The sequence below is a fragment of the Hydra vulgaris genome, chromosome 11 (assembly GCF_038396675.1).
Source record: "Hydra vulgaris chromosome 11, alternate assembly HydraT2T_AEP".
Taxonomy (NCBI): Eukaryota; Metazoa; Cnidaria; class Hydrozoa; order Anthoathecata; family Hydridae; genus Hydra; species Hydra vulgaris.
Genome location: NC_088930.1, coordinates 43,483,326 through 43,555,414, shown reverse-complemented (window position 1 = coordinate 43,555,414; position 72,089 = coordinate 43,483,326). Strand labels below are relative to the sequence as shown.

Here is a 72,089-nt window from a genome sequence, read left to right as displayed (position 1 = left end):
TAGACAAATTTTAGCTGTTCCAGCAAGTTCAAATAAATCAGAGAGAGTTTTTAGCTCAGGTGGAAATGTCGTCCGATCATCCAGACACAACTTACACCCAGAAAAAGTAGAACAAATCATCTTAATCAGAGAAAACATTGTCTTGTTGGAAAAGTTCGGCAAAAAAATTCTGAATTAATATTTGAAAAAGTTGTTTACATTTGACAAATGTCATTTGCGCCTATTTGTCAAAACCATGTTTACACTTTTTTTTTTACTTGGATTTTAATAAATTTGTTTTCAAAAATTGTTAAATTTCTCGTCTTGTCTCGTTCTCGGTCTCACGAGAAGTACTAACTTCTCGTCTCGGTCTCGTCTTAGTTTAAAAAAACCTAGTCTCGCTCATGGTTACTTCTTGATAAGAATGAATACTTTCTTTAAAAGTTGATTCACTTGACGATGCTGCTGATAATCCTAATTCAATAGTCTTAGAAATACTTTTTATTACACTCGGTAGATGATTAGAACTAATATGCATATAATTCAGTATAAAATCTGGATTGCGGTATGGATGAAAAGAACCATCGTTAACGGTAATTCAATGTTAAATCGAGTTAACTATTTTCAAATTACATTTAATAGAGATTAGAAGCTTGTTGTTCTTAAAAATTTATGCAAAATATTTTTTATCATTTTCTTCTCCTGACCACTTTTGTTCTTTAACATAGTTAATTTATCATCTCAATATATATCAAAATTGCGTTTATCATAACACTGCGACATTTGATGCAAAATAATATAAATAAGACCAAAACGCTTATAAAAAGAATGAGGTGGAAAGCGCTTATATTTCATTAACAAATTATCGAATGAAAAAGATTCTCTTGATTACATAAACTACGGTATTAACTTTTCTGAATGTCCTCAGCAAATTAAGGAAACGCTTGGATTAAGAAAAAGGGAGGATTATTCGATGTCACTATAGGGGCCTTTAATGGCTTGACGATTTGCGAATTAGTGGGGATTTTTATTTTGCATCAAATGTCGCAGTGTTATGATAAATGCAATTCTTAACGGAAAAACGTGTCATTAAAAATATATTTAATTACGTTTCATAAATCAAATTCGTATAATTAACTAAGTAACTAAAATACTAACTATTACATGATATTGATAAGTTTCAGTTGTGAATAAGAATTAAATAATAAAAATAACTTAAAAAGCGTTAACATACGAATACAATTGCATAATCCAGGAACAATGCCTTTGTTGAAATCGAAAAAAACCTAATTTAAGAAATGAGTGCTAAAACATAATTATGTAGGGTGTTAGGGTGTAGGCTGGGGTGGAGTAATACGGATAGAATTTTAGATATATTTTTTTAAATATAATTTTTTTTTTAGTTAATTACTACCATAAAAACTTTTGTTATTTTTCTTTACATTTAGGGTGTATACAATAACTTCACAATGAGTAGAATATAAATATATTTTCCATAATCAGCTTACTAATTATTTTTTAGCAACACCTTTCATATATCCATATTACCCCACTGGTGGGGTAATACGGATAATATACGGATATATTTGGTACATATGTTATTGAAAAATATATGATACTATATTTAAAAGCAAAAGTGAGCTTAAATATATAAATAAATATCATGTAGCTTATGATTTTGTAACAAAATTCTATAATGTTAATAGGATTTTATATATATCCACTTTAACCCACTATCATTTTACCTGTATATCCATTTTACCCAATTTTAGATTTTTTTTTGTTTATCAATATGGGTTAGAGAACTTATAAATTAAATTTTACATGTTGTTACATGATGGTCCAACTAATAAATTTACATTATTATTCTTGGATAAGTAATATTACTGAAGTCTGCGGACAAAAGTATTGAAATGTAATGCTTTTTTTATTTTTTTCAAAATAAAATGTTCTACATTTTAACTATTCATGTAAATCAAATGTAAACATTGTTAATGCATAAAAAAGAAGCTAATTACGTGTGTAAACTGTTGTTAGTTTTTAGGTTTTAGCATTATGTATAATAGATAACTTACTCCATGCATACTTATTGAATATATCCATTTTACCCCAACAATCCATATTACCCCACCCTACCTTATTAAAATTCTTAAAAATAGCTCTCTTGTTTTTTAATAGAATGATTTTATGTTTTGTGAGTTTCACTTTATTTTATTTTTGAGGTGCTCTGCTATAAGACATTTTGCTTTTATTACCTTAATAGCAACAAATAAATTGAAAAAAGTTTTAAAGACATTCTTTTCAAAGATTTTTTCTAAAATGTTTTGCTTTAGAAAGAAAAAAAAGTAAGGGTGGGAAGGTGGGGGGAACACCTGTTTTCCCCTTGTACTGTTGGCCCTGGAAAATGTTTTAATATGTAGCATTTCAACGTTATTGGGACTATACAGCTGCTGAAGGTTTTAAAACTCAAGCTAATTTAGAAGAAATATATATAAACAAAAAAAAAATTAAAAACTGCAGTTGCAAAAACTGCAAATCAGGAAGAATCCTACCTGATGAACCTACTGATGGTGAAATATAGTGTTGAAGAAATCAAAATTTAGATAGGTGTTTTTACTAATTTATTAATGATTTGTTCTTTTAGAACATTGAGCACTCTGTTTGTAGAATACACTAACATAATTTATATATTAACATATATATATATATATATATATATGTATGTATATGTATATATGTATACCAACTATAAATGTATAAATCATTGAAGAACCATTTAACAACATTACTCTTATTAAATAATAAATAATAACAGTTTAAAAATGTTTTCGAGTCTTTTTTTGTAAATGCACGATTATTAACCTCACTGAAAAAAAAGCACAAAATATAAATGGAACAAAATTTGTAGTGGTAATTTCAAAAATGTAGAGGCTATATTCACGTGGTTTGTCGCAAAACGAAGTCAGCAAGAACCAATAAATGAAACTATACTGAAAAAAAAGGCACTGAAATATGCAAAAGCATTAGGAGAGTTGCATTATAAAGCATCTAATTTTAGGTTTCGGAAAAAAAATTACTTGTGTTATTTGAAAATTTAAAAAAAAACATCAAACTCCCTTACACATATAAGAATCAGCTAAAGCGTTGGATGGCAGAAGACCTTATAGAATGGGTAAAAATGCTTGAATCATCTTTTCGTTCTCAGGACAGGAAAGTAGCACTCCTGGTGAACAACTACCCATCTATACATTGATGGACTTAGCAACATCAACCTGATGTTTTTCATTCTCTTAATACCCTATCTGTCCTTCATTAATCAAGGCGTAATATAAAGTCTTAAAGCTTATTATTACCACAAAATTTTGTGTCTGTGTATTAAACCTGTCAATAATAACAAACCCCTGCCAAAAATTTCAAATCTTTCAAGCATTTACTAATCTTGCTTTTTCAATGCTGCGTCAAAGAAGACTGTCATCAATTGCAAAAACAAACAAGCATATTGCAGAAGCTGATGATGATCATTCATTTAAATCTCCGACAGAAGAACATGACCGTTTGGCACTAGAATTTAACTCTTGTTTAGATAGCTTGGATGATATTGACGTAGAAGCCCCACTACGCCAAACTGATGTTCAATTAGAAGATGCTTTTTAAACACTTTAAAATGCTTTTACATTTACAGCTCAAAATACGAAAATGAAATACGATCTCTGGCACTGAAATTTGAGAATTTGATGGAGATAGAAAAGATTTTCTCCAAAAAAATGCTTTATTTTTAATGCAATCGGGCAAATTTACTTATATTTTTAACCTCGTTTTTGATATTTTGAACGTTAAATGTCTTAAACTTTATTCCAGGTTCTCTCAGCGTTCAAAGTATCAAGAGTTGACTGTACGTGTTTAAGGTATGTGTTCAAAGTTAACTCAGTGAATATTGGTGCTAAATATTGAAGTTTAAATCAAACATTAGAAACACTTTTTGCTTTTGATGTTTACTGTCCCACCAGCAGCGCAAAACATCCCTCATCTCACCTGCAGTGCAATACATCTCTAAGCTATAACTGAGCAGCTCAAAAATTTGACGGCTTTTCGGGACTTTTTATACAGAAATTTATTGCAAATTGTAAAAAGTCAAAAGCATATCATTTTATTTATTGAGCAACCAATTTTTTTTCCTTGTAGTTCGATAGATAAATAATATAACAACAAAAGAATATAACAAATTAATTGTTAAAGAAACACATCATTATGTTTTATTTCAAAACAGTGGGCACAAGACGTAACTTAAACGTCTAAAAAACATATTAATACTGTTAAATATGTGTTTTATACTTCTAAAACACATTTTTGGTCACTTTAAGAACTTCATTTTTGTTAATGTGTTTACAAAATTATGTTGTTTAAAAAATTAATTTAGAAATTTTAAATTATTGAACTATTAATCGTTTAAAAATAATTCTATTGAGACAAATACCAAAATTACAAATAGTTTAGAACAATAGCTAAACAAAAAATAATTCATAACAATTAATTTAAAAAAGTATTGTCGTTTATACAGCTCCAAGCAGCTATCGGAATTGTCAACGCAGTTTTAATTTTGGTTTATTAATTTTTTTTTGAATAACATCAAAAAGAAATTTTTATTAAAAAATTATAATCCAAAATGATGTATTGATGATGTATAAACTGTTTTATTTAGTGTTAGTTATTTTATTTAAATTGATTAAAATATTTTTTTGATTTCTTTATTCTTCCTGGAGCAGAGTCGAATGTGAGCGATCAGAGCGTTTAGTAGGGTAGAGTAAAAAAATTTTTTTCAAGAATGCAACTATTCTCCCGGATTTTTATATTAGTTATAAAGAAACTAAAAAAATGAGACCAAGACAAATAAAATTGGAAGTGAAAAACCCCATGCCGCAATTTTTGGCTAATATTATGGCTTTATTAATTTCATTATATTTCTTATTATATTTTTCTTATAAAAAGATTGACTCTAAAAAGTCAGACCAAAATGATTGATATATCTGCTTGCCAATGTAAATTAAATAAATATAATCTTGCTATGCCAAATTTACTATGGTACTAGCTATAGAGCACATTTTCCCTTAAGATACAAGGAGCGAACTCAAAATTGACTATCATTATTAATAGACAAAGAAAAAATAACCGCAGCGTATTTGAAGCTAGTAGAGCAATTGACCGGAGCAAGATAAAGCGTGACCAATTGAAAACCAGAGTTAACTTGAAAGTTAGTGAAGGTCAAGTAAAGGCGTTGTATTTTGTTTAGAAAAATGATCGGACGTTCAATAAAAAGAGAACCATGGTCATGGAAAAACAAATATCCCTGATTGAGGAACCTTGATGAGGTTTTTTGAGGCACTGCTCTTTTTTTAGCAAAACAGCTGAAGCATTAAAATCTCAAATTCTATAGGATTCTAACAAATTGTTGACGCCATTGAAGTTAAAACTTGAATGGCGTTTACATTAACATCAATTTTCTGTGGAGTTTAACTGACCAAAGTCTGGTTCCAGATACTATTCATGCTCTATTAAGTCTCTTGTAGCTTGTGAGCTTTTACAGGTTTTTGATTTTCATTCTTTAAACCATAATGTAGCATAGATTATGTGCGACTTGGTTGATTAGAGTAATTCACTGTGGGCAGAGCCACCACTAACATTACAGCTCACTGATGAGCAATTGAAAGAAGCAAAGGAGGATTACATACAAATTTGTGATCTTTTGGAAAAATTATCGAGCCACACGGAAGCTGTAGAACTTTGTGTAAAGATGGTAACAGCTGTTTATGCTTCGGTTTGTGGTGATATAAAAAGAGATGGGATGACACGTGCCTGCCAACAATCTAGAAATAATATGCCAATATTTAATACCGAGGCACATTATAAAATTATTTAGTACAATTTCGGCTCTATATATATTAATACTATGTAGTAAATGCAACTGTTCAATTTTAAACCTCCTTTAAAATAACGTGTTAATAGACTAGAAAAAAAGCATTCAAAAGGAAAAATACTTCTCAAACTGTTACTTAAAATAAAAAACGTCAAATATGGCAATTTCTAAAAATTTGCCTAATTTGGCAAAAATTGCTGCAGAGGGTAATTCTTGTCCAATTTTGCTCATCTTTTTTAGTTTTCTTATAACTAATACAGAAATCAGGAAGAATAATAGATTTAAAAAGAAAACGTTTTTTTCATTCCACCCTAGCCACCCTAGCGTTTATCTCAATTGTTGTTTGTACAACCTCTTTTTAAAATCTTTTGTTTTGATGGGGCAGAGTCAAAAAAAAAAAAGCCATTGCTTTGCCTAAAAGGTATTTTACCTAACTAAGAAAACTTTGCTTTATAAACTAATGAGTAACCAGTTTTGCATTGTTTCAAAAAAAACAACAGTTCGTAGCATCAAAAAAAACTATAATTTGTGACGTCAGACTTTTATGAAATTCAAGTACGTTATTTGAAATTACTCAATAGTGGTACAAAAAACATGTAATCCTAAAATGCTCATTCATTGATGTTTTCATACTTTTTTTTCAACTAAGTGTTGATTAACAAGTTTGAAAAAAACAAAATCAAATTTCTCTGCTAGGCTTTTCAAAACAAAACGAAAAAAAAAGATTTACTTGATAAGGTTTAACTTCCTGCGCACTTTTAACCTCCCATGAACTTTTATCATATTATAAAAATGTAAGTGTTTATTAAGTAATAAAAACAGTAAAATAAAAAATATATATACCAATGCGATAATACAAATTTGCGAAATTACCAACATCTCAATAAAAGCTTATATTCTATAAAAAAAAAAAGTTTATTATTACACTTGAATATACTATAAACTTTTTTAACTAAAAGTTAATTAATTAACTAAAGTTAGATGTCTTTTTTGCTCAATGATGTATATATATATATATATATATATATATATATATATATATATATATATATATATATATATATATATATATATATATATATATATATATATGTATGTATATATATATAATATACATCATTGAGCAAAAAAGATATATATTATATATATATATATATATATATATATATATATATATATATATAAATATAAAGATATATATTATATATATATATATAATTTATTTTACAATAAATTACATTAGTTCCACTTAAAACATTTTAATGATTTTTATACCGTAATTAAGTCGCTTGAGGACAGCAAATTCAATTCTATTTAGAATCAAAAATTTAAAACATTTGAATATTTGAATTTAATATCATCACAAAAAAAATTATATAAAACATTTTTTTCAAATATACAATTTTATAATTTCATAAATTTAAAAAATGTCAATGTAATAATAAGAAGTGTGAAAAGCAACAAAATGTTTTTATATATTTTTAAATATATTTTTCCGGCTTTTTGACTGTTTATATACCTATAGATTGCTTAAATAAAAGTACTAATGACAGCACAAACATCTTCAATCAAAAATTATCTAATGACATTGAATTCTTTTTTAAACCTATGCGGACATGGTAAGTTTAAAAAAGATATTTGCTCCAGATTTCTCAAAATTCTGAAACTCTCATACTATCTAAAAATCAACAAACCGATTATGTTAGTTTTGACCCTTTTAATTTTAAATATATATTTTATTTCGCGTTGTATTAATTTGTTTTTCCTAAGTTTTCTCATGTATAGGTGTAAAATAATGAAATGTCAATTAAGGTAATATAAGTCGTAATTGTCAAGAAGTTGAATGGTCAAGTCTACTTTAAAAATACAAAGGTTTTATATGCATCTAAACGCAAAGCATTTCTCGATAATAAATATAAAATAGTATTTGCAATTAATCAAAATTTCCCACATTTTTTACGAGTTCCACTATTCTGGTAAAACCAAGTCCTATCAAATATTTAAATTATTACCCAAGCTCTTTAATTTCAATTCAATTAAATGCTTAAAAGACTCGGTTAGTTTTGTTTTTTAAGTTAGAATTGACATTGGGACGAAACATTGTATCTACTTTATTCAATGTTTATACCAACATTGCATCTTTCTTCTTATTTTTGTTATCTTCTTGTTTATTTTAGTTATCGTTACTGCTGATGTTTTTGGAATATTTGACATTAGGGATCGTCCATATATTACGCAACGCAAAACTTATCTAAAAAATATAAGTAGGAGATCATTTTGCTCTTTTGCGCGGCGGTTTAACTGGACTTGAAAGGTTGTTTATATTCTTGGTTTAATTAAAGAACTGCAAGGGAAAACTTTTAATCCTTTGTCTTTTGTCTAAAAGTTTAATTTTAGACAAAAGACAAAGTACGTAATTTATGGATGATCCCTCTAAATAAAAAAACGTTTTTCGTGTTTGGAAACACGCTTCTTGCACTAATTTCTTACTGATATATTTTCAGATAAATATTTATATATATATATTTTTTTGATATACACTTATTATATTTTTTAAATTTATAATCCTATTAATATTTAATTATGTTTAAAAATGTTTACTAACAAATCTAATTTTATAAATTGCCTTGCATTTGGAGCTTCGAGCATTGAGGTATATACATCACTTAATTACATAAAGTAGCACGGTAAAATATTATACAGCTTGTTGCTCAAAATGTAACGTCATGCTTCAGTTTCATGGTTTAATAAAAAGTCAATGCATTAAAGTTAAAATATGGTTTCAAATTATTTTATCTCTGTAAAATAGTAAAATAAAAAAAAGACTATTTACATAATAGTTTAAATGAATGACTTAACATTTGATCCTTCATCCAATCTTAATCTTATCCAATTTTAAAATTTATTTTCTGAGACCTCAAACGCCAAAAAAATGCTGCCGCAATCTTCAATATTTACATTCAAAATTATTCTCATTAAGAAAGAATATATTTAAGACTCAAAGAGCTTGTATATAATCAAAGAGACAAACTTCAAACAAAATTTGAACAAATTTAACATTCTGTCGATAAATTCTAAATTCGGGCACTTGGTAAACATTTTTACAAAGTTTTGGTAAAAAACTTATTGATAATTGGTTTATTAATTGTTTTTAAGACTATATTTGTGGCTAAATCCTGCCCTAACGAAATCACCAGTAAATGTAAGTATTTGTGTGCTTAATTTTGCTGGTCCTTATTTTCATTCAATGTACATATGTTTTGTATACAAAATTGTAATTTTTTATAAACTTTTTAAAATGGTAAAAATAATGTAATACAATAAATACAAGGTAATATTTCAAAAATATATTCATTATTAATTTATGTTTGTAAAAGTTTTATTATTATTACATACAATTTACTATTACTACAGTTTTATAACGATGGTCTTTTAAAAGAGGGGAAAAAAATGCAAAGTTAATTAATATTGCGTAAGAAATTTACAAAAATTATTTTTAATAAGCAAGAAAAAAAAGCTTTCAATTTTTTTTCTTTTCTGTTTTAAGTAGCAAAACATCTATAAAATCAAAGTTAATTTTGCTGTTATAACTATTTTTTTTAAATCTCAACTTTTTAAACAATCAAGTTTGTATATAATAATAAGCAAGAAAAAAATATAACTTATTTTTATTTATAGCATGCTTTTTTTTTTTTTTTTAAATGTTAGTTCACCTGCCCAAGTGCGAAAAGGCCACTACAGACGAGGAGGCTACTGTTTGTTGTTATAACTCTCTCTCTCTCTCAACTCTATAACTCCGAAACACGATTCTTGACGAACAAGGCCGCTGCACGGAGAAATAAGTTGAGCGCGGTACTACCAGAGATGTGGTGGGGATCAAAATCCGAACCACTTGCTTATGAAGCAAGTGCTCTACCACTGCACCATTACCGCATATGTAAATGCATATATAAACGCATATATAAACCTGTTTGAAAATTCTCCGTCTAACAGATGCCCCAGTCTAATACTATACCAACCTGATACCCTATATATAAAAGGTATTTTTAACTTTTAAAATAGTAAAAAAGCGCTAAAAAGTTAATGAAGTACAAAACTAATTACGTTAGTAATAACGGTTCTCAAGTACATCTTTAACTTTTTTATTAAACCTTATCACAAAAGTTAAACAGAATTTAAAACTAAAAAAAATTAAAACAATTTAAATGCACTTTATATAAGTTTTAAAAATCTATAAGTTTAGTTGCTAAAGTTGTAATTTAACAACAATTTTGTCTGTGTGCTCCTTACTAAATAAAGTTTTCAACAAGCCAATCGTTTTCAACTTAAATTTGAGCACTTAAAATGACGTAGCCATGTTGATATTTTTCTGATGTTATAGAACCACTAATCAAATTAAAAATTAACAATATTAGGGGTTGTCCATGAATAACGTCAGCAGATTTTGACATTTTTTGGCCCCTCCTTTCCCTCTCTCCACCCCCCCCCCCTCCCTCATCTTTGTAACGCATCGTAACACTTTATTGACCTACCTGCCCCTAATATTACAAAACAATTTTGTACCCCCTAAAATAATTTTAGAAAAACTTTGTATCCCTACCCCCACAAAAAAAATTTTAAGGAGAAAGGGTGGCCTATATATATAAAATTTCTCCTAAAATGCTCTTCCACGCAGCTCTTCGACAAAGCCGTTAGGTCTTATTGGAGAATTTTAATAATTAGAAGAAAAAGAAAAATAATATTTTCTAACATTTGAAATATGTGCGGCCGTGGCGCACGAACTCTTGACATATTTTCGCGTCACGGTAAGGAAGGAGGCGTGAGCTTTCTGGTTAAATGCACTCCCGCGGTGCTCTGTGACAAAACCGTTAGGACTTCTTGGAGCACCTTTAAAAAAAAAAAATGTAAATGGCATATTTAGGATGTTTACGTCTAGGATGTTTACGTCTCCTCTCGTACCAATGTCACTTATCTGACCTTCTTTTATATAAATTACTCTCGAGTCCTAAATACAAGGTGTGTAGGAAGGAGGGAGGGGGAGGAGGAAGGGGAGGGGAGGGTAAAAACTTAGACTAGTAGGTTGAAATGAATATCGCCTATAATCGGTTGAAAACCAAAATTAGCTAAAATCGGTTGAAAATAAAAATCTCTAAAATTGGTTGAGAAAAAAATTGGTCGAAAATAAAAAATTGGTCGAAAATCGGTTGAATTAAAAATAGCTATAATAAGGCTATAACCAATTTTAAAAAGATATTCTTCCGATATATAATACATGCAAAGTATTATATATGTAATATATAATACATAATAATACATAATATTATATATATATATATATAAGCAAAAATATTATTTTATAAATTTAGTTTTCTGTCAACTTGCACCGTTAGCGTGGCCGAGTGGATTCCACTTCAGGCTAGTAAACCAATTTTTACAGGTTTCTCTTTTCTTTTCGGTATCTTATTGATTTCATTTTTTAATAGTTAGTGCGCAAAGGTTTTTTTTTGTTGTTGTTGTTGCTGCACGCTTTTGTGCACCAACTAAATAAATTTCTACACTTGGACCATGTAAAGTCAAAGGGCAGAAAAATGCACTGCACATGTTACAGCCGTAACTGGTTGTAGCTACTCCGTTAACAAAGTATACATATCGACTAAGTATGATTTAGGCGTAGTTGATTTTACAATCAACATAAGAGTGTTTTGGTTTGGTCAGGTACATTTTTAAATAAAATAAAGTCTATTCTAGATTTAAAACTAAAAAAAACTGTTGCGTCACAAAATCGCCTAAGCCCCCCTCCTTCCATAAAGAATGACGTAATTTATGGACGACTCCTTAAAGATGCGTTAAAAAAAAGCCATTGAAAAAAGTAAATGATTTGAGAATTATGAACTCGCGGTACTAAGACTTTGGTACTCGGATTTAAATTTAAGTTTTTTTTTGTTAGTTTCACTAAAATCAAACTTCATGCATATGTAAAAAACATTTGCTGAAAATAAAAACAGTAAATTAAAAGCATAAATGGATTTTTAGAATCTTTGGGGAAGTTTTTAATTTGTACTGTTTTTTAAATTAGAGTTGACTTATCTGACTCTGTGGACACTGAGGTAAAGCTTGCCCTTTGAATTGGAAATTTGAAGTTCTATTGCTTTACAACAATAATGTGAATGTTTTATTTCTTTCTATTGAGCAAACTACATTTTACATTACAAGACTACAAAGGTTTTTCCTGAGCACAGTTGGATTGGCAGGACCTACAGTTTTTAATTTGTAGTTTAACGGATTGCTGACTTGACAATATATAACGTCTTTTTACGGATTTTTTAAATTAGAATTCTAAAGCGTTACGTTTTGATCGTGGTTGAAATTACGTTGTTCTACTAGTCGCATTTTAGTCATATTATTGTTATTTATTATACTGAAGTGAAAACGCTAATAAGCTAAATATATAATTAAAAAACATTTTTAAAGAGAATAAACAGTCTTGTACTAGTCTTTAGTTACGACTAAAACGTAATTATACTTTTGAATAGCTATTTTTAAATAGTATTATATTTATAGTTTAAATACGCGAAACTCAAATTACTGTTTAATAAGAGTTTTGCACGCAGAAGTTACGTTTAAAAGATAAATTATACTTTTAAATGAATTTAACTGGAACACTTAAATCAATTCAGTCAAACAAAAAGATCTAGTAGCCTAGGGTTTAAACTAGAAGTTTAAGAGAGTTTAAGTTCTACCCCCTTACTAAAATAACTAAGAGCAGTATTTGAAAATTTTTTTTATATATTTGATCTATTTTTTTTTTAATCATTAATTTTATTTCGCACTTTAAACTAAAATATATTCAAAGGTTTTTAATCATTTAAATATGAAAGTAAAGTTTACAGCTCCCTCAATTTTTTCGAATTATAAAAAACAAATTCAGAAGCCAAGTTTAGACCAAAAATACAATCCTTTATTTCGATTGGAATTCGCCATAAGTGGAAAAAAGTCGAATTTGCGCGTAAGAAGGACATGCAATTTTGGGAAACTCTTTTGAACAAGTTTGATGTATGTCTCTTTGTACTTCTTATTTATTGGTTCATACTCAGATAATAAGCTAGACTCGAGACATGCAAATTTAACAGATTTTAAACATTTAAAAGCATTATTTTTAACTGATATTTTTATCTTTATCCAGTTTGATGATTTTGTTATTTCTTCTAACACAAGAATACTTTCAGCAGTTTTGTACATTCTCCACCTTGAAATCCTAAACTTTTATTCCACTTCAACCTGAAAGTGGTATCTATGTGTTACAAATATATTTCAAGATTATCGTACAGAATAGCAAGGCCGGCGCGATAAGTATGTGCGTGAAGTGTGTGACACACTATGAATGATTTTTTCGTTCATTTAGTCGGCAAATTTGACTCTTTTAGACAAGTCATCCGGCAAATGTAGACCCTCTAGACAAGTTAGTCGGAAAATTTAGACAGTCAAATGTCAACTAGGTATTCGGAAATTTCAAAAAACGAGGACTTTTTTTTTTTTGTAACACAAGAATACTTTTGTAACACAAGAATATCCCCCTCCCCCACGTGACAGCTACTCCCGCCGGCCCTGCAGAATAGCATATGGTTACCATCAAACATTGTTTTAAAAATAGTTAAATTTTACTACTAATAAGGTATTAGACGGAAAAAAAAAGTAGAAATCACAATTTTAGGTTCGCAAGAGAATGTGCTCAAAAATGTAATTCAAGAACTTTTTTTAAAACTCGAGTTTATCATGATTGGAACATTTTATAAATCGAGTTTATAACAATTGGAATAATTTATAAATGTATCATGACTAGAATGCATTCGTAGCGCACTGGTTAGCGTGATTGCCTCTAAAACTCTTGAAACTAGAGATCTTGATTTAACTCTGGGAAAGTTTTATAAAATAGGTAAGGAAGGAGGCGTGAACTTCCATTCAAATGCTCTTCAGCGGTGCTCTGTGATAAAACCTTAAGGACTTCTTAGGGCTCCTAAAATAAATATAAAAAATTAAAAAAAAAAAAAATTAAAAATCGAGTTTATAATAATTACTGTCTTTGTTGCGCTTCTATATATATTTAGAAACAATTTGAAAATATTAAAAAAAACTTCTTTATTTAATTAAATATGAAAAATATTCCGCAATTTAAGTAATAATAAGAACAAAAATGCCGCAAAATAATTTTAAATGCATTATTACTTTAACAAATTAAGAGGGGCGAATCCTAAATAAGTACCCGACAGTTTACTAAAATAAAAAAAAAGGTCCTCAAAATAAAAATTTACCAACTCCAATGAGTCAAATACCCGAATAGTCAATTGTATTCTTCAAGACTTTGATATTTAAAACTATAATATTAGATATTTGTATATAAGTTTGTATAAAAAAGCGATATTGTATTTGCATCATTTAAAACAAATGAAACGTTTTTTAGTTTCAAACTAAATTCAAAAGAGTTTTGTCATATTAATAGTAACGTTACGTAACAATGTCTTAGATGATTTACTTCAGTGGTTTGTAATTAAAACACGAAATTGTCGGTTGCAAAAGGAAAACATCTTAAATGGCTAAAGGAGAAATCAGAAAGGTAGATATTAATCATACTACCAAGACTTTCTTTTTTTTTTCATTTTTTTTTTTCAACTAACTAGAGTTACCTGCAGCTGAAACCAGACTTACACATGGCCCTAGAAGGCAGTGTTTTTTGGGAGCCGATACTCCGTATTTTAGCCCATTTAAGGGTTTTTTGGCCCATTTAAGGGTTTAGTTGCCACTCAGCCGAAACTGAGCAGCGCCAACTTAGAGGTTTATCTCCATTTAACGTTCAGAGTGGACGAATCGCCTAGAGATTTTCGGACGTAGAAGGAGACACCGAAAAAACGATTATGCCAAGAACCTCTATCGACTGTCACGGTTTCGATCTTGGGCTGTTTCTGCTTTCTAATAACACCGTAACCAATTGAGAGATGGTCTGGAACCGAAATAAGAACAGATACTACTTGATCTAAGCCATTAGGCCGAGAAGCGATCTATTACTTTCTACTATTACTTTCTATTACTACTACTATTACTTTCTATGCAAGAATTGCTGTCTCATCAACTTTTCTCAACACTTCCTCTACTTTTAAGACTATATCTTCTGCTAGCATTTTAACTACTGTTGGCTATTATTAACTGTTACTTCTGCTAGCATTTTAACTACTGTTGGCTATTATTAACGTATTAACTGTTACTTTGGCAATCTTGAGTTTGCTATAATGTTTATTAAGGTTTTATAATACAGAAACTTCATTTACCGTTTCTTATTTTCTTAAACTATACGCATCACATACGCATTTAAAAATATTATATTCGATGGATATATTTTGCTTAAATAAAACATTCTAAAATAATAAATTAGCACTAAAACATTACGTGAAATTATTAGAAACTACGTGAAAAATAGGAATAGGTACTACCAACTCGTTGAGTAAGTTAATTTATATAGAATTGTTCTAAATATTAATTGATAGTATTTCAGCAATTCGCATCCCGCCTACAAAGTACCCATGCATAGGGTCATAGACACCGAGATCTCCCATATAAATGTTTGAACCTCTGAATGTTTAAAGTTCATTATCTTTTTTACTTGAAATGGGTTATAATGTGCGGAATAGTACTAAAAATACAGGATATTTGACACCTTAAAAGTAAGCTTATGGAATTCCTAAAAATATGCTATATTGCTCTATACATAAAAGATAGGTACTCCAACAGAATCTTGAAAAGTTTTATTGTTAAGAGACAGATTGCTTGCGACGCTCTTTTTCATAGACCCGCCTTCCTCCCCCAGATGAAATATATTAAACAGAGAACATAACGTTGGTTATTTTATAAATTTGTAAAGCACGCGTTATTTCCCGTAACTAACTAATTATTTCACACTTCTAATACTTTTGTGAGTTTTTTTATCTCTTGGTATTAGGGATGGCTCTTTAACTTACTCAAAAAGTAAATTACATAAGTAATTTAAAAGATGGCGCATATACCCATGGGAGACTCAGAAAGGGTAGTTTATTTGAAAGGAAAATAATTGGCATAATTGTTTTGCGCAAATGTATTTATTATTCAAAAACTAAGGACAGAAAGTTTAAACCTGTCCTAAATTATGGGGGCTATAACACCATACTCTGAAGATTAAGGAACCCGAACTTTTTAAGAGGACGCTTTATTCTTGTAAAGATTTTTTGCCACTTTGATACGATAAAAGTTCACCTGCTCAAGAATATCCTTTGACTCTAAAAGTCTTGGTGTAAATAATTACGGTACTTTTTTATTGGCATGAAAAATTTAGAACTTTTCACGTAAATATCTGCGTGTAGTATCAGTGGCTTAGCTACCGCAAGGCCAGTATAAGCAAAACTTACTGTCCCACAAGCAACTGAACCTAGAGCCGCAAGGTTTAAAAGTCCTAAGATATATTTAAAGATTTTTTTTTTTTTTCTAGAAAAGTTATTGTTCCAGAGAAACAGAACATGGGCACCTTGGTCACGTATGGGCACCTTGGCCACTAACCAAAAATATTCTGCAACGCCACTGTATAATATATGTATAACCCGAGCTGTAGCAAAGCAATGATTTGTACGTAGATTAATAAATAAAACTTGTGGTGATTAGAGCCTTGAAAAAAGAAATACCCTAAAACATTTACCATCCTACCACAAATGTGAGGGCAACAAATCAATATCTTTTATTTTTTATTTTCTTACACTAAATATAAGTCGTCAGGTTTTAAAATTCAAAATTCAAAGGTTATGGTTATATAAAGTTTACATCCAAACCGAATAAAGTGGTTGTTTCAACATTTTCCTAAGTATTCTACTGTGATTTAAACAAGAATATACTTAAGTTTGGCACTTAAGTATGTTTTATTTACCAAAAGTATGTTTATTAACCAAAGTCATTGGTTTTTCATTATTATATTAACCTTACATCTCAAAATTTACGCAAGTAGACATCATTATATTATTGTTTACAATAAAGTCTTTAAATAAGTTTAAATATGGTTTTTAACAACACACTAAAAGACCTCATTTGTCCGTAACTATTTATAACCCTATTAGTTAAAGATGTTGTTGATTAAGTAATTCTAATCGGTTTGGTGATAAAAGGAATCGTCGCATTATTAAATTATGAAACCTTTTTACATTGCTTTTAATGTGGTATAATACCACTCAATACTTGAATTTAAATCAATTTAAAATTAAATCTTTTATTTTGTTTAATTTATACTTTCATGGATAATATTTTTTTAAACCATATTATTTTTATTCAAAAAAAAAAATTATTCAAAATTTCTGTTATTTATGCAATATTTCTTCTGTTTTAGTACGTTATTTTAAAAAAAGATTTCTTTTTTTTTAAATATAACATACAGAAACAGGAGAGTTTGGTATTTTAGCTACATATATATTAATTTTTTTTTAATATTCCCAAAATATACATAACTATAATTGTCAACTAAAATAAGCTTATTAAACTCAAACTTCAGAAAAACATCAATTTTAATTGACAAGTTTTTAATGACTTTATTATGTACGGATATTTGGGGGCTTGGCAATAAGACTATTTTTGTCGTCTTCTTGCCTCCGCCAATTCGTATATTTTACAAATGAAATGCAACAATTTGTAACGGCAAATTTAGAAAAATAAAAAATTATAAAAGTTAAAAATCAACCACTGCATTAAAGAATGTCTTCATGTAATAAAAAAAAAAAATCAGTGACGAAATTAAATTTGAAAAAAAATTAATTTAATAATAATCAAATTAATAACAAAAATAAGAATAATTTGAACAATAATATAATATTGTTTGAAAAATACAAATAATCTTGTTTTTTAAATGACTAAAGTCATTTAAAAAACCTTAATTTTCTTCGTTATTCTTCGACAAATTTTAAATCTGTGTCATTTGATTACTTATTCACGAAAAAAGAGTTAAATTAAATTTCGCTCCGAACTTTGGAATGAGAAACAGAATTTGATTGTCAGACGAACTTATAACTTAATTAAAGATAATATTTTAAATCCCCTAAATAATTGGGGAGGTTGCTCAAAATTTATATGGTCATAGTTTTTGAACCCTAAGAGATTGTTGCATGACATTAGAGACTTGTTAATTAACTTAAATTTAGTTTAAAATGTTTAAAAAATGAATATATAAATGTTATAAACTCACCGCTCTCACACTAATCGCATGAACATTTTACGGCTTAATTGCTAACAGACTCCGATTATCGCAATACTTATGAAAAGCTTTGCATAAACATGAATATATAAATGTTTGGAGTTTGCTCCATGTTGTTACATAAAGTTTAAATCTCACAAAAAAAAGCGCTTGCTTCGGGCCTGATTTTAAAAATGTGATTGAAATCTGGTTGTTTTAATATTGTGATTTGCACTTCGTTAACTATTTTACTTTAAATTTCTGAAAATTTAAAGTCAAAAAAGTAACAAAAATTTACTGAAATAAAAAGAACTTGAAGTTATTTCATCTGTATAAAATAACATCAAGGCACTTTTCTTCACAATTGACCATATAAATTTAAATTTGAAAGTGTGCTTTTTTGAATCATCCAACTAAATTCGCTATATTAAATAAATTAAATGAGGCGGTTATTAAAAGTTTTAAACTTTTTTTAAGTTTTAACTTTTACTTTTTTAAATTTAATTTTTTTTTCTTTTAATGATCTTGATGTTATTTACATCAGTTATTTAAAAGTTTTTTGAAAAGAATGTCTGGCTTATTATTTTTGCTTTGGAAATGGCTCTGCATTTTATTCTAAGTCTTGTATTTTGGCTTCTTATATTCAGCGTAGTTGATGTAAAAAACTAATCTAACCAAAATGAAAGTTATTTCTGGAAATGACTAACTAGAATAATTGTTAGATAATAGAATTATAGAGAAACCATTGTGAAGGGGTATCCCCCTCCCCTAAGCTGTTATTTATGCATTTGAGGTGGCACATTTGTACATTTAGCATTTCAGTTGGCAAGTTTTGAAGTGTAGTTGGCAAATGTCAAATATTGAGGACCTTTTTTTGTGTGTGTCTCTAGTTGGCAAAAAATGCATACGGCCCCCTTCCCCCAATGAGAGACCTCTTCAGGACGGCTCTGACAACAACCACGCTGAATAAAAGAAGCGAAAAGCAGCAGAATAGCTATAAATATGCCCGGCTCCATTACGGTAATTTTTTATTGGGGCCACTAACCTATTTCTTCCAGACAAAAAAAAAAATACCTAATCAAGAAATCAAAAAAATGTCTTTTCAAAGCTTTTTTACAAAAAATCTATCTTCCTAAAAAGTTATGAACCCCAACTTTAATGAAAAACAAAATATTAGAGAAAAAAAAATAAGGGTACGACCCTCCTTGTCCAGGAAACAAATTTAACACGTATATTCATCTGGACTACACAAATGCCGTCAAGATAAAGTAAAATCAAAGTAAAGTCTGAAAGATCAAGTAAAATCAACAACAAAAAAAGAAATTTAAATGAGTTGAGTTCTCCAGTTGGCTCTGAAAACAATCTTAAGATGTACTTTTATTAAATTTCACAAATGCTGGAAGTTTCAGGGCTCTATCTAGTCTGAAAGGTATTGTAAAATCAACCGCAAGATTCCGGTACAATTGATAGCCAACAAACGTCTTCTGAAGTAAAACCAATGTCTGAAAAAAAAATACAAATTTATTCTGAAGCACTATTTTAATTGAATAAGATTTTATTTATTCAAATCATCCTCGTGCGGTTTGGATACCAGCGCAACAAAAAAGAAGTTGTTAGGGTGCCCACAACCTATAGTAAAAGATTGAACAGCTTTCCTTACCATCTTTTTTCAAATAGATTATATGTGATAAAACATAACAAAAGATTATACCTGATAAACAATCCTTTAATCCTAAAAATTATATAAGATAGTTTAAATGACTTATAACTTTTTGAAAACTGTTTTAGCAGTTGATGTCCTTGCGGATACCAAAAATGTTATATTGCGTCATACTACCATAACAAAATACTTGATTGAAAAGGCAAATAAAAATAAGAAAAACTGGAGAAAAAGTGCGCTCTAACAAACAGTGGCTTAGTCAAGGTTTACACATGCATGAGTTAACCATAGCTTAGAAGTTATGTCCCCTCCCCCCCTCCTCCCGCTAAAGTTTCATTATGGCCACTAACCTATTTCTGCTCAAAGAAAAAAAAGAAATAAAAAATCAATGACTATTTACCAGCCCCTATTTGCACTCATGTTACAGGGAGCCCGTCTCTATACTACTAGTATACCCGCATATTGAGTATATTTGCCGCTAATTGTAATAGAACTATCCTTTATGATATACGTAAAAAAAAATCCTTTCCCGATGCCCCACCACAAACACTGCCCACACACATCAGAGTAATACCTAAAGTATTACCCAGAAGGGCCTTCAAACAGGCAATGAATTTGAATACGCTACCCATCTCAAAATTTATCTTTAATCAACATGAAATGACTGTTCTTTGAGAAAGTAAATAATATAACTTACTTTTTACTTACTTACCAAGTAAAGTATAAAATTTCAAAGAAAAAGTTTACTTTTATTTGTAAAAGTAAATAACAACTTTTTTTAAATTACTTTTATGTAAGCTGTTTTAGCTAATTACTTACTTTTACACGTAAAAGTAACTTTTTGTTATGTTGTAGTTTTATTTTACTTTGTAAAGTAAGTGTTACGTCTTTAAAATATTATATTTACGTAAGTTTATTTCATAAATAAACGTTTTTACATTTAAAAAGTAAATTACATTTTGATGTAAATTATTTACATAATTATAACCAAAGTTACTTTTCAAAGTAAATTACTTTACACGACTTACCATTAAAAGTAAGTTACATTTGCAAGTAAATATAAAAATGCTAATAACTTTTACTTGTAAAAGTAAATTACTTTTTTAAGTAGTATTTACTAATTTAAAAAACTCAACTTAAGTAATTAAGTTTTACACGTTATTAAATTTATTTAAAAAAAAAACGACTTACTTTTAAGTGTAGGTAAATTATCCATTTTAATAGGAGTTGTGTAAAGTAATTTACGCTTAAAAGTAATTCGCGTTTTTACATCAAAATAAGTAAAAGTGCCATCCCTACTTGGTATTTTGAAACGAGAAAGACTAACAATTTGTAAAATTTATCTACTGCAGTAGATAAATAATTGCTCACAATATGTGGAAATGTTTTTTTTTTTGTGGTATACCTAAAGAAAGTGGAGCAGAATCCCCCTTTCGCCCATATTTTAAACTATACTTATATTATATACTATACTATTCAAGCTAATAAATTTTTGTGTCTACAGTAGTCTCTCGCTTAATTGCGTAAATTGAAACAGGCACTGTGGTGCGCAATTAACTAGGAGTGCGCAAATAAGAAAAAGATAAGAAAAAATTTAGCAAACTAAATTATTAACTATATAAACAAATCTTTATTAAGAAATATATTATGCATGACGCAAAAAGACATGAATTGTTGTCTGATATGCATTCTTCAGCTTTTCTCGTTTAATTTTCATAATTACTGACCGTATGTTTGATGATAGTTGTTCGTAGCTATTCATTGATTTATCGTTGTCGTCTTTTAAAATTGCTTTAGCTTTTTGACATAATTGCTTGCCAATATCGATCAGAGATAAATGTATAAATTCAATACCAAAGAAGTCTGTACCATTGTCTATCTCATCATTATTAGCTTCTTCTTTATCAGAATTGATATCCATAGCAACTGGATTTTCTTTGAGAGACAAACAATTTTCAACATCTTCTTTTATTGGTTCAATATACGTTGGAGAATCTTCACAGTCAATTGATTCAAAATTGCTGATATCTTCCGAACTGATCATATCCCCTATTCCTTCAATTCCGTTCAGCAGCAAGAGCATATTAAAAGATGCAAAGTCAGCCAACTCAGAGCATGGTTCAGTGTTAACGGGACTAGATATCTGAAATAATTTTTGTCGAAGCAATTTTTGAGAGATGAAGGTTGAATGGATTTCCAAGCCAAATCGATATACTTAGCAGCGTCAAGAAGATGTGCGGTCTTCCCGTATTCAACTCCTGCTACACCTCTTTTGCACAAAGTACTACTTTCTTTCAGACATTCCTTTGTATTTACATCGAGGCTGTAATATGACAATATATCTGAGAGATATAGATATTTATATCGCTTCTTGAGAGTCGCAATAATCCCCATATCACATGGTAGCAAGCGAAAAAAAAGTCCATGTTATATGCATTTTCGGGTCTGTAAATTTTAATAACTGAGTAAAGGCCCTCAAGTTGCTGAAGATAAACAGGATCATCTTTGTCAACTTCAGCTCCTTCTCCAAAGAGATGCATTGATTTTAAGCCTCAACGACGACGAAAGTTTGCGAACCATTGACAAGAAGCTTTAAATTCTTCTTCTTTTATATTTAATTTTTGCGCTATTTCTTTTGTTTTCATAATTGCTAACGATGTAGGCACTTCAATCTTCGAACGACGCAATGCATCAATCAAAATATATAGCTCATTTTCTATTGCTTCAAATTTTTCAGACGATAATCGAAACATTTTTTTTCTAGCTTCTTCTGTCATTAGTAAACTTCTTTTTTCTATTTGATCTCGATTATTCCAGAGAGATCAAATTGAATTTTGATTTACATTATATTCTCTTGCAATTGCTCGTTTGCTTGGCGCATCACTTTTTTCAATTTTAGCTATAATTTCGACTCGTTGATCTTCTGATAATCATTTTCGTTTGCTTTTAGCCATAAAAAGTTAAAAAAGTTGGAAAAAAAGAACTGTGAATAGACGGCTAAATTTAAAATAAAGTTTTTTTGTTAAAGTATTTTCAATGAGGCTTGACTGATAAATTGTTAAAACTTATTATTATCTGTTTAAAACAAGATTTATCATTTATCATTCGAATTCGAATTATTTATCTATTTTACATTCTGATAAAATCATTATCTCAAAATATTTATGATAAAAACTAGTTTTTAACTTAACACAGGAAAATAATAGTTACGTTTTATGATCTAATTACACTTTCAATAAAAAACTCAGTAAAAAATTGAAATATAAATATTTTGAGCCTAAACGCGCAATTAACTGGGATCCGCAACTAACTGGGTGCGCAGCGAGAGACTACTGTAATTATCTCGTGGTTGCTACAATTTATAACTTTTTTTTTTTAAGTTATGATTCAAAATTTGTTTTCAAAGTTGTCGATAGGGATGGCACTTTGACTTATTTTGATGTAAAAACGCGAATTACTTTTATGCGTAAATTACTTTACATAACTCCTATAAAAATATATAATTTACCTACATTTAAAAGTAAGTCGTTTTTTTTTTACATAAATTATATAACGCGTAAAACTTAATCACTTTAGTTAAGTTTTTTATATGAGTAACTGTTACTTAAAAAAGTAATTTACTTTTACAAGTAAAAGTTATTAGCATTTTTATATTTACTTGTAAATGTAACTTACTTTTAATGGTAAGTTATGTAAAGTAAACTACTTTGAAAAGTAATTTTGGTTATAATTATGTAAAAAATTTACATCAAAATGTAATTTACTTTTTAAATGTAAAAAAGTTTATTTATGAAATAAACTTACGTAAATATAATATTTTAAAGACGTAACACTTACTTTACAAAGTAAAATAAAACTACATCATAACAAAAAGTTACTTTCACGTGTAAAAGTAAGTAATTAGCTAAAACAGCTTACATAAAAGTAATTTGAAAAAAGTTGTTATTTACTTTTACAAATAAAAGTAAATTTTTTCTTTGAAATTTTATACTTTACTTGGTAAGTAAGTAAAAAGTAAGTTATATTATTTACTTTCTCAAAGAACAGTCATTTCATGTTAATTTAACATAAATTTTGAGATAGGTAGCGTATTCAAATTCATTTCCTGTTTGAGGGCACTTCTGGGTAATACATCAGGTAATACTCTGATGTATGTAGCCAATGTTTGTGGTGGGGCATCGGGAAATGATTTTTTTTTTCATGTATATTGTAAAGAGTAGTTCTATTATAATTAGGGGCAAATATAGCCAACTCGCGGCTATACTAGTAGTATAGAGACGGACTCCCTGTCGCATGAGTGCAAATAGGGGCTGGTAAGTAGTCATTGATTTTTTATTTCCTTTTTTTTTGTTGAGCAGAAATAGGTTAGTGGTCAAAATAAAACTTTGCCGGGGGACGAAGGGGGAAAAGGGGCATAATTTCTAAGCTATGAGTAATTCATGCATGTGTAAACCTTGACTACTTAGTCGAACAGTGACTTCACTGTTTGTTAGAGCGCCCTTGTCGCAAAGTCATCGACTGCTAAAACAGTTTTCAAAAAATTATAAGTCATTTAAACTATTTGATATAACTTATATGATTAAAGGATCGTTTATCAGATATAATCTTTTATTGCGTTTTATCATATATAATCTATTTGAAAAAAGGTGGTAAGGAAATCTGTTCAATCTTCTTCTATAGGCTGTGGGCACCTTAATAAGCTACTTTTTGTTGCGCTAGTGTCCAACCCGCACAAGTGTGATTAGAAAAATAAAATCTTATTCAATTAAAATTGTGCTTTAAAATAAAACTTTAATTTTTTTCAAACGTTAGTTGGACTTCACAAGTTGTTTGTCGGCTATCAGTTGTTCCGGAATCTTGCGATTGATTTTTCCATGCCTTCCAGACTAGATAAAGCTCTGAAATTTCCAGCATTTGTGTAAAATTAATGAAAGTACATTTTGAAATTGTTTTTAGAGCTAAATGGAGAACTCCACTTTTTTAAACCTTTTTTTTTTTAATTTTAATTTATCATTCAAACTTTACTTTGATTTTACCTCATCTTGACAGCATTTTTGTAGTCCCGATGAATGTGCATGTTAAATTTGTTTCCTGGGCAAGGGGGTCGTACCCTTATTTTTTTTCTCTGATATTTTATTTTTCTTTAAAATTAGAGTTTATAACTTTTTAGAAAGAAAGATTTTTTGCAGAAAAGCTTTAAAACACTTTTTTTGATTTATTCGTTGTAGTAATAATTTTTTTTTGGGAGGAAATAAGTTAGTGGCCCTGATAAAAATTTTCCGTTAAGGAGCCGGGGATATTTGTAGTTATGCTGCTGCTTTTCGCTTCTCTTATTCAGCGTGGTTGTTGTCAGAGCCGTCCCAAAGAGTTCTCTCATTGGTCAGGGGGGTCGTATGTGTTATTTGCCAAATAGACACACACGCACACAAATAAAAGGGTCCTCGATATTCGATATTTGCCAATAATACTTTAAAACTTGCCAACTAAATGTACAAATGTTCTAACTCAAATGCATATATAATAGCTTTGGGGTGGGGGATGCTTATCACCCCCATTCGGGACGGCACTGGGCAGCTCTGGTCGAAACAGCCACTCAGAAATAAAAATTAATTTTAATAAAGGAAGCCGAAATACAAAACTTAGAATAAAATTGCAAAATATTGAGCCATTTCCAAAGAAAGAACATTAAACTCCAAACATTTGTATGACCTTGTTTATGTAAAGCTTTTCAAAAGTATTGCGATAATAGGAGTCTGTTAAAAATAAAACCTTAAAATGTTGACTTCCCTTTTATGCCATTGGTGTGAGAGTGATGAGTTTATACCATTTATAAACACATTTTTTTAACATTTTAAACTAAATTTAAGTTCATTTACAAGTCTCTAATGTCATGCAATAAACTCTTAGTGTTCAAAAAACTACGAACATATAAATTTTGAGCATCCTCCCTGATTGTTTAGGGGATTTAAAGGGGATTTGATAATTATCAAATTAATTTTTTTTTCAAATATTATTTCGTCATTGGTTTTTTTTTTTTTTATTACATAAAGACATTCTTTAGTGCAGTGATGGATTTTTAATTTTTATAATTTTTAATTTTTCTAAATTTGCCGTTACAAATTATTAATTTTCTTTTGTAAAATATACGAAAGACGGGGAAAAGAAGAAGACAAAAATAGTTTTATTGCCAAGCCCCTGAATATTCGTACATAATAAAGTTATTAAAAACTTGTCATTTAAAAATTGATGATCATGTGTTTTTCTGAAGTTTGAGTTTTATAACTTTATTTTAGTTGACAATTATAGTTTTGTATTTTTTAGGAATATATCTAAAAAATTAAAATATATGTATCTGAAGTACCAATTTCTCTTGTTTTAGTAAGTTATTTTAGAAAAAGGTGAATCTTTTTCTAATATAACATACTAAAACAGAAGAAATATTGCATAAATAACAGAAATTTCAAATAACTTTATTTTTTTAACATATAAATAAAATGGTTTAAAAAAATTTTTATCCATGAAAATGTAAATTAAGCAAAATACAAGATTTAACTTTAAATGGATTTAAATACAAGTTTTGCGTGGTATTATACCACGTTAAAAGCGATGTATATAAGTTTCATAATTTGAAAATGCGGCGATTCCATTTATCTCCAAACCTATTAAAATTACTTAATCAACAGCATCTTTAACTAATAGTATTATTTATAGCTACGCATAAATGAGGTCTTTCAATGTGTTTTTAAAAACTATATTAAACTCATTTTTCAATCCTGACTTTATGGTAATCAATAATATAATTATGTCTACGTAAAATCTGAGATGTAATATTAATATAATTAAAAAAAAGCAATGATTTTGGTTCATAAATATATTTTTGGTAAATAAAACATAGTTAAGTGCCAAACTTAAGTATGTTCTTGTTTAGATCATATTGGAATGTTTAGGAAAATGTTGAAACAACAACCTTTTTTGGTTTAGGTGTAAAACTTATAAACCATAACCTTTAAATTTTGAATTTTAAAACCGGTCGACTTAAATTAGTGTAAGAAATTAAAAAAAAACTACTAATTTGATGCCCTCACATTTGGGGTAGAGATGGTAAATGTTTTTAGGTTGTTTTTTTTCCAGGCTCCAATCACCGCAGTATTTATTTCTTTATCTACTTATAAATCGTTTTTACGCTACAGCTCGGGATATAGGTATATTACACAGCGGCCTAGCAAAGTGTATTTAGTCACTAGACATACGTGGCCAAGGTGCCCAATTTCTGTTTCTGTGGAGCAATAACTTTTCTTAATAAAACAAAAAAATAAAACTCTTTATATATATATCTTTAATTGCTTGTGTAACTGTAAGTTTTGCTTATACTGGCCTTGCGTTAGCTAGGTCACTAATACTACATAAATACTAGATAAAGATATTTACGTGAAAAGTTCTAATTTTTTTATGCCCACATAAAAGTACCGTAGTTGTTTAAACCAAGACTTTTAGAGTCAAATGATATTCTTGAGCAGGTGGACTTTTTTTGTATCAAAGTGGCATAAAATCTTTACAAAAATAATGCGTCCTCTTAAAAAGTTCGAGGCTCCTTAATCTTCAGACCATGGTGTTATAGCTCCCATAATTCAGGACAAGTTTAAACTTTCCCTCCTTAGTTTTTAAATAATAAATGCATTTACGCAAAAAACTTATTAAAAAAAACTAACAAATACGCCAATTATTTTCTTTTCTAATAATCTACCCTTTCTGAGTCTCTCATGGGTATATGCGCCTTCTGCTAAATGCCTTATTTTAGCTTTTTCTAAATTCCAGAGCTTTCGAATGGTTGGCCAGAGAGTGAATATTTTTGAGACGGTTTGATTCAGAGAATGGTTATAATAGTTGAAACTATCAATGACCGGAATTAGAGAGGGTTTTAATCATGGGCGGAAACCTATTATTGATATTTTCAAACTTTACAGGGAAGAAGGCCGCGCAAATCGAATATTGCAGCAAACTAAATGTTAGTGCCTTTAAGCTTTTTTGTATTTCTTTTATACAAGATTCTGTCAAAGTTATTTTAAAATATAAGTAAATTTATTTGCTTACTTTATATAAGTTACTTTTAATTTATTTTACAATTTATATAAAATGTAAGCTTATGTAATTTAAATTTTATATAATAAAATGTAAGCTTAAGTAATTTAAATTTTATTTTATGTAATTTATTTTTAATAAAGATTTGTTATTACTTTTAAAATAAAAAGTTCCTACTTAAAAAATATTATTTTATTTGTAAATTTAATTTACATTTGGGAGCACATTACTTTTATGTAATTTACTTTCATATGCAAGTTACTTTGTAATATAATTTTTTTTTAATTAGTTACTTTTATAAGTAAATGTCAATGATATATTATATATACTAGATGTCTAACTTGCAGGATTTTATTAGACGAAAAGTGAAGCCGCTTTTTTTGTTTACAAATTGAATCCGCCATTTGTAATAAGGGCAAAAGCTATATCCGACGTGCGAAATAAAAGTTAAAAATGCATGTTCAGAGCATTTAAAGTTACCAATAAGTTAAAGATCATTCGAAAACTCGTTTTAATAATTACTAAGATAAGTTTTTTATTAGCCTAGGTTCTTTATAAAATATCATAACTCATAGAAATGCTCTGCAAGCGTCTCTCCCAAGTTAAATAACTTGGAGCTTTTTTATTTAAAACTTTAATCCCTACCTTACCAGAAAAGAATTTAGGAAACATTAATCAAACATTCTCGTATGTTTTTTTAAAATTTAATAAACATTTTTACAAACCTTTAAACAAAAGGAGTTTATTTGTTTGTTGTCTTGGCCCAAGTGTAGACTTTTTTAAACTTTCAGTGTACACCTGTGCTGAGCAAATCTCATATTAAAATAAATACTACATACTTTTTTAATAAGTTGGGTTGAGTGAAGATCTTCAAATATAATGGAGGTTTCAACATCGTGTTCATTTAAGGACTTAAATGGAGCTAATGATACTAGAGTTTTATTTTAAATAGTTAAAATATTTTATGTGTTTAAAAATATGGTCTTTATTTTATGTGTTTAAAAATATGGTCTTTAAAAAAAAAAAAGCCCTGAAAGTTAATTTAATTATGAGGTTATATTCAGTAATTTCACAAAACAATTTATGAAATAAGTGTAATATTTTCTTTTAAATAAACAAACATCAAAAAGAAAACAAAAAAAAAATCCAAAAATAGGCCATCTTATAAATAAAATAACTGAACTAAAATACCAATGTTTTCACATTATTCCACACTATTAAACAATTCTGGCACTGAGAAGATCCCTCTTTTGCTCAAATTTTTAGGAGGGTTTATTCCTCCAATTATTGTATCTCACGTATAAAAAAAATCTTTTTTTTTCAGAAGCCATTTCCAATTATACGAAGATTTTACCATGATACTTACTGTTGCTCCATTCTCAACAAAACATTTTATGATTCCAGGGCAATATTCATTTATACAATTTATTACAATTACAAATGCATCAATCTGCTTGTTAATTGGTTTCACCAAGTCATAAAATAAATGGTTATCAAGAAACTGGGTAGCTAATGGTTCTGTTTTACTGGAACCATCTAGTTTCATATCAAGTAACTCTAAATTGGAAAGACTTTTTCCTGCTGGTATGTTAACTAATTTCTTTTTTGCTAACTTTGGTTTTCTCACAATTGAAGTTCTTGTCAATTTGAGAGCATTCAAAAATGACAAACTGATGGCTGACGCCTCAATTTTTTTATTAGAAATTCTATCAAGCAGTGGTTGCACATGACAAGGGTAAATTCCACACTTTTTAAAACCACTTTAAAAATTCTTATAATATTTGGTTCTAGAAAATTAAGGACTTGTTTTAGTAGCGACGGAAAGTACTGCTTAGGTAAAACATGAACCTTATGGAGTTCCTTTCCACTCTAACAAAATTTTTCTCCATGCTATTTTCATTGGCCTAAAAAAAGCAACATCTAAGGGTTATGTAAGATGCGTACTGTTAGGTGGCAAATATACAAATGAAATATTTTTTTCTCTGGGCATTTAAAATATAGTAACATTAAGGTGAGTAGATACGTTGTCAGCAATGAGAACCTTTTTACCAATTAACTTTTTTAGTTTTGGCAACATAAGACTTTCAAACCAATTGTTAAAAGCAAATGAATCAAACCAACCTGATTTAGTACTTTGAAAGCGACAATATTTTGGCCCTCCCTCTGTCCGTGTATTATAAATTTTAGTGGCTTTGTACAAAACAAATGGCGGAAAAAATTCGCCAGCTGCACTATCACACATCATTAAGAAAGTGCTGGACTTTGAAAAACTACTAACTTTCTCTGGATACTTAATGCCACGACGACATATCACTCTTCTTATTCCACGATCATCAGTTAAGTTGGTTTCGTTTAGGTTCCATATGTTTTCTGAAGGTAAGTTTTTCACAATCGCTTTCAAATTTTCAATATATGCTCGTATTGTTTCCTCGTTTACTGCAGCTCTGCACCATTTGATATTTGCAGCAAAACTCTTCTTCAAATCTTGAAAATATAGGCTGTTTACCGGTCTCATCAAATTTTTTTGGTTTAAATTATTAATTATTGTCTTTCTTGGTATATTAAATTGTTTAGCAGCTATACGCTGACTTAGTGTTCCATTTTTTATTAAATCCAAACAATTTTAGTGCTTCCGTTGAATAATTTTTGTAACTACGAGCTCCTATCTTCCTCTTGTAATACCTTACCATCCTTAAAAACAATTTGTATCTGTTAGGAAGATTTAAAACCATAAAATGCTTAAAAATATATAGTCTGAGGTTGCTTTTCACCACTTTTTTAGCTGGCGCAAAGTAGCCCTTTTTTGGTTAAAACATGACACATAAACTATTTTGAACGGCACTTTCATAAATAATAGTCTAATTTAATTTTTTTTTTTTTGTGCATAATTTTAACTACTGTTTCTTCGCATAAAAAAACTAAACTTTGCTTATGTTGATTAAGTTCTCGTGTAGAAACACGCCACTTTTAAAAGGAGGAAAAATCGGTAAAAAAAATGGCTTCATAAATATTAAAAAAGCAACACTACAAATGACAGCATCATTCAAAATTAATTCCGAAATTAATTGAAGATAATGGCCCAACAAACAAAAAAAACCAAATATATTTAAAAATCAACATTGTTATTAGCGCTGGTGAACTACAAAAACTTTTCAAAATCGGTGCAAAGTAAGTAGGAGTAAAGTAAAGTAGCTAGATATGTTTTTTTGCCCGAGAAAGAAATGCACGCTTAAAAATAGTGTGGACAAAAAACAAAACACTTAGTGTAGCGTCTTCTTGGCTACACAAACTGTGCACTTCAAGGCTACATTTGTGCGCTTTAAAGACACACTTGTAATTATGAAATAAAACTTGATTACAGGCGCAAAAAAAGCCACACATTATATTGCATTTTCTTGGATTCTCATATCGAACTATTCGGAAAAGAGGCTAGAATCGTGTTTTTAGCGACATATTTTTTTTTTCATGAGCCTTTTAGAATTTTACGGAAAATTTAAGTGCAACTTTTATTGTTGCATGTTAATTTTAAACACATACATAGTTAACTTTTTATATAGAAATATTTAATTTGTAATACTTTAGTAATATCGTATTAAATATGTTAGGCGAAGAAAATATCGATTTTCAATTGTCAAAAGTTAAGTAAGACCTTCGGTAATGTACTATATGAGTTAGTTTAACTTATGTGACTTTATTTAATTAGACTAATGTTATTATTTTATACAATTAATGTTATTATATGTTATAATTTTTATAACTTCATAATAATGTTGTTAACTTAACTAAAATAATTGTATTAACATAACTGGTAATCTGTTAAGTTAACATAGTTTAAATAATGTTGTTAACATAAATGTAAATAATATTGTTAAAAAATGTTGTTAACGTTAAACTTTCAACCATAAAATTGAAAAAATTAAAAGTTAATTTATAATTAGGTTGTGCCACTCATATAGTTAAAAACTAGTCATTTGAGTGACTTTTTAACAAAATAAATAAATCAAACAAAAAATCAAACAAACAAACAAAAAAGTAGCAATATAGATAGTAAACTAAAAAAAAATTAATAAAAAGAAAAACAATATTATTTATAAAAAAAAGACAAATAACACACAAAAAAGGAAAGTGTGAATGAAATGACATAAGAGATAATGAACTGATGAGATAATAAATGAATGAGATTACACAGCATTTAACGAACAGAAAGATGATATAAAATAAAAAGAGAAAAGTAAAGGATATATATATATAAATTATGAGACAAAAAACCACTTGAATAATAGAAATAAATATTAAAAGATATATATAATTTGTAACATCACAAAAAAAATACACTGCAATATAAACAATACACTAAAGTACACACTAATATAAACAATGCACAAAAATACACGACATTATAATTTATGCAAACAACATAAAATTAATAAAACTTAAAAATTCTTTTTTGATTTTCTTTCAATAACTTTTTAAAATTTTTCACTTCCCGAATTTCTCGTGAACGTTGTTTTTTTTAACTTTTAGTTGTTCTGTTTTTTAATGTTTTTCTTCTATTTTTAATTTTTAATATCTTCCTTGTTTTCACTTCTTTTAAATATTAATTAATGCTAAACTTAATTTATGTTATAACATAACAGAAAATTTTACATAAATATTATTAAATAAATATGATACTGGTGTCATTTTAGTTACAATAGCAGCATTTTAGTTATATTAACAACATCTATTTTAGTTTTGGTATGTTAACAACTAAAAATATATGTATAACATAAAGGTATATTTTACATTATGTACATATCTTTTTTGTTGCTGAAATAACTAATAAAAGTTATTATTGCGCGATATATCATTCAATAATGATTTTTAGTCATGTTGCATGTTGTATTAATGTATTAAATAGTTTCATCATACCTCTGAAAGCACTCAGAGTATATTAATATAATTTTATTAATATATTGCATATATTAATAAAATTATATTAATATATGCAATAAATGCACAATTGCAACTGTGATTTATACTATAAATCTACAAATTATAGTGCTAATATATATATATATATATATATATATATGTATATATATATATATATATATATATATATATATATATATATATATATATATATATATATATATATATATATATATATATATATATATATATATATATACAGGGCATGATTTATACTATAAATCTACAAATTATAGTGCTATCATATGTATATATGTATATATATATATATATATATATATATACATATATATATATATATATATATATATATATATATATATATATATATATATATATATATATATATATATATGTATATATATATATATACTTGTAATTAAGTTTTAGAAAAAACAACTTTTAATGGTTCTAAAATTTAATTATAAGTATAAAACGCTCTGTTTTTGAAAAAATATATATTTTCTTAAATATTGAGCACTCTACAAGAATCAAGAGTTTAGTATTTTTAATACTAAATCATACAACAGCAATATATATATATATATATATATATATATATATATATATATATATATATATATATATATATATATATATATATATATATATATATATATATATATATATATATATATTTTTATATATATATTCATATATATATATAAAAGACTTTCATATGACAACAAATATTTTTCACTTTTTAATTCAAGGAAAACAAAGAGTTGGAAAAAAGGTTCTATAGTTTTGTTGTGCAATCTCTGGCATTCAAATACATGATTGTCAAATTGGTCTGTAGAATTTTTTTGTTCTGCAACTGGAAATATGACCATTAGTACGGTTTCTTAAAATATTTGTTTTTCCAGTGTAAGTAGATAAACCATTACATGATAAACACTTTAAATAATAAATAACATTTTTGCTATTACAAGTAATGCAGCTTTTAATATTCCAAGTAGTTCCATTAGACGTCTCAACGTATCAACTTCTTGTAAATATAATTGGCAAATTTTACAACAAATATCTTTACATTTGAATAAACCCGTTTTTTTGATGGATGAAATTTTAAATTGCTATAAAATGCAGTTTAAATTACTATAAAATGTAGTTACTATTTTATAGCAATTTAAACTGCCAGCTTATTTTAACAGAAACTAACCTTTTACTTAGTCTATCTACTAATGCAAGGGTAAAGGAGGTTTTTTCAAATATACATCCAGTAATTGCCTACAAACAACCACCAAATTTACTTAGACAACTAACTTCTTCAAAATTTCATCTATCAAAAAAACGGGTTTATTCAAATGTAAAAATATTCATTGTAAAATTTGCCAATTATATTTACAAGAAGTTGATACGTTTGAGACGTCTAATGGAACTATTTGGAATATTTAAAGTCGCATTACTTGTAATAGCAAAAATGTTATTTATTATATAAAGTGTTTATCATGTAATGGTTTATCTACTTACACTGGAAAAACATATATTTTAAGAAACCGTACTAATGGTCATATTTCCAGTTGCAGAACAGGAAATTCTACAGACCAATTTGACAATCATGTATTTGAATGCCAGAGATTGCACAACAAAACTATAGAACCTTTTTTCCAACTCTTTGTTTTCCTTGAATTAAAAAGTGAGAAATATTTGTTGTCATATGAAAGTCATTTACATAAACAAAAACATGACACATTTAATTGAGACTTCCTTTTTAAAAAAATGTTACAATGGTAACTCATAGTTACAGTATAGCAATTTAATTTTTCTATTATCTAACTTTCTACAGTTAAATAAAAAATTTGATAAAGCATTAAACATAGCACTACTGATAAAAATAGTGAAAGGCCTCTAGTGCTTTTTCATCATTTATATATTTATTTAAAAGAAATAAATCTTTTTTCAAATTTCAAAAATTCAATTATTGTTTTTTTTTTGGTTGGCATACCTTTTTCCATTATATATATATATATATATATATATATATATATATATATATATATAATATATATATATATATATATATATATATATATATATACATATATATATATATATATATATACATATATATATATATATATATATACATATATATATATATATATATATATATATATATATATATATATATATATATATATATATATATATATATATATATATATATAGTTTTTCTTTCTGAAAAAAGTTATAATAATGTTTATTTGCTATATATGTGGTGCTTCTTTGAAACTGTTGAGTTTTTTTCAAAATCATCTGCAACGTCATAATAGTATTGGTGAAATTGTTTATCCAATTAAATGTTTACAGAATGGCTGTAAATGTACCTTTACAGCTTTCATGTCGCTAGTTAGACATATAAAATGTTACCGTAATATTGATAATGATTTTATTGATGTAAATCCTGAGTTAAAATCTACCTTCTGTAATCCATTTAATCATAACATTTTATTGCCTAGTTTTGCAGAATATTCATTGCCTAGTTTCCCAGAGAATTCTACTCATCAAGTTGACACTTATCATGAAAAAACAGAATATATTGGTTCTTCGTTAGTTTCTTCATTTCGAGTAAACATCAGTGTTCCGTATTATATTATACCTGAAGTAATTGCTTCTGTTAACAATATTTCACAATCATTAGTTTCCTATATAGGTAATACTGCTTTATCAGTTTTAGATGACATTGGAGCAGATGATTTCACTTTAACACTGTTTAAGAGTAAGTTAGAAAGTAGTGTTATACATTGCAATGAGCCACTCAAATTTCTTGATACATTATATAAACAAGATAAACACTTTGAAAAGAATTCTTTTTTTGTAACTCCTGAAACATGCAACATGGGCCCTCCTAGACATGATACTATTGAAGAAATTTCAAAGATTGTTTATGACACTTTTCAATATATATCAGTAGAACAAATGCTAAAATCACTTCTTCATAACGCCCAATATATGGATGCTTTAAATTTTAATAAACAAAAAAAAGGAATTATAAAAAACTTTTCTGATGGCCAAGCATGTAAAAATCATGAGATTTTTATTGATTACAGCGAGATTTCTTTAAAATTACATTTGTTTTATGATGGAATGGGGACATCTAATCCACTTCGTGGATAGCCTTCACTGTGTAGTATTGTAGTCTTTTACTTTGCTGTTTTAAATTTACCTATAAAGTATAACTCCTGTTTTACAAATGTTCATTTGGTGGCTTTGTGCTATTCTCATGATATTAAAGTATATGGATTTGATGCTATTCTTGAAAAATTTTCATTTGAAATTAACAAATTAAGTGAAATTGGCATTTCAAGTGAATTTCCAATAATTGGTAGGAATAGAGTTTACGCCAGTCTTGCTCAGGTTGCCTGTGACAATTTGGCTTTAAACTCTATATTTGGTTTTATTGAATCGTTTTCTGGCAGCCACTTTTGTACCTTATGCTATGCAACTAGTAATAACATTCAAATCTACTTTACTGAAGATAAATTTGAAATTAGAACAATTCTAAAATATGAAATAGATGTTGGAAATGTTTAAAGTGGCAATGCAGGGAATAAAAATCACTGCAAAGGAGTTAAGAAAGCTTGTGTTTTAAATTCAATAAAACGGTTTCATGTCACAACAAACTTTAGCTTAGATATCATGCACACTGTACTTAAAGGCGTTGTTGTTTTAGAGTTAGGTGCTGTCCTGTATTGTTTGTCTGTCCAAAAATGATTTTTTACCCTTTGGTGAGTTGAACAATCGCCTATCTCACTTTTGGTCAATGGTTAATGTTGACAAAAAAAATGAATCGCCAGAACTGAACAAATTGGAAGTTCCAGGACATGGGCTATCACCAAGTATGAAAGCCATGCAGATCTGGTCCTTACTTTTGTATTTGCCGCTTATTATATGTGACTTAGTTCCAGAGGAGGATGAACATTGGAAGTTTTTACTAGAATTGTCTACTTTAGTTGATTTTATTTTTGCTCCAAAATATACAATAGGAATGGTAACATACCTTAAATATATCGTAGCCAGCCATTTGGAAAATTTTAAATTTCTTTTTGGGAACCACACTCGTCTTCGTCCTAAACATCATTTTTTGGTTCATTTACCAACAATTATTATAAATTCTGGACCTCTTATTGGAATGAACTGTCTGAAATATGACCTAAAAATTTCATTTTTCAAAAGATCTGCACATATTGTAAGCAATTTTAAAAATATATGCCTCACTCTTGCCAAAAGATATTAACACAATGCCTTACATTATAGACTATCAAGTGCTTATATGCGTAATTTAATAATTTCTGAAAGCCAAGATGTGGTACCAATTCATAGTCTTCTTTATTCACAAGTACTTTTGGACAATCTTTATTGTAAACCTACTGATGATATTTTCATTGCATTCAAAATTAAAAGGGGATCTCTTCAATACAAAACAAACCACCATCTTACTATTAGTGAAGATGAAGATTATCCAGTTTTTGGAAAAGTTATCAGCTTTCTTAGTATCAGGGATGAGTCCTCCTGGTTTGTTGTAGTGTCTAAGCTTAACACACTTAAATTTGTGGAGCATTGCCACTGCTTTTTGGTTAAAAATGTCAAACCAGATACATATCTTGTTATAAAGTTGGACGAACTTGTTGATGACCACCCTGTTTTATCATATCAAGGAAATGCATATTATATAAGGCAACAATATCATATGTTTAAGGAATAATTTGAAGAAGTGTTTAAACTTTTGTATACATTTTTTATAATACCATAATTAGCATTAATGAAAAAATTATTATTGCACTGCCATGTTGATTGTTTTGATCCATATTTGGTTATTTGACTAATAATTATTGCAATGTCATGTTGATTTTGTTGTTGATTATTGTCACAGTTATTTTTTTGTTTTTAGCCACTATAGTTATTGAATTATTTTGTTAAGTTAAAATTGTTTAATCCTTTCATTGTTAGGCTCTATTTTTTTTTTGCAATTGTTTTTTATCTTTGTTATCTAATCCTTAGAATAGTTCCATAACTTAGCAGCATTAAAAAATTTATTTTAAATCAGTTCATTCATTTGTTTATTCTACAGTAATTCAAGTATGGAAGAATTGTGCAAAGTTATTTCATGCGTTACCAAAATGAGTATAACATCTGAAGTTCGTCAAAAGCATACTTTTAAAATTTTAACTATTATATATATATATATATATATATATATATATATATATATATATATATATATATATATATATATATATATATATATGTTTTTGTAAATGCATACATAGATGAAGGTATAACACTAGAAATATTAATTTTACTTGATGATAATGATTTAAAAGAAATTGGTTTCAATATGGCTTCAAGAAGATTACTAATTTAATGATCCATGCTCAATCATCAACATCTGCTAATTATGAAAATATTGCAACACCTAAAGTAATGTTAACAAACAAATATATTGAAATACCAATAAATGTTACAACGAAGATCATAGCAGAGCAACCACAACAAGCTACTACTTTAATTTCCGTAACAAAATTTGTTTTTATATAATATATATATATATATACATCTATATATATATATATTATATAAAAACAAATTTTATATAATATATACATATATATATATATATATATATATATATATATATATATATATATATATATATATATATAGATATAGATATAGATATAGATATAGATATAGATATATATATATATATATATATATATATATATATATATATATATATATATATATATATATATATGTATATATATATATATGTATATATATATATATATATATATATATTTATATATATATATATATATATGTATATATATATATATATATATATATATATATATATATATAATATATATATATATATATATATATATATATATATATCAAATAATGTAGGGCTGGCCTATTGAAGCAATACTAAATTACTTAATAAAATGACCATGACAAAGATAAAAGGAGCAGAATTAGTTGATAAGCTAAAAAGAATGGAGGAAATAAACAATAAAGAAATAATTTTTTTAGTTAAGATTCTCGGCAGATATCTTATGAGCAATTGCAAAGTGTAAGTTTCAGTTTGTTTGTTGTTTTTTTTTTTTTTTTTTTTTCTGGATATTTTTGGAATTCCAAATACTTTTTTTAAATGTGTTTTTATCTAAAATATTCCTTACATACAAATTTAAGTATATATTCTTGTTATATATTACATCACCCAAACAAAAAATAAAAGCATTTCCAAAGACTAATTTTAAAAAACTATGATCTGAATTTTTTTATAGTATTACTGTATACTATATACTTTAGGACTGACAGACCATCTAAAGAAGGAAAACTGCAACTGTGTCAACCACTTGTCACTGCTTTCCCTATACTTCGTGACAATGCAACATCATCTGGTTTTGTAAGTTAAAATTTTTTTTGTCATTTTTAAATAAGATATTATTTTATATCATCACTAACTCAATCAAATGTTTTGTAAAATCAACAAACATATTAGAATGATATGTTTTTATTTGATTCCATAGGAACATTTTTATGATGCTAAAGTACATACAGGTTTTTTGGAAATGTTCATTAGACAAAGAAGATCCCGTAGCGACAATATAGAAACATTGTGGAGTCAAAGAAAAAGTATTTTTTGCTTATTATAATTTTATTTGGCAATTTTTTATATATTTCAATTACTACTTGTACACCTATACATTTTTTTTATTTTGCCAGTTGATAAAAATGTTGAATTGATTAAAGTTTTTATAAAATTCAAAGCAATATTTCAATTTAATTCTAAAAGTATTGACTTATTTCAGTGAGTTAGTTAATATAACAGTAGTTACAAAATAAATTTTGTTCATTAATAATAAAATAGGGTGACAGAAATAGTGTCGAAAAATGAACTTCAGGATAGTGTCCAATATATTAAAAAAGCCTAATGTTTCTCGACACTATTCATTAAATTTGTTTGTGACACTATCCTTTTTTTTGTTTTCAAAACACTATTCATTAAATTCATTTGCAACACTATACCTTTTTTTGTTTTTGACACTATTCATTAAACTCCTTGGCAACATTCCTTTTTTTATTTCCAACATTATTCATTAAATTTATTTGCGAGATAATTCCTTATTCTGTTATTCGACAATCATTAATGCAACAATTTGCGACACTATTCCTTTTTTATATTTTCGACAAACAAATTTGCAACAGAAAAACTTTGTGACAATCAAAATTTTGCAACACTGTTCCTGTCACCCATAAAATAGTTTACTATTATACGTAATTTTTGTATATTATGAATAATAAAAACTGTTTATTAATTATATATATTTCATTTGTTAAAATTTTTTAATACTTATTCAATTAAAATAATTTTTAATAATTAATTAATTAAATTATTCTATTTATGCATAAAGCAAAAGTTATTTTTTTTTTATATATAATCAATGTACTTTTTGTCAGAGACGAAACTGTTCTATTAAATTCGTCAGAGAAAGTTGAACAAACGTTGCGAGAACTTCAACCAACAACTTCAAACAAAGAGAGTCTACTAAAAATGATGGCTAATACAAGAGTGGTAAGAAGAGCATGGATTCAGGTAACAAGCAACTTATCAATAACCTCAATTATAAGACGGTTTCCGAGATTCATTAATATAAATGATGCTGTGAATGTTATTTTTAATTTTTTGCAGTTCATTTGTAAATCTTGTTTACTTTATAATTTAAGCTAGATTAGTTAATAAGAATAATTTTTTTTTTTTTTTTGCATTTCATAGATTATAAAAGAGTTTCATTCCATTGAAGAGGCATCTAGTAATATTACATTGCATGATAGCTTTAACACGTGCAAACACAATATTTTGTTACTAGCAATTTGACAATGACAAATATGTTCAAAAATACTTTATCAGAAGACGAATATAATGAAGGTATATATATATGTCTACTACTCTAAGTGGGGAGAATGAATCAATAAGAACTTCATAGTTTAAATGCGAATTTTTACAGCATAATTTTCAATCTGCATAAGTACTAAGCTGCTGCAACATGACTCTGTGTCAATCTGCAAAAGTGTGGCGTTTCCTTTTCTCTTCCTATTTCATTTATTATTTCCTAGTTTAATATGCCCATCTAATCCAAAAGAAGCTTTTTTTAAAATCTGTCTACGTATTAAAATCTATAAGTATATACGAGTTGTTCTCTGAATTATTTATATTTTTATTTAGAAGATACAACTTTGCTTGCCTTTAAGGCGCTCCCTTTTCTTCTCAAAGCACCTCCACAGAAGGGCAAGAAGCATCCGAGAATGGATCCTGATACAATTTTGGCTTTATTGGATGTAGGTTTTTTCTATACATTTTTTTAAATTAAATTTGGTTTATAATGAAAAAGTATTAATTTTTTGAGCTTTGTATTTTCTGCATTTTTAAAATTTTACTTAAACATTTATGTGCACCTCAGTCTTGAAAGCTCCCTTGAGTTTTTGAGAAAGTTTTTCAACCGATTTTATTCAAGTGTTGCGGCAGTCTATTTATTAAAGTCGATAACACAGCTATACGGTTGGAAGCCATACCGAGTATAAGTTTTGCTTTTGAGTTGCTACTAGCCTCTTATTATGTATTTAATGTCAATTTTCCTCATGAACTTATTTGTGTTTATGGATTTCTTGGAATAAGCAGCAAAGGAATTATCGTCAATTCTTTTTTTAAAAAAGTATTACCAAAAGTTTAACATTAAATTAAACGATATGTTTTTTTAAAGTATTTTTAAGACTTTCTCGTTTATTTTTATTATATTGTTAGCCGAGAACCAAGGGGCCGTATGTCCAATTTTTGTGTTTCCAAGAAAATCAAGTTTTAAATTCTAATTCGCAAAGACTTTCTGCCAAAAAGTTATTATTTAAATATTTCCTAAAATTTTATTTTTGTGATATATTTATGGAACACACACTCCTGAATATTTATTGATAATAGACAAAAAAAAAAACATAAAATGTTGACATTCGGCTTCTTGGTTCTTCTCTGACGGCGATATCTATTTTTCAAAGTTTAAACTTCGCTTTTGCATATAAAGGTTTTACAACTTCTTCTTACATTAATATTCACTGTATTGAGTTTGAGTTTGAACTGATTTTTTTTTAAAAGAAATACTATTATAACTCGGAATTAAAATAAAATTTATATTTTAGTTTTTAATATTTTATTGTGATATTATTCCGTTTTTCTTGCAAGCCAAATTGATATACACTTGTAATTTAGTATATGACTTATTTTTCAATATAAATAACTTAATTTATTTAAATTATTTAATTGCGCCCGGTTATATTCATACTACGTGAAGATTTAAATGGACGGAATAAATCACACATAAATATACTTCAAAAAAATTAAATTAGCCTAGAAAAACACAGATTTGTGTATAATCTATAGTGTTGCATTTAGAGCAACACTAATGTTGAAGTTTTTTTATAACAGTTTTGTCGCGCAAAAAGAGCGTAAATATATAGCCATTGATTAAATGCAACAATTGTGCCGCAAAAATTTCTAGAAAAGTGTCGCATTAAATGCCACAAAGTGGGGCTTTCAAGTCTACATTTTATATGGCCTTACAAATGCAACACTGAGTGTGGCTTTTAGAGCCACATAGTGTTGGTGTAGCCGGCGTCGACACTCAATGTTGTGTTCTACGCGACATAATGTAGCCTACGGCTCAACACTATTTTTAAGCGTGTGGCCTCGACGGCTTCACTTTTCGGACCGAAGTTAAACATCTAGTATATAAAATATATCATTGGTAAATGTAAATTACAGTTTGAGGAACTTTTATATTATGTAATGTAATTTTCAAAAGTAATTAACTTTTATATGTAAAAGTAAAACACCCTTTTCACGTGACTAACTTTTACATGTAAAAGTAAATTACTTTTTGATGTAATCTTCTTTTACATAACATTTTTTTGAAAGTAAAAAAACTTATTTTAAAAAGTAACAGTCGTTTCAAAAAAATGAATTACGGAAATGTAAATTTACATAAAACGTTTAAAATTACTTATGTAATTTACTTTTTGATAAAAATTAACTTAATCGAGTCAGTAAAAAAAAGTAAGTAAAAGTGCCATCCTTTGTTGTCGATATATTTATTGTTGATTAATAAAGTACTTAAAGATAAAACTTCTTAGAGATATTTTTATATTTAAAGTTTAATGTATTAAACTTATTTTAAACGTATTTTAAACGTATTTGATATACTGGAGTAGTACGAAGATCTGTTTATATGAATACAGATTTATTATACCTGGAGTAAACTGTTAAATATTTGATTATGGTAGTTATGCTAAACGAGCAGTAGATCCAGTTAGTTTTCAAACTAAAATAAAACAAACTTTTCTTAAAGTGGATTAAAGAAATGTTGAGTATCTTTACAAAAATTGAGTTGTGTCCATAAATTTTAAAAAACAATTTATAAAGAATTAGGTTTATATATATATATATATATATATATATATATATATATATATATATATATATATATATATATATATATATATATATATATATATAACACTTTATAAATTCATATATTTACACCTGCAAGTGTTTTTAATAAGAGTTAATAGTTATTGAGTGTGGATAACATTACATAACTAATGCACTACCTAGAGAGAAAAACTTACCAATAAAAGGTTTAAAGACTGTGCATTTTAACAACAACTTGACAAACGTGCTTTAACTTCGCCGTCAGAAGACAAGAAAAAAGTTGATAAAAAAACTAAATAATGATTTTGAAAACTTTCAAAATACTTTTAAAATAAAATGTTGCATTAAGTTTATGAGTTTTTAAAATTTTTAAAAGTTTTGCGTTATTTAAATTTATTGATGAAAAACATTTCATACCGGAAATTGAACTATATATAGATAAGAGTCTAGTCTCTTCCACGTTGACTCGTGGGAGAGCATAAATTAAAGGCCGGAAAAATTCTCTCAAAAAAGCTTAATTGAAGTTAATAGAGCTTAGTAAACATTGCATAAAGCCATTGTACTATTTAGCTTTAATACTGTTACTGAGAATGTATTAATCAAAGAGTTTTAGGAAGGGGTCTATAAAACAGTAAAGATATTTAAGCTTTCTAAAATTAATTTGTAAAAACATTATCATCGCGTGTTTTATTATTGTCTCTCGTTATTCATTTGTATTTTTGACACTAATGTATTACAACGCTTTTATTTAAAACCTAAAGAATAAAGAACTTTAAAGAATGCCATTCATTACCATGTATAAAGATAATAATTGATTTAGATATTTATTACTTGATTTATTCTAAATGTTTTACTCAGTTACAAATATGTCTTTATATTTGCCTGGATTGATATGGCTATAAATACATTTAATCACTCCTAAAATATTAAATATTGCATGACGGATGAAAAGAAAGACAGCTGAACAACTAATGCATATCAATAAAAAAAATTTTATTAATTTTGTTTGGTTTTTTAAATTATGGTTGCAATGATTCTGTTCTTGTTATTTCTGTTTTGTTTTTGAATTTTTATTTGTTTTGAATTTGAATTCAACGTATGCAAAAAATAAAATGTATATGTGCGTGTTTCATTGGTGCGAGTTTCAGCACCAATTTGGTCTATTTCTGATTTAGGAAAGTCATAGGTTCTGATTTAGGAAGGTCATAAGTTTGCTAAAAACAAAACTTGACAAAACAGCTGTTTGATAATTGCAAAATTTCACTGTCAATTTTTTGAAAATTTGCACAAATGTGTATTCGAAGTTATTTTTCACGTTTACTAAAAATATTTTTACATTTGAATTTAGTTTTTTATATTAGATTATATTGTTATAATATTGATATATATTGATGTTAGAAATATTTGATATTTATTGAAAAATTGGTATATTTATTGATATTAGAAAACTTGTAGGTATATACACTTTTATAGTAACAATGTTTTTTTAAAGATTTTGATTTTCATTATCAGAACAATGATCTGTTGACAGTTTATTTATTATATGACAGTTTAGTTATTATTATAATATGACAGTTTAGTTATTATTATATTATCAGAACAATGATCTGTTGACAGTTTATTTCTTGCGTTAGTTATTAAACTTCTAAATTATCTAATTTGTGTGCGCAGTTGTGTGTGCGCAGTTGTGTGTGCGGAGTTGTGTGTGCGCTTTTGTGTGTGCGCAGTTGCGTATTTTTATTTAAATCAACTATTTCGTTATCGACAGCCTTTTATTAAGAATTTGTATTCCTTTTCAAATTACGAGCTACTTTGGATAACTATGAACAATCACTGCATTGTAAAAGGTCTTTACATCTCTCTAATCCTGCTGTTTTAATTTTTTGATAAAATAAATTGCATTCTAAATGATCAAACTCTAATGCACCTGCAAACCGCTTTTATAATTACATTAATTATCCGTTTAATGCATTATTAGCGGGCCAAATGTCTTTTTTTTACATGAAAATAATTGTTAATAATTTTGAATTATTCTCAATAAGAATTTCATTCAAAAATAAAAATAAAAATGAAAATAAAAAGTAAAGGACCATTTAGGAAAAAATTTTATTTTTACTAAAATAAAAGCTAAAAACAAATTTGTCTCGCTATTTTTTGTTATTAATATAAGTTTGTTTACCCGATTATTTTAATTTGAGTTTTTAGCGATTATTGAAATAATTAATATCCGGCTTAAAACATATAAAGTTTATAGGAATAGTCAAATTTATGATAATGAAAGCATTAATGGAAGCTGTATATAAAGTTTTCATTCAAGTCTTATGACCTTAATAGAAAAGTTTTTTTCTCAACTGACGCGAATTGACGTTACCGTAAATTAAAGAACCTACATAAAAACTTTTGATAAAAAGTGAACGCCAACAAAGCATGCCTTTTTTTTTTATTTTTGGAAAACATTACCTTTTAATAGGCACTTCAGTCACGTGACAAATTCCGTAGACAAAATTTGCGAAGTTTTTTATATATAAAGAAGACTTTTTCAGATTAATTTAGACCGATTTTTTTAATCTATTATGCCATAGTAAAACGTTTTACGAAAAGTAAAATGATTAATCTTTCATAAAATATCTGCTAGAATTTTCAATATCAGTTTGTCTGGCTGAAGGAGCGGTTTCAATTAAGTTTTTGTAATTATTTTAGCTTAAAGTTATTTTATTTGCGTTCTAGCATCCTTTAAAATAGTATATAACTATTTTTCTTTGTTTCTACTTTTTTTTTTTATTGGTTTTGTGATGAATAAGTTGGTCTAAAAGTTTTTGCTAATGTTCGGGTATTCAGCTTAATTTTTAAATTTAAGTTAAAGCCTGCTAAATCCCGTCCTTTTCTTCCTTTCAGTCTTAATATTGTTAGTATCTTAGTATCTTAATATTGTTTCAAAAATTATTTCGGTAACTAATTTGCTAAAACAATATAATAATTTAATTGTATCATACAGTATTTGTATAAAATTAGCCTCATCATAATGAATAATAAAGAGTTATATGATTGGTATCTATGCTTGAGTGATAAATCTTTGAAAATGGTGTGCTCGAATTTCAGAGGCCGTTTCTCCAATTTGTTTTCAGTAACTGAAAATAATTTGAGCATGCACAAAAAAATTAAAATTGTTGTAGATAAATTTAAATCGTTAAAAAACAACAATAAAAGAAGAGATATATATAAGCCGATGCTCTTTAAACCGCCTATTTCGGAAACTAATTGTGAATTATGCATATCAAGTGAAAAAAATAAAACGAAAGGTAAAAAAAGAAAATTGAACCAACAAACCTCGGGAAACTGTTTTAAAAAATTGAAACTTGCTTCATCTGGTTGTATAAATAAGTTCAAATCTGCTAATGTTCGTATTAGTAATATAAAAAATTTACATCTAACGACCCTAGAAGGACATATAAACTATTAAATTCAAGTAATAAAGCGAAGATTCATCAATTAAAAAATAATTAAGAAACAAAATAAGGAAATAAAAGAATTAAAAGATTTTTATAACAAAGTCATTAAAAATCCTAATAAAAGAGTTAAACTTTTGTTAAGCTTGAAAAAAGGTGACAATAAAGTTGCACTCCTTCATGAGAAAAAAGAATTACATGCAAAAAATTGTATTATGTAAAGAAGAAGTTTAGCACGGTAGAAAATAAACATAAAAATTTGTCTTCTAACAGTTTAAATAATCCTGAAAAGGATACTGACTCTCCTAACACTAGAGTATTAAGCAAAAAAAATAAAGATTTTAATTTAAGTTCTCTTCTCTATGATCGCAGAATAATAACATTTCAAAACGGAAGGTATTCTAATGATATAAGAGAAGTTATTATGGAGTTAGTTTCTTTGAATGTCAGCATGAACAAAGTTAATGAAGTTATCGCAATTGTTTTAAAAAAACTAACAAAAATATAGAGAAGCCTCACTCAATTGGTATAAAATCTCAATTTTATGACTGAAGCTTTAGCACATGCTCAACTTCAAGTTGCAGAAGAAATGATAAACCCTGTAGAAATTAATTCGGCCAATTGTCTTCACAGTGACGGTACCACTAAACATCAAAGACATTTTCAAAATTTCCAAGTTACTACCTCATATGGAAGTACTTTATCTTTTGGATTACGTGAAATGGCTGGCAGTGATGCAGATTGTATTATTAATGCGTTAACCAAAACATTAGATGATATATGTGACATTTTAGAAAGTAGCAGCAAGTAAAACGATTTTTCTAACCTTGTATGTTCTTTTAAAACTACCATGTCTGATCTTGGGCGAATTAATCCACTGTTTAATTTAAAGCTTAAAGATATGAGAAAAAAGTTACTGCCTAAAGTTATAAAGAATTAGGAAAGTTTAAAAAATGCCGAGCAAGCAAGTTTCATTGAAATGTTTAATTTTTTTTGTAAATTGCGTTTATTATCTAACTTTGCAACAGAAACTGATAAAACAATTAGCTTATTCGAAAAGTTAGTTTTAAGTAGTAGGTATGAAAATATTTTTGCATTCAATACTGCTGAATCAGGTGCCACTAGATTAATAAGAACTGCATGTAAAGCTTTTCATGTAAGGGGAAGTGATGAAGCTGGAGTTACTGGGTATTTTAATGCATTTCTTGCTGGTAAAGGACAAAGTAAGTGTATGCTTGCACCCTTTGTTGATAACAGATTTAATATATTATATTATAATGCTGCAGCTTTGTATTTTCATTCAAAAGATATTTTAGAGTTTCTTCAAAATTGGCCAAATCAAAACAATCTTTAACTTGCAGTTAAAGAAGATATTAGCAACAAATTATATTTAGCAGAAGTGCGGGCTCTTGGAATAGTTGATAAAATAATTACAGGTCCACTTTGGCGGATAATTGAATCACAAAAAAGTATTCTTGATATGAATCCATTTTTGTTAACCCTAAAAATGAAACTTTTAGATTTGTGTAAAAATGCATCATCGATTATGATCTCGAAAACACCTATATTCAGTCCAAGTGATGTTAATATTCATAAAGATATTTTGTATGATAAATTGTTTGAAGAGACTAATGACACTGATTTTAATATTTTAACACAGCAGACATTAGAAGTAATTTGTGATTCTTTGTTAGTTGTTCTGAAAAGACAATCTGCTGATCAACTTCCTGGAGGTAAATATTGGCATCCTTCTGATAATGTTAGTAAGGCTGCAGAGAATGTTCCAACAACAAACAAAGCGTCAGAAAGTGACTTTGCGGTAATGGATCTTTTAATTCGTACAAACCCAAATGCCAAAATACAAACTATACAAGCTTATACTATGTGGTATAAAAACAAAACACTAGACTGGTTGGATAAAAAGACTTTAGATGAGCGTGACTCATTGCTAAAAAAAGCTTCAACAAACTTTAATAAAATGAAAGATAAATACAAATAACGTCATTTAGAATTAAAGTTTAAAGCATAAAGCCAAAAAAACAGCTTAAGATAAAGCCTTCTTAAAAAAAGCTAAATCGGTTAATGAGTTGTTTGAGGACGAAGGTGTGGTTGACCTCAAAAGAAGCAGATGATGAATATGTTTTGTTAGTTGAGACATTTAAAAGCAAAAAAATATTAAGAGCACAGTTGGATTTTTATAGGTATGTTATGGAAGTTAAATGCGAACCTAAATACTTTTACAAAACTAAAATGCATGGTATTAAGCGAATAGACTTAACAAACTATGAGTTGTTCAGTAATTTACAATCAGTTATTAGAACAAGGACTTTTCCAGAGCCCATTGAGAGAAGAGTTATTCTTATTGAAAGAAAAAAACGAGATATTTTGATTGCAGAACAGAAGAAGAGTAAAGTGAAAAATTAAAGAATGCAAGACTGTCTCAATTAGCAAATCAACAAAAAACTAACATCTTGGCTGTCATTCTAAATGATGTTAATTATCTTGTTGGGAAATTTATACAACATAAAATAATGAAAATCGACACTAAAATATACTTTTGGTGTACAGGTTTCTTCGAGTAAACAAGTCAACTCTTAACTTAAAAAAAACTTTGTTTGATGTGGTCTATGAGATTGAGGAAAATCAAGTATAGACTTTTCCATTGCTTATTGACCTTGAAAAAGGAGAGGTTATAGTTATATATATTATTAGTAATATTTTATTAGAAATATATTACATATATTATAAATTATATAATACTATTATAAATTAGTCGTATATATTAATCTATAATATTTATATCTATAACGTTTATAGTTGTTATAACGTATCGTATATAGTTATTATATATCATTAGTAATATTATATTATGGATATATAATAAATTATATAACATTATTATAAACTAGTCGTATATATTAATCTATATTATTTATATCTATATCGTTTATAGTTATTATAACGTATCGTGTATAGTTATTATATATCATTAGTAGTATTATATTATAAATATATTATAAATTATATAATATTATTATAAATTAGTCGTATATATTAATCTATATTATTTATATTGTTTAAATATATATATATATATATATATATATATATATATATATATATATATATATATATATATATGTACAAATATATTTATATATACATATATATATATATATATATATATATATATATATATATATATATATATATATATATATATATATATATATATATATATACATATATATATATAATATATGTAAAGATATATTTCGTTTATATTGATCTATGATATTTATAATATCGCATCTATAACATTTAAGAAAATTTAAAATTGGGCAACCGTGTGTTTTATTTTTTCACAATTTAATGTTGTAATAGAGATTTGACTATATTAATGTGATGTGTAATGTGTCTATGACTATATTAATGTATATATATTTTTCTGCAATATATATTTTTTCTGTATATATATTTTTTCTAAAGATTAATTGTGAAATGAAAGTTGTTTTATTTGCATATTGTTTAATGATAACAGATAGATTATTGCCTGAAGTCGTTGCGTAAAATTTTTACGCAGTTATAGTAAAACTTTTACGCAAATTTTTACGCAATTATGGTAAAATAAAATGGTAAAAAAAAAACTAAAATAAAAAAGCGCATTTTTTTGTCGAATTAATGTCAAATTAGGTAGTATAAAAATGGAAATTTCTTGACAACCAGAAGTGCTACAAAATTGGTTAAACCCATTTTAAAACAAGTTTAACATTTTGAATGCAATAAAATAAAAATTAACATTTTAGCTTAATTATATTACGAGATCATAAAATGGACTGAAGTGCCTACTTTTAAAATTTTTAAGAAAAGACCATAGGTGTTTTCAGATGTGACATTTTCAGGCAATGTGTAAAATCCAATTTCAAATTCCATTCTTATTTGGCATAAACATGAACAAACATAATTTTAAAGCTTGCCTTATACCTAAAAGTTCTAGATCTATATCTTTTCTTTAATTTTAATTTTGTTATTTTTGTGCCCAAAGAAGACCTAACGGTCTTGTCACAGACCACCGTGGAAGTGCATTTAACTAGGAAGTTCATGCCTCCTCCCTTAACGTGATGCTAAAACAGGTCCAGAGTTCGTTTCAAACCTGGATCTCCTGCTTCTAAAGCAAGTGCTTTTAAACAGATTTGTTATCCTAAACAAAGTTTTATAAGAATAACTTAATATGTACTATTAAAAATAGAAATAATCTATTTCTATTTAAGCAATAAAAAAAATATTTAATAAGTGTTTATTCGCATGTTTTTGACGCGTGAATGGACTATCTTAATTAAAACATGTTCGGACGTTTGATAAAAATAAAGGGAGAAACCTTCCAACTCAATGAAAAACAAAAAAAAATTAACTCTTTTTATTCAATTTTTAAATTCAAAAGTAATCTAGCGCAGAGTAGTGATATTTATCCACTGGCTATTAAGGGATAGGCACAGTGTAGTATATATAATATATATATATTACCCTACGTATATATATATATATATATATATATATATATATATATATATATATATATATATATATATATATATATATAAATATATATATATATATATATGTATATATGTATATATACATATATGCACAGTGTAGTATATATAATATATATATATTACCCTACGTATATATATATATATATATATATATATATATATATATATATATATATATATATATATGTATATATGTATATATACATATATATATATATATATATATATATATATATATATATATATATATATACATATATATATATACACATACATACATACATACATATATATATATATATATATATACATACATATATATATATATATATATATATATATATATATATATATATATATATATATAGTATATATGTATATATACATATATATATATATATATTATATATATATATATATATATATATATATATATATATATATATACATATATATATATACACAAACATACATACATACATATATATATATATATATATATAATTACATATATATATATATATATATATATATAATATATATATATATATACATACCTACATATATATATATATATATATATATATATATATATATATATATATACATATATATATATATATATATATATATATATATATATATATATACATATATATATATATATATATATATATATATATATATATATATATATATATATATACATATATATACATATATGTATAGTATATTGACTGACTATCCATGGATATGCGCAGTGGAGTTTAAATATATATACGAGGAATTGGGTTTTTCAAGGTTATTTCCCCCCCTCCCCCCCTTTGTTCCTTTTTTTTTTGATTAGATTTAATTACATTTAAGTAATTTTAATTTTTTTTGTTATTACTTTAGATTAAATTGCTTTTGAAATACATGACTTGAATTATAAATTATTATTTTTTGTTAAATTTCATTATAAAAAAATTTATTTTTAAATTTTTTATAATGAAAATTAACAAAAAACTGTTAATTTTTGTTACAAATTATTTTCTCGAAGGGGCTGTTTATATGAACCGGGCTAGCACGTTTAGCCGAGCTGGCTCGTTTAAACAAGATCTCGCAAGCTTTAAGATTTACATATAAAAATTAAACTTGTTTACATTACAAACGGGCTAGCCCAGAAAACTGAGATCTCACTTGCGTAGAGTGGGATCCCACAAACGCGAGACAGTTTTCTTCATTATACGTGTGCGTCATTTTTTAATAAACTTTAAGAATGTCTGATTAAAGTGAAATGCTCGAATTTAATTACAAAAAAAATAATGAAACAAATAAAGCTTGTGAAAATTAAGCAATTGTTGAGCAATCATTCTGACGAAGTTGTTATACAAGAATTAAATTCTTAAGAAAATAAAAATGTCTTTGGTAGTTTAAGCAAACATATATGAAAATAAAACTAAAAAAGTATCTGGAAATTTAAACAAGCATTTTAAATGGAGTTCAAAAATGGTAGAAGGTTTAATAGAGTCTATACAGGCATGTAAATCCTCTATGATGTTTAAAAATTTAGGCTTTGACGCTGATAAACAAGCACAGTATTCTTATATCTGAAAGGATATGGCAAATAAACATGTCGATGAAAACTTGTTTGGTTCAGAATCAGACAATCCAAATTTACCGTTAAATTTTAAATAACTATCTAGTCAAGACCAAGCCCTCCTTAAGACAGGGTTTTGTCGAAAAAAAAGTTAATTTCTGGAGGAAAAAAAAGAATCCTGGAAAAAACAAAAGAAATTAGACAAGCATTTTTTAAAGCTGTAGAGTTTGGGTCAAGAAGTGGCAGTGTGAAAATTGTTTTTAAACACTATGATAATCTTATCTCGATATGGGGTGGTTCAGCTTATAGTAAGCCATTACCATTTGGTATTTCAAGTAGTGAAAAATAACTTTAAATAATATTGAAAATGTAATCAGTTATCACGAGGATATTTTGGTCTGTAGCGATAATGAAAATGAATTAAAAAAAAAAAAAAAGAAAAGCATCAGTTGTTCCAAAACTTATTGACAATAAAAGAAAAAATGCTTAAAAAAAATCTTTTTGCAGCACAGAGAGATAAACATTTTTTAAATGAAATGAAAAGTGATAGAGAGTTTTGCTCTAACGAGATCCTAACGAAAGCCATAAAAGAATCAAATGAATCTTTTTCTGATTGTATAAAAGACATTAGTAAATCAATTAGTGACCTTAGCAAAGGTTTGTGTTGCTCTATGGAATTACTTTCCAGAACACTGATCTCTCAACAACAAACATTTACTGTTCAAACTATTATACTTCAGCATTTTATTTATCAAAACAATAGTGCTTTTCAACCTATTTGGATTCAGAAAAACAAAAGCAACAAAAAGTCAATTGACGATAGAAATAAAAAAGCTTGTTGTTATTTATAAACATTATTAGACATGTAAGCATTTATGCTATTGAAAAGTCTTAAGTCATGGATACATTTTTTAGTGACTAAAAATCTTTAAGAAACTCTTTTAAAATGTTAACAAATAAAGTTGTGAAAAGCTTATAATTAAAATTTACTGTTTTATGACAATAATAAGTTTTATTTTTTTAAACATGTTCAACTTGTCTAACAAAAAATCATAATAAAAGTAGAACAAAAATATAAAAAACCTTTTTTTATATTAAAAGATGAGTATTGTTTTTTTTGTTATATTTGATTTTATTCTGTGTAAACAGTTTGCTTTAGAACATAATTTTCATTAATGTATTCAGTTAATGCTTTTCGAATAACTTCCCCTTCACCGTCAATACAAGAAAAAATTAGATCTGGTAAATTTCTAAAATTTCTTTCATTTTCATTTATTACCTCTACTTATAATTTTACGAACTCTATCAAAACATATTGTGTCGCTCACAAAAGTTATGTAAAATAAAACATGCATAAATTACTGTTGGAATTTTTTCAAGTTTTAAATCCATTTTTTTGGTCAAAACTTTCCAACGTGCCTTAAGTCGACCAAAAGTACATTCTATAGGGTTGCGTGCAGTCCTCAACATACTGTTAAAAATGACTTCTTCATTTTTCTTACATGTACTATATTCTTTCATAGAATGTGGAAGTAGCGGATATGCAGGATCTCCAATTAGGTAGCATGGAACTTTTACTTTGTTCTTAGTAATAGTTTGAAAGGTTCCTGGAAGTCTTGAACATCTCAAATTAGTATTAATAGAAGAATTTGAAAAGACTTTAGCGTCATTCACACTACCAGGCCACATAAATTCAACATCCAAAAATCTGCCTTTGTAATCACAAACTGCTTGAACCTGTAATGAATAGTATTGTTTGCAACAAAAATAATCCTGAGAATGATTATCTGGACAAACAATGGAAGTCTGGGTTCCATCAATACAACCAAAGACTTGAATCATTCCAAATTTTGACACAACCTCAGATATTTTTTCTCTCATTTGCTGTTTTTTCTTGGTAAATAAACAAACTTTGGTCTTAAATAATTTACTATAGCATTAACTTAAAAAATTAACTATTTATATAAACTTCAAAAATGACTGCTGAAGTAGTGCAAACTGCAATTCTAAAAGTGTTTTCTGTCATGTTCAATGTACCACTGTCTTTTAAATAGTATAGCGTTATAGCAAACCTTTTTATCTGGTGTGATTGCTCTTATATTTGGTGAGTAAGAATCTGGAGATGTATAAGGTTCAAGAAGGGAGACAATTTCCAAAAAAAATTTTTTATCTAATCGAAAGTTTATTTATAAGATTCTTCAGGTGTAATGTTTAATATGAGATTTTGCCACCACAAATCGGTGCGTCCAAAATAGAACCAGCAGCTTCTTTTTTTGCTGTTTTTTTAGCTAATTTTAATCTTCTTAATATAGGCCGCCTAGAACTCAATAAATCAAGAATTATCAACTAACTAAAATCCCTTTTCTTTTTAATAGGCATTGTAAATTGTAAAAGATGAATTTGAATATTATTAGCTTGTGTATTGATCATTTTTAAAATTGTACAGGTAAGAATTTGTTTATGTAATGGTAAGGAATCCGTTTTTAAGCTTTAAATTTTTTTAACTGGGCACGTGATGTAAACAAATATTTCATCCCGGTTTTGCGGGCTAGAAAAAATTCATGTAAACTTAACAACAACATTCATTTCACCGAAGTGAGACAGCCCGACTAACAGAGCCAGCCCGATCAATATAAACAGCCCCTAACATGCGAATAGACTACGATATCATATAGACTATTCGTACATGCGTGGGAATTTTAATTATTTCTTAATAAAAAATGTTTTATTTTTGTTATTTTGTTATATTGCTATTTATTTTACTTTTATCGACAGAACTTTTAGGGGGTATGCGCAGTAAGTGTACATATATCAACTGATTTATTTGGTCATAGCTGTAGTTGATATGCATTAAGGTTATAGATTTTTTTTTCCCTCATGTTTCCTATTTAAAACCAAATATAATTTGGCTTGAAGTAACTAAAAAATTTTTTTTATTTTCCTTTAAAAGAATGCTCACTCCGCATCACCTTTCATTAAATGTTAATTCTAATCGAACATCAAATTTTTTTTCTTGAAAAGTATACCTACTTTTAAAGTGAATTAAAATTATCAACAGTTGTAAGAGTTAAAACTGCCGGCAACTCTAACTTTTTTGAATCTCATGATAATATCGTAAACTTATCTTAAAATATTAGTATATATAAATTAAACAAATTTGTTAGTTTAAAATAAACAATCTTTTTCTGATTAAAAAAAAAATACGATCAAAAGGGTGCTCTTTTAAAGTAAATGAAAACTCTCTAATGTCAGCAAAAGCAGAAGCACGCCTAACTATTTTTAAAAAACGTTACACTCACCGCAAGCCTTTTATATCAGAAATAATACATATTTCAATAAATTTTATATTTCATACCTCATTTGTTTTCTTCTGTCACGTTTAAAAAATATTTTAGATATAGAAATTTTTTGATATTTATTTGTTAACTTTCTAAAGTTATGTTTTATTTCTGTTTGAAATAAGCGTACTAATTTTATGCAATCTTTACAAGTCTTCTTACGTATTACGTTTTTTTCCGATTATTAACCGTAGCGTTATGTTTAATGTTAACTTAACTTTATCTTTACCATTTCGTTTCAAGTTTACCATTCATGTAAATATAAGTATACTTTACAATAAAACTGAGTAAAATCAAACCAATACATAGAAAAAAAATATTTTTTACTTATTGTTTAAGTTTGAAAATCAATATTTTAAAGACACAAAGACAACTTAAATTTTATCAATAAGGTATTAATAAAAAAGTTTATTATGTAAATACATTTCTTTTAGCAGTAAGTAAAATACTTTAAGGCATTGTCAAAAGTTTGCCAGTGACTTGAATAATTTTAACAACAAAATTGTTTAGACAACTAATAAGAAAAAGTTTTTTAACAAATGCTACTATAAACTTTGTTTGAGTATTAACAATAGAACTTAAAAAGATGCACAACAATCGCTTCTGATATAGGAAAATAATATATTAGAAATAAAATATATTCAGACGTGACGCGATGGTGAATAATAAATTGCATATTTGAAATCAAAATGAGAAATGCTATACGAAAAAAAAATTGTTTTCTCGGCACCAAAAAAAATATTTTTGTTGACCTGTGTAATAACACAGTAATAATCGTTGTAATAATAACAGTAGTAATAAGAATAACAACTACAATTATATTAATAACTGTAGAAATTTACAACAGTAACAATAATAAAAAACTAGCAGTAAGCAACCCCTAATACGGGTTATGAGTAATTAAATCATTAATAACAAAAACACATTAATAACTTGATATATTATCTAAAAAACTAAATACAAATTTATCTATAAATAATATTTTCACTTTGACTCCCTATTAGCAATGTCATTGCTTATAGTTAACGAGATAAAGACCGCATTAACATCAGTTAAGTTCTTTTTAAAATCTGTTAAAATCTAATTTTTAAAACAGGTAACAGAAAAAGAAAGTCAAGTAAAGCCTGAAAATACCTAAAAAAAAGAAATGAAAAAAAAAATTACAATTTTTAATAACATAAGTATTGTTTGCATTTTATTGTTAGTAGAATTAGGATAAAAATGAAACAGAAAATATAAAGAATAAAAAACAGCTACAACAGCCTAGGTCTGTCAACACGAAGCAAAGTAACAATAGCGCATAGCATAAAATATTTGTTAGCACACATTACTGTGTCTCCAGAGTAGTTAAAAAAGAAAAGATTATAAAAAGGCTAGACAACACAATGTAGTAACACTGGCAAATAACACCACAACCAAATAAGATATTTTATTAACTAAAATACTTGGACTAAAAAAATTTTATTTATTATAATATTGGAACAATCGAGGGACAACTATCGTTAAACGATTTAAACAATTATACCATAAAATAGCAAGCAACGCGTAAAATATTTCTAATAAATGGTCATTATCAATTGTGATATTAAGAAATACGTAAGAGCTCAGTAGTTACATAAGTTTTATTAATTCTCCCTCTCATTTCAGAGAGAGGGAGAGAAAGAAAGTTTTTCCAAAGCAGCATGTTAAAAAAAGTAAAAAAACACACAATAAATAGTAATAACTGCTTTTATTATGTTACCAGTAAACAAAACTATTTTTACCTTGATTTAATTTCCAGTATTTTTAAATTAAGCTTTAGCTTCTCTCTAACTGTTGACTAATGATTAATTTCAAATCATATTAAATTTACAAAATTAAAACCATGTTTCAAAAGTAAGCAAACTAATCAAGTTATTAGAAAAGCAACTAAAAAAAAATTATGTTTGAAAATATAAAAAATTTAAAATCATTTAAATTTAAAACTGTTATTAAATATTACTATAAATAGAAAAGTTCATACTTCGCTTTTTCTAAATTGTCTTAAGTAAAATTAAGTTAACAGACATTAACACTGCTTGACACTAAATTCTAGCAAGTAAGTTTTCTTAAATTTCAATAACTATTAATTTCATCTATCTCTTACACTTAACAACAACTATTTTCAAGTTGCCTATTAGCATTTACATGAATAACTTCTTTGAGCCTAATATGATCCACTTCAATTTACCTGTTATCATTAAACATATTACCAGTAATATTACTATTGTTACAACTGAATAATAAAAATAGTGTAAAAGAATATTACAAATTGTGATCTTTTCTAATCAAAGACTATATATAAACTTAAGATTTATTGAAATCCATATCTTTTTATGTTTATATACATAATTCGTTTATCAAAAATATTAAACAATATTTATTTACATCAATTATATTTAATTTAGCAAAGAATCTAGACTACAATGCACAAAATTATTTGAGTAAGTGACCAACGAATTACTGACTGTCAATTGTTGATCACTTTCGTGTCAACAAATGACAGTCAGTTTTCACTGTTAAACGCATAAAATATATATCTAATATAAAATAAATCCAATATAAAATAAAAAATAAAAATAGTAAACTTACTCAAATCAGTACCAATTATACGGTGTGAAGTGACTAAAAAACACTTTAGTTCTTTCCAATTGCACTAAAAAAATAGCTTTCAGCTTTTTCAAGTCCACTAAAAAATAAAACTTGCTTAGTTTAGTTGCCTAATTCTTAAGAATCTGAAAACAAATAAATAAAAAACAAACAAACCTTTATTTATTAAAACTACTATATTTAAACAAATTAAATTAAACGAAAAACAACATCAGTTCTTCTTAAAGGCTCAGAAAATTTTTTCAGCTCAAATTTGCTTGCAGACCTTGCTTGTAAAACCATGTGTACAAGAAATACATTTAGAAAAACCTAGAAACTACTTAAAAATGACATATGCAACATTGAAATTTAGACGTTGACTGGACTAATTATTAGTAGATGTTTATAAAAAATTCATACAAGTTTACAATACTGTGTTCTTCAATATTGCATAACACCATCATATGATAAATCTGAAATGAAAAAATGAAACAAATAAGTAAATACAAAGAAAAACATCATATATGAATCGAAAATCAATGTATCGATAATTATTGACAATAACAATAAGGGCATAGAAGTAGTTGTTCAGGGAAGTGCTAAAAATAATGCCATAAAAGCTATACCAACATTTATAGATTCAGTCACTCTCAAACACAAAATATATATAATATATAGCTTTATTAAATCTTTTTAAAAATGTGATAATATGATTGGACTAAGAAAAAAACATTTATTATTTGTTCTATATATAATACATGTTATTTTTACATTGATACTTCTTAAATGCAATATTAGAACATATATCACAAAATCATTGCATAGAAAAAACTTTTTAATAGTAATTGTTATTGGCATATAAAAACGAATATTTAAGATCCTTCAGTACCCCCCCTCTCCTCCTTCACCCCCAAACAGAAGTCGGAAAAACAAAATTTAGGTTCCAAAAATGAGGGTAAAAAGGGTATCTGCTAGTTATAATAAATTCTTGAAATTTGGCAGGTGCATAGAAAACATATAAACTAAAAAAAAAGAATAGGATAGAAAAAAAAAAGACAACATCTTCAACATTTACTAAGCACAAGAAGTACAACACACTTTTTGATATCAATAAATAAAAATTTAACTTTCGTCAATATAATAAAAAAGTACTCTTTAAAAAAGTTCAACTATTCTGCTTTTAAAAAAGCTTCTAAGTTTATGGAAAATTCTAAAAAAATATGCCACAGAACACCATCCTTCCATACTGCCTAAACGCTAAGTTCTAAAAACGTGGAACAGTTTTTTAGCACAAAAATCGGTTCCATAAAACGCGGGATGTGACATACCTATATATATATATATATATATATATATATATATATATATATATATATATATATATATATATATATATATATATATATATATATATATATATATATATATATATATATATATATATATATATATATATATATGTATACATATATATATATATATATATATATATATATATATATATATAGTATATATATATATATATATTAAAATATATTAACTTTTGTTTATGCATTAAAAAAGCTTCTAAGTTAATATAAAATTTAAAAAAAATATGCTACTAAACACCATCCTACAATCCTGCCTTAACGCGAAGTTCTAAAACCGTGGAACAGTTTTTAGCACAAAAATTGGTTATATATTAATATATATATATAAATATATATATTAGAATATATATATATATAAATATATATATATATATTTATATATATATATATATTAGAATATAATAACTTTTGTTTATGCATGTTTTATATATATATATATATATACATATATATATATATATATATATATATATATATATATATATATATATATATATATATATATATATATATATATATATATATTAGTAGAAAATCACTTAACAAAAATATTTCCATTTAACACTGAGTTTCATCAACAAAGATTCATCAGAAATCTGATGAATCTTATAGAATATAATAACTTTTGTTTATGCATGTTTTATATATATATATATATATATATATATATATATATATATATATATATATATATATATATATATATATATATATATATATATATATATATATATATATATATATATATATATATATATATACACTGAGGCATAGTCGTTTAGACGCATCAATTTTTTTCTCTTTGTCTTAATTTTTTCTCTGAATTGTCAACTGATATGCATGCAAGTTATTATCAAAATAATTGTTGTGTTGTGGGCTAATAAAAATCACAAAGAAAATTTTTCTATGTGTCTTCATTAACACGGAAGTATGTTTGATATAAAAAAGTACATTTTTTAATTGGAATATATCTATAGACGCAGTCATATTTTTGACATTAAAAGATGGAAATTAGTAATGCGTATGTCCTCCATTACGCCGGATCACCTCAAAAATTCTGCCTTTCATTGACTCCACTAGTCGTTGAAGTGTAGTTTGATCCAACTCGGACCATGCTTCAAGGATTTTACACTTTAACTCAGTAACAGTTTTAAATTGGTGTCCGGCTGCTTTAGCGTCATAAACTTTTATTGATAGCATTACCCACACGTTCTCGATTGGATTTAAGTCCGGGCTACAAGCTGGCAATCAAGAACCGGGATGTTGTGGTCATTAAACTATTTCATAGAACGCCTAGATGTGTGAATTGAAGCCTTATCTTGCTGAAATATGGCATTATCGTCCATGTTTTTAACCATATAAGTTATGAGTACATCATCAAACATTTCTATATACTTTATCGAGTTCATTTTAGGTAAACCACAGCACAGAGTCAATTTTCCTGAATAAGAAAATCCACCCCAAACCATTAAACTTCCTCCTCCATAATTTCGTGTTGTTTGTGGGTCATTGATTCCTCTTAGATTATGCCAATAACAATTGTAAGAGTCCGGACCATCTAAATTGAACTTTTTTCATCTGAAAATACTACGTTTTGCCACTCATGAGTCCAATGCATATGGTTTTTAGCAAACTGTAATCTAGCAATTTTATGGTGTTTTTTTAACATTGGTTTTTGGTGTGGTTTCTTCCACTTTACGTTTGGTGTTGTACGTAGAATTTGTGCAACATGTTTATTGGTGACAGGCAATAATAAATTATCCTTTATTTGTGTTGCATTCAATTTATTTTTGGTTGCTTCGAAGCGAATTCGATTAATTTTCCGATTTGTTAATACTTTGTTGCCGTTTGTTGCTTTTTTTGCACCGTAATTGTCACCTTTTGCAATGTAGTTTCGTACAACATGGTCAGATCTTTCAATTTTTTTTGCTATTTCTCGTATAGAAAGTGCTGGTGAGATTTCTGAGTCACGATATAAATTAATTTGTATTTTTTCAGCATTTGTCAAATACTTTCCTTTAGGCATTTCGTAAAATGCAATATAAATGATACTGGCAGAGCAAAAGATCAAATTACACTAAAATTTATCAATTTATTTGAGTAAAAGTGATTAAAAATCAATAATTACCGTTATTAACCTGATTGCGTCTATAGATATATTCCAATTAAAAAATGTGCTTTTGTATATCAAACATACTCTCATGTTAATAAAGACACATAGAAAAAAATTTTTTGTGGTTTTTATTAGCACACAACACAACAATTATTTTGATAATAACTTGCATGCATATCAGTTGACAATACATAGAAAAAAATTAAGATAAAGAGAATAAAATTGATGCGTCTAAACGACTATGACTCAGTGTTTATATATATATATATATATATATATATATATATATATATATTAGTAGAAAATCACTTAACAAAAATTTTTTCGATTTAACACTGTCTTTATCAACAAAGATTCATCAAATTTCTGATGAATCTTTGTTGATGAAACACAGTGTTAAATGGAAAATATTTTTGTTAAGTGATTTTCTGCTAATATATAATTGCTCTGTTTTTTTAAAGACATTGAGCACTCTATTGTGTAGAATACTTTTTAAAGTTGTTTAAATATATATATATATATATATATATATATATATATATATATATATATATATATATATATATATATATATATATATATATATATATATATACAGAAATACACACGTACACATGCTACTATATATGCGCTATACATTTTAGCTGTATTTTGACTCTTACTTATTGTTAAAGTAGAGCTAAAATGTCTAATACAAATATAACAATGAAGTCATCATATAAATAAATTAAAAACTCTAACAAATGTCAAAATTAATATCTGAATGTGTAACTAATGGATAAAATATTTGTACTTACCAACGTAACGGTTATATTAAAAGGTGAAAGAGAGCTTGAGTTTAAAAGTTTAATCAAAAGGTAAAAAGGCGTTTAAAAGAAAAAAAAAATGATTAATTGCTTCAAATTAAACTAACTCTATTAACTTAGACCAAGCGACTAAATATTTATATAAAATATAATTATAAGTACATTTATAAAACTTACGGGAAAATTTTACGATTCAAAAACACGCGGTATACAGTCGGCACGGAATGGTTGGCACGGAATGCCAACAGTTAGCCAACTATAGCCAATACTGGCCCGTGAGTTGGACTAAAACGTATTTACTTGATCAGTCGTTTGATTTTCAAACAAAGAGTCTTGGGTTGAGAAACAAAACAAATGTCGGAATTTTCACCGACTGTTGAACAAAATTAACAAAAGTCACTAAAGTCTTCAAAAATTTTTCGAAGAAAGAAGCAAAAAAAATGCATCAATTTTGGTGGATATACCTCAAACAACTGCTTCTTATCACTATTGTTTCGTATGCTACGTTAATAACTCTTTAAAAAGTTTTAAATTCTTTTCAGGGCAAGGTATTATTGACGCTTATGTGCAAAAAAAAACTTCTTATACCAACTGAATAAAGATGCTGTGGAGAGCATTTGAACGAAGTTTGATTATTAAACAATGAGGCTTTAAATCTGCTCGTTGTTGTTAAAAATAGTTTTTAAAATAAATGCATCAGAACTTAAATCTTTATAAAAGATTTTGCGATATTACGCTCAGCATAGTAGTTTATATTTAAAGTTTTCTGACATTTCAATACTAACTGAATCTTTTTGCCAACGAACTACTGGATTCAGTAGACAACCTTTTGAAAAACTAAGCGGAGATTTGATTTCACTCAGAAACACAAGTAATAGAAGTTCTAGCCGTCTTTCTGTTTTGAATAATAACTGGCTTTGATTAGTAGACAAAAAAAATTGTCCATGTATTTGGACTTCATAAGGCAACAAAAAATGACGCTTTAATCATGAATGATGTACTTCAGATTATTTTTCTGATTATTATTGCTGTTACTATTGATTACTTCTGATTATTATTGGCATTCACTCTCAGTTTGAAGTATCCTCTTATTTGCAACAAGTTAGAAAATGCTTTTGTCAAAGAGTTTATCCCTAATAACATAGGAGCAGGTCACTTAACAAGAGGTGAATGGTTAGCAAAGAACCGCGTATTGGCCAAAGAAATATTTAACGCTAAAAAATCTCAGTTGATATTATTTGTTGACGGAACTTACTGTTATTGTCAAAAGAGCAGCAACAACTATTTTCAACAAAAATTATTCAGCGTCCAAAAAAAAAACACTTGGTTTAACCTTCTTTATTTTCGATATCAAATGGAAAAATTGTCTATGTTTTTGGACTTCATGAGGCAATAAAAAATGACGTTTCAATCATGAATGATGCACTTCAAGGCAACCAAAAGTTAAGAAAATTGCTTCATCTTGGTGACATTATATTACTTGATAGAGGCTTTCGAATCTGTCTTGGTAACTTAAAAAATACTTGCAATTTGGAGCCAAAAATGCCTGCATGCATAGATAAAGGGCAAAAATTATTGACAACATCACAAGCTAGTCAATCTAGAATGGTTATCGAGGTGACCAATTCATTTTCAAAAACATCGTTTAGAAATTGAGATAAAGTGCGCAATAAATGTTTGCCTCACACACTCACCGACTACAGAATCGCAACATCCCTTATTAATAAATTTTTCAAGTGCCTTTACTCATACCAGGATGACAAACAAACAATTATTAAAAATATAAAAGTAAAGCTTCATTCAGAGAATAGTTTGGAAAAGCTGGTCAAGACTCAAAAACTAAACAAAAAGAGTTTGTTTGTAAACATTGAAGCAGCGCTTGTACTTGATTTTTCGAAAGTGTTGAAGAAATAATAAAAAACAACATAACTTTGGGCTCATATAAACTTAGACAATGCTTAAGCTACATTTCTGAACATTCATACAAAGGTAAATATGAATTGGCTATATGTGAAAGTGTTCAATCGATAGGGAAATCGAAAATTCTTTCTCTTATTACTTAGAGATATTTCCGAATCCAGTTGGATTACTTACATTCTTTTTTAATAATAGCGCCAAACTTCAATGTTGACACACATTAAAATGGAAAATAAAGTTTACGAGTCAAAAAAAATTTTTTACATATTTTTAAAAAGAAGCAAAAAATTAATTTAGATTCTTCCTCTGAATCATTTGATGATCATTTCAGCTTAGATTCCTAATTGGGGAGAAAAGCTTATAAAATCGAATTTTAAAAAGTCGGTAAAACTATTGAATGCATGCACAATTGATTACTTTTTACTCCCACTTTCGAATTCAAGCAAGCCGTCTAGGAACATATTGATTAATTTGAAATACTCTGATCTCAAAGAAAAAATTGCTTCTATAATAGGGTTTATTAATTCCAATGCTTGGGATAAAGAAAAAAGTGTTTGGCTATTAGACGTTTGCAAGCTTTGTGTTTCTCGAGACGAAAATAAAAATCTCTAAATTTGGAACTAAAATGGAGTATTTCATTAATTTCATTAAGCCAATTCAGGCTTTTGATTCGTAAGTAGTTTGCAAAAATCAATTATGCATGCGAAGGTCAACAAGAACTAATAATGATCTCTACTTCTCAAAAGTAGGTGAAAAACTAATCTTGAACTTTCTTCTTCTAAAAAAGTGTTCTTACTGTTCACATCAACTTTCAATTTGCAACAATTTTAATGGTGTTCCTCCTTATCTTTTTATTGAGTCGGATATTTAAATAATGGTAAATGTCCATCAACTACTGAATGAAATATCTTCCGGACAAGTCAAAATGTACAACTTCGTATGCATTATCTATCGTAAAAGACAGCATTTTCGAAGTATTTTTAAAATAAAATCAAAAGTCTATTAAGTGGATGATTTATGCCCCCAGAAACATGATTTGGATATTCCTGATTATCATACTTCTTCTTGCGTTTATTATTTAGTGTGAATAAGAAGTAAAGTTACATGAATCGCATCTATCATGGTGTGTTCCGAATTGAACTAAGTTGTTTTTCGTGAAGTTTTTAATTTGAAAACAATTGTGAATAATAAGTAAACATACTTAAAATTTCAAGATAATATTTCTTTAATTTGAAATTTACTTTTTATTTCATAGACTTTTATTACTTAACTTGATGTTAGAAACTTTAAAAAAACCCACTGGGAAGCCATTTTAAACTATTTTTAGCAAAATTGAAATATCTACTTTCGCCCTTGCGCAGAATTTTTTTGGTTTTTTATATGAATTAGGGGTTTCTAAACAATAAATCATTAACAGAAGTTGCACGCATAAGGGGTGGAAATAGGGGCGAAAGCAAACATCATGGATGGTATACTTCTTTCTTTGCATTTTTAGTTTTGTTGCCTTAATTTACCTTGTTTTTTAAGGTTGGATTTGGGGTGGGTTTCAATAAATAATAATATGGCAAGGTGGCAATATGGGTTGGGTTTCGATAAATTACAAATTGTTATCAATAAAATAAAAAAATCATGAAAAAGACATGCAGTTTTTTTGCGGAAAAATTTTATTCAGTGTCAGTTGTGAAAAATTTAATTAAGAATTCAGATGAATAATAAATAAAACACAATAATTTATTTATGAAAAATGTGAAGATTTTAATTGAATTTAAATAATGTCATTAAAAGTCATTGCAATAATCAGTCAAGCACCATTTTGAATCTCTTCCATATTTAAAATCTTAATTTTATGCGTGGTCGTAAGAACATCACGTGCGCAATCACCTCCCATCATTGTATTATTTGCCGCAGTAAAAATTTTTTCCAAACACTGCAATCGTTGTTCCATAATCCGTGCACCGAATACAGGCAAATGTAAATTCCATTATTAACGTAATATTAATTGTGAACCAGATTGTTTCCACCGGGTTTAACATTGAACTTCTAAACATAACGACAGAGCTGTTAAATATTAAACACCTTTTCAAAACAAGCTTGACATGGAGCATTGTCTATTATGACAACCAAATCCTCAAAATGATTCCCGGATGTAATCGACAGGTGAAACATAACCAACATTTATTCCTGAAAAGAATCAGCATTAAATGATTGTCTGCAAGTTTCTATCAGGACGACACTTTTTCTTCATATAACTGCAATAAATTGTATGTTTGCAACTTTTGAAGCAGGTACTTTCATTATTGCTCTTCTTTCCTGTTTGGCACGTCCATGCATTTTTTCTACAAAAAAAAGTTAAATTTTGTTTCATCTAACTAAGTTAAATGGTTACCAATTGTGAAATGTTTGTTGATGTTCCTAACTTATTCAGCTCTATTTTGTTTGTCTTCATTTCTGTTTATTGTAAAAGACTTCTTGTGCACCTTTTAAAAGTTTTTTTTAAACTATTTGTTTTCAAGGTAATTGATAATTGTTGTTGTGCTGACGCTAATATCAAATTATCTTTTTTTTTTTGTATTGATGGCCACCAAAGTCTCTATCAATTCATGTTAGCGTTTCTTCGATTTGATCTTCAGTTAATTTTTTTAGTTCAAAACCACTTCATCCGAAAAAATTTGAATTTCTGTTGCGAACCTAATTTTAAGCTGTCTTATGTTTGACACTCTAAGGTTTTGCGTCAGAGCCACCCAATTTTCGAAAAGTCGGGAAAAAAAGTGAAAGTTTTTTCGTTTTTAGACTTAAAATAAACTACTTTTTGGTCTAAAACCAACTTTAAATAATTTTACAGATATTATTATTATGTTATTTTAAAGGGATATATGTATAAAAGTTAAATTTATCACTATAGAATTATAAAATTTAAGGTATGGTTACCTTGTAAGCAACCTTATTTTCCTCCTCCATATAAAACTCTGTTATTTTTTTTATGTTAAAGTAATGAGAGCTTGGATATTTTTAATTTATTTACTATTTTTCTCTAGATTTAAAAAAGAAGTACTTTTTATTTATTTTTTTTAAATAAAATTTTAGAACACAAGTTTGAACATGAGTGCCAGCCAAAAACAAGTTCCACGTTGTTCCACGTTCAATTTTAGTGAAACAAAACCACTAAACTATAGCCAAGTAATCTCTACAGTATTTGCTGCAACCCCGTGCTCCTTAAGGAAATATTTTAAATAGATTCATGCATAGTTTTGTCAAATGCAACACCCGCCCCTCCCTTTTCGATTTAAAAACAGTTTTCTGACGTTTGGGTAATATTATACAATCTAGTATTTATCTTATTAAATCTTCAGTCAAATATACTTAATTTGCCGTCGTATCTTTACATGTAGCTTTATAAAAATGCCAAGTATTTTGAATAATAACATGTCTCGATTTAACCTTTTGCAATGGTATTCTTTTTAAAGTTTCTCTTACCCAATCAATGGCTCCTTTTTCGTGGGCTGTAGCAAATAAATTCCGCTCGAAAGTTGGATTATTAAATGTCACTTAAAACGACTTCAGGAATTTTACCATGAAGCGGTTTTTAAATTGAGAAGATGGACCATCACTCCACAGCGTTACTTTGTGTAAAATTGAATTAGTTGGGTAAGCCTTAAAAAATATATATTACAAATGTTATACATCCCTCAAAGATAAAAAAAAAAGATATAAAAATTGAACTGTTTGAAATAAATACCTTAACTCATTACCTTAATTAATTCATTACCAAATACCTTAGTTAATTCAAGGAAAACACTGACGCATATTTTACTGTGATCATTTTTATCTGTTAAATAAGCAACTATATTTTTCAAATCTTTACCATAAACAGCAACAGCCCAATGGACACACGGACGTCCATAGTGCGTCCAAAATGGTCCGTTCGGACGTCCAAAATGGACGTACCAAATGCAATGACTTTCGTCCGTCCATTTTAGACCTATAAAGTACGTCCAAGGACGTCCGATACAGTCCGTTCGGAGGTCCACAATAGACGCTTTTGGACGTCTTACGGACGTCTAAATTTTGTCCGTTTATTCAGCGTTTAATTTTATTCAGCTCATTCTCATACCGACTTCATTTCTAGCAACTATAAAAAATGGAGTCTTTATATAGGTAATGAAGTTTTTTTTTTTCCCACAAAACCTAAACTTAAATACACGTGTTTTTGGGATTCAACACGAGTGGCAACCCTCATTAGGATAATAATAAGGTTAATTCATAATTAATTAAATCCCAGTATTGACACAAATCATTACAAAAAAATAAAAATAATAATATTTTTGACAGTATTAATATATAAAATACAATCTAGCAAAAACATTATTTTTTGGCTCGTTTTAATGTCCCAAATAGCACCCTCGATGTTGCTTGCATCATAACCAGTTTTGTCGCCAACAATAGTATCTAAAGAAACAATATTTATCTCAAAGTTGTCTTTCAATCATAGAGCATGTTTTAGAAAACCAAAAATAAACAATTAAATTCAAAAGAAAAGTAAATAAACTTTGCTTTTGAATTTGATTTCCAAAAAGTCAACAAACTAATAGATATCAACAATAAAAATTTATTTTAAAAAATTGATTTTAGTTTTGGAAAGTCATACATAAAAAAACTAAATTAAAATAAAAAACGACCCCAAATATATTTGCAAATAATGAATAGGAGAAAATGAGCAATGTACTACTGTTTCACTTTCTGCTATTTACTGTTAACAAAAACATTTCAGTCGTATATAAGATGCAATAGCTACAAACTCGCATTCAATGCTCATCTTTTATGCATTTATAATAAGCAGTGGCAAATTAAGGCTTTTCCAGGCCCGGGGCTATTTAAAAGTAGGAGGCCCCGTTCCACTAACAACGACAAAAATGAGTAAAACAAAGACTTTCTTGAAAACGCTATCACTGATATTTATTTATATACAAATTTTATATTTATTTTATTGAATTAAGTTGAGTGATTATTTTCTGCTTTTCTTCCTCGCAAACTCTGCAATCACATCGCTGAAATCCTAAGTTTCTAATAATTTTGACTCAATTGTTAATCTTGCTATATTACTTAAACAACTATGGACCATTGTTGATCGGTGCATGTTCTTAACTCTTTTAAAAGTAGAGAATGGTCTCTCAGCCTCGCAGTTTGTTATGGGAATAGTTAGAAACAAGGGATATGCTATATAAACATTTGGAAATACATCAATAATATCGGTTTCAACAATCCAATTTAAAACATGCAGAGGAATCAATGTGTTTTAAGTCTCAGATTTATCTTTTTTATGCGAAAAAAAACCCGGAGGCTGCAACTTTAATAATGTTACAAATTGTTCCATTTCAAATATAAAACTATTTTCTATATCATTTGAGTACACTTCTACAATTATTTTCGCGCTAACTTGCAATTCCATGGTACTAATAGTTAACAGCTTCGATAGAAATCCAAATAACTTATTTACGTGGTTGTAACCATCACTTCTTAAAGTTAATTGTGTCACAAGTTTGTCTATAATGACAAAAAATGTTTTCACTCGAAACTTGTCGGATACGCTTAAAGAATCAACTTGGTTTTCTCCGTTGCTCAATTTTTTAACTACCTTTCTTTTGTTCTTATCCGAATAGTCTTTTTCAATAAACGAGCTAAGTTTTTTTGATTCATTCTCAAATCTCGTAAAGTCGTTTCGTAAGTTTTTTACAAAGTCAATTAGTGAAAGTAACATACTGCTTGCTGTATGCAAATCTAGTTCAACTTTTTGAAGAAATTTGCTAACTGCATTAAACCTCTTAAGTATGTGATGCCAAAGTACAGTCATGAATGCAAACTCTAGCTTAGTGATCTTATTTAATCAACACAAAGCTTCATGACGAGTATCAGATTTTTCTTCTGTATCCTCAGCTATATGACATAGCGCTGCATGAATCCCATCAAAATTTTCTACTAAACTTTTTGAAGCATCTGACCTACATGACCATCGTGTATCTGATAGGCGCTTGAGTGTAGCATGATTTCCTTTCAATAAATCCCATCTACGTGTTGAAGCTACAAAAAATGAATACAAACTCTGGAGAACGCCAAAATAGATTATAGAATTGATGCACTTTTTTGCATTGCATTGAGTAGTAGGGCAGTGCAATGCAGTGCATTATAGAATTGATGCACTGCATTGCACTGCCCTACTAAATTTAAAGAATGTCCAGCGCAAGGGATATAAAAAGCTAATTCACTACGCTCTTTTAAACGTGCTTGTAATCCAGAATATTTACCAGACATATTGCTTGCATTATCGTATGCCTGTCCCCGACAATTGGTTATATCAATATCATATCTTTCCAGTAGATCTAAAATGTCAGTAATCAAAGATTTACCGTCGTAGCTTTTAATTTGTAAAAAACAAAAAAATCGTTCATACACGTGGCCATTTAGATAATAACGAAATATCACAGAAAATTGATCTACGTGAGAAATAATAGGAGTCGAATCTACGATAATTCCCCAGTATTTTGCTTTTTTTATTTCGGTAAAAATGTGCGTTAAAACCTTTTGAGACATAATATCAATTAGCTCTTCACAAATAGTTTTAGACAAATAATTTACATTACCTTTGCATTTATTTGCAAAAGTGTCAATGTGTTGCTTTAAAACTGGATCAAATTGAGTCAACAGTTCTAACATGCCTAAGTAATTTCCGTTATTTGACGATCTTATAACTTCATTATGGCCTCGAAATGCTAAACCTCTTCCGGCTAAAATACGAATAACTGCTACTATTATATTTAAGATTGCAGACCAATAATTAATTTCCCTTTTAATCTGGCTTACCATATCTTCATCAACATGAGTATTTTGTTTTATAAATTCTATCCACTTAATCATACATTGAATATGTTCCTTGCTGTTTTCGTGGCCGAACATAGTTTGTTTAGCTTTTTTCTAATTGTAAAAGCCACTTTTGACAAATACGTTGTCGTAATAGGTTGAAAACAACTTGCAAACATAACAAAAT

The 72,089-nt window shown here is 27.3% G+C and overlaps 4 protein-coding genes across 8 annotated transcripts in view; 1 reads left to right on the top strand and 3 right to left on the bottom strand.

Annotated features, from left to right (window-relative positions):
* The window catches only part of LOC136086680 (corticotropin-releasing factor receptor 2-like), a 125,628-nt gene extending 118,360 nt beyond the window's left edge, over positions 1-7,268 (bottom strand). Inside the window, exons 1-2 of the mRNA XM_065808926.1 lie at positions 7,166-7,268; positions 6,734-6,788 (exon numbers count right to left, since the gene is read on the bottom strand). Of these exons, the coding sequence (XP_065664998.1) occupies positions 6,734-6,769 (36 nt within the window). The 5' untranslated portion in view covers positions 6,770-6,788; positions 7,166-7,268. The remainder of the gene's footprint in view (positions 1-6,733; positions 6,789-7,165) is intronic.
* A 30,824-nt stretch (positions 7,269-38,092) lies between these two features.
* Positions 38,093-41,730, top strand: LOC136086679 (uncharacterized). Of its 5 annotated transcripts, none has more exons than XM_065808921.1 (8): positions 38,093-38,346; positions 38,746-38,911; positions 39,151-39,247; positions 39,372-39,477; positions 40,303-40,438; positions 40,619-40,771; positions 41,069-41,181; positions 41,358-41,730. In XM_065808921.1, exons 6-8 carry the CDS (start codon positions 40,723-40,725, stop codon positions 41,571-41,573), a joined length of 378 nt encoding a protein of 125 aa, XP_065664993.1. In that variant the 5' UTR covers positions 38,093-38,346; positions 38,746-38,911; positions 39,151-39,247; positions 39,372-39,477; positions 40,303-40,438; positions 40,619-40,722; the 3' UTR covers positions 41,574-41,730. The 5 variants fall into 5 exon arrangements, with proteins under 5 accessions (XP_065664993.1, XP_065664992.1, XP_065664995.1 ...); XM_065808920.1 differs by having other exon boundaries at positions 40,303-40,507; XM_065808923.1 differs by having other exon boundaries at positions 40,303-40,507; positions 41,304-41,721.
* Positions 41,731-54,204: 12,474 nt separating this feature from the next.
* On the bottom strand, positions 54,205-54,780 carry LOC105847208 (uncharacterized). The gene has a single exon (XM_065809556.1). It carries the CDS (start codon positions 54,778-54,780, stop codon positions 54,205-54,207), a length of 576 nt encoding a protein of 191 aa, XP_065665628.1.
* A 16,151-nt stretch (positions 54,781-70,931) lies between these two features.
* Positions 70,932-72,089, bottom strand: part of LOC136087050 (zinc finger MYM-type protein 1-like) — a 1,815-nt gene continuing 657 nt past the window's right edge. Inside the window, exons 3-4 of the mRNA XM_065809555.1 lie at positions 71,185-72,016; positions 70,932-71,125 (exon numbers count right to left, since the gene is read on the bottom strand). Of these exons, the coding sequence (XP_065665627.1) occupies positions 70,932-71,125; positions 71,185-72,016 (1,026 nt within the window). The remainder of the gene's footprint in view (positions 71,126-71,184; positions 72,017-72,089) is intronic.

Coding starts and splice junctions, on each gene's coding strand:
- LOC136086679 (XM_065808921.1), top strand. CDS start 40,723: ATGACAAATATGTTCAAAAATACTTTATCAGAAGACGAATATAATGAA. Junction 40,772..41,068: donor AGAAGACGAATATAATGAAG/GTATATATATAT, acceptor ATTTTTATTTAG/AAGATACAACTTTGCTTGCC. Junction 41,182..41,357: donor CAATTTTGGCTTTATTGGAT/GTAGGTTTTTTC, acceptor ATTTTATTCAAG/TGTTGCGGCAGTCTATTTAT.
- LOC105847208 (XM_065809556.1), bottom strand. CDS start 54,780: ATGAGAGAAAAAATATCTGAGGTTGTGTCAAAATTTGGAATGATTCAA.